Raw genomic sequence first — 63,131 nt, forward strand, 5'->3', positions numbered from 1 at the left:
TATCTTTACTGGTGGAGCAACTCACATCTGAAAATCTGAAATCCAAAATGCTCCAGTAAGCATTTCCTTTTGAGTGTCATGTCACTAGTGCTCTGAATGTTTTGAATTTTGGAGCACTTCAGATTCCAGATTTTCAAATTCAGGATGCTCAACCTGTATAAGGGTATTATTCTCTTTTCTTAAAGTAATTTTGTATGAGACTTTATCGCAATCCTTTTTTTTTTTTTCTAAAAACACAACTATAGCAGCATCAATCCTTTTCTATTGTTCTGTTTTACATAAAATTAGTTTTCTTGAACTTTTAGAAGATAGTATGGTTCTAACCTCACTGAGCTCATTCTTCTGTTTTTGTGCTGTGTTTAAAAAAATTCTGAGGTTTCCTGGTTCCATTCCCCTCCTCCCATTTTATCTGAACCTTCTCCTCCTTCATCTCTATGTCTCCAACCTGCTCAGTTTTTATTCCATTTCCAATATTTATCCTATCTGTGGGATCCTGTCTTCAAAGAGAGTTCTGGCTGGTCAGCTTTAAAAGTTCATAGCATCTGCTGCTCTAGCCCCTTCAAAAATTACCAGGAATCTCTTGATCTAGCCCAGTATTGGACAAGGCAATACCCTTTTTGATATCAAATGCTGTTCTCACATCAGCCCATCACATTTTTAATGAATATATAATAGCATCCCTTTGTTTATTCCCCCACAAGGCTAATATTATGCAGTTCTTGTGGCTTCTAGTAAGGAAACTAACTAGTTTTGCTGCAAATGCTTCCTATGGGTTCTTGGCTTTGCTATTTAGTTGCTCTGGTTTTTTTTGGTTGGTTGGTTCCAACAAGGTCTCACTCTGTTGCCCAGGCTAGAGTGCAGTGGTGCAATCACAGCTCACTGCAGCCTCGAACTCCCAGGCTCTCCCACCTCAGCGTCTAGAGTAGCTGAGACTACAGGTGCGCACCACCATGCCCAACGTTTTTTTAAATAGAGACGGGGGTCCCACTTTGTTGCCCAGGCTTGCTCTGTTTTTGAGAGGAGATTTCAAGGAGACTTAAAAACCTTGTCACTGACCAGCCACGGTGGCTCATGCCTGTAATCCCAGCACTTTGAGAGGCCAAGGCAGGTGGGCCACTTGAGGTCAGGAGTTCAAGACCAGCCTGGCCAACATGGCAAGGCCCCATCTCTACTAAAAATACAAAAATTACTTGGGCATGCTGATGTGTGCCTATAATCCAAACTACTTGGGAGGCTGATGCAGGAGAATCTCTTGAACCCGGGAGGCAGAAGTTACACTGAGCCGAGATAGCACCACTGTACTCCAGCTTAGGTAACAGGACGAGACTCCGTCTCAAAAAAAAAAAAAAAAAAAAATGTCATCACTGCTGCTCTTGTCACCCTCTTCCCAGATTTTAGAGTATTTTTAGAATTCTACGGAAAATTTCTAGAAATAAAATACCTTAAAAATCTTATAATGCTTCCAGAAATAAAGCATCTTTCATAAAAGAAGAAAATTGACCCATTTTGTCTGCTTACCTCAAGAAGTCTGAACAAGCGGTACCTGATGTCATAACTGGTCCACAAGGCCGTAAAAAAGGCATTCAGTCCGACAGAACTAATCATAATTAACTTAAAGAAACGGCTCATTATGACTTTCTTCACAAATGACCGAAACTCATCATCTTTCCGCCTGTCAAAAAGTTGAATATAAAGTATGGTTATGGCACTACAGAGCCGGATGCCCACATAATGCATACCTTTTTGCAGGGACAAGGCTCTGCTTTCTCCCTTCTGTGAATATAAATGTACATATACTTTTACATAGCAATGAAATGTTGAATAAATAACCACTGAAATACACATGATGATCATGGATACTCTGTCCCCACTCAGTTCCCTCCCCCTGGACCTCTGAAAAAGAATGGTCACCACTCCTTCTCCAGCAAAACAAAGTGTCATCTTCATTTATTCACTCAACAAATCTTTATTGAGTGGCAACTACATACCAAGCAATATAGTAGGCACTTGGAACACAGTGTGAGCAAGACTAAATATTGCCAGTCTACTAAGCAAAACTGATAATCATCAGATATCACCCATACACATGCTCACATCAATAATAAAAAACTGAACACCCCAAGAGAAAATGGGCACACACCTATTCATGAAATAAATACCAAAGACCAATAAACTTCTCGAGATACGTTCTATAGCAACACTAATCAGGGAGATGCACCATTATTTTCGTTTATAAAATTAGCAAAGACTTGAACATGGTAAGATCTAATGCTGGCAACAGTGTAGTATGATTTAGCACCGTCTAAAACTGCCAGAGGCATGGAAACTGACCAGCTTTTTTGAAAAGCCTTAGAACCATTCATTCTCTGACCCAAGAGAATACAACCTGAAATGAAATAACTTCAACTAAAAATGTCTCAGCATTATTTCCAGTACTGAGAAGCTTGAAAACAATTTAAACATCTAACAAAAAGGACTGGGCAAATATTTGTGGTATGTCCGTCTCTTGAAATATAGGCACTAAAATATGTCTATGCATTTTTCAGGATTTAGAAAAGTGTTTACAATCCATTTTTATATCTTGTTTTGTTTTGTGTGCAACAAAACACAAAAACCAAAGGTACAAAATTTTCTGTTCAAAATTATCTCACCTGTGCAAAAATGGGCAAAAAAAATCAGCAGGAAATATGCCAAAATGTTAACAGTGTCTGTCTATGGATGGTGAGGTTACAGACAATTCTTTTTCCAGTTTATTTCCATTTATCTGTGCTTTGCAATTTTTCTCAAAGAGTACATATTACTGTTTCCCATTATATGTTATAAATGAATACATTCTCATAATAGTTTAAAAACATGGAATATATATTCTTTTTTTTTTTTTTTTTTTTNGTCTTGCTCTGTCACCCAGGCTGGGGTGCGGGGTGGTGCAATCTCAGCGCACTGCAAACTCCACCCCCACAGGTCCAAGCGATTCTCCTAACTCAGCCTCCCAAGTAGCTAGGACTACAGATGAACACCACCACTCCTGGCTAATTTTTGTATTTTTAGTAGAGATGGGGTTTTGCCATGTTGGCCAGGCTAGTCTCAAACTCCTGACCTCAGGTGATCTGCCCACCTCGGCAGGCTTAGTAAGCCACCGTACCTGGCCAGAATATATATACTTTTCTAATATATATACTTTTCTAATATATCAAGATATATAATTTTCACTATCTGATTTGAGATGGGGTCTACTGCAAAAAATAAAAAGAAAAGCCTTGAGATTATCTAACAGTCATTAATAGAAAAGGACAAAACTGAGTTAAACTGGTCATTCAAGTCTACAGGGCACATAACAGGATGCCAACCTCACCGATCACAGAAACCAAATTGTCAAGGACATGCAACTTATTTTGGTAAGCAGACGAGTGTCTAAGGGAAGAGGCTGAGCGAACGCCAACACCCTGCCCTGATACTTCCGCTTGCACATTTCTTAACAGGTAACGGAGATAGAGAATATTTACTTAAATTTCTTGAATGCTGGGCAGAATTCCATTGATGTAGCAATCAGTGAACTAGAAATGACTTTCAACAGGCTCTGGTGACGGTGTTGAGACATTTTCCAAATTTCCAACTTTTATTTCTTGCTTTTATCATCCAACAGAAAATCTCTGCTTAGGGATTTTCCTTAGCATCTGGATTCTGAGAGGCAGTGGAGAAGGGTCCATGAAGGGAATCCTTGCTTTATGAGGTCACTCTTGGACATTGGACATTCTGTTGCTTTACCAGTCTGGCACCCCTGAAGTGGGGAGCTCCCCACTTATCATGAATTCTCTTTTCCCAAAGAGACTGAGTGCCTCCATTCAACAAAAAGGCTGTGGGCATCCACGTTATGCAGAATCATAAAGCTCTGGGTTAAAGCTGGAAGTCACTAGAAACAGACCACACAAAGGCCCTCCCTTCAAGAAATGCCCCCAGCTGATTGACACAGGCCCTTGGTAATGTGTTAGAAAAAGTTACGGGATCATATAAGAAGGGAAAGAAAAGTTCTCTGGGCTCTAAGGAAAAGAGAGCACATCCAGGGCCCAGCCACTGGAAACACCTGGAAGGACAAGAAAAGACTGTGATGGGTTTGACTTAGAACAAAAGAAAAATTATAATCCCAGCAACTTGGGAGGCTAAGATAGCAGGATCACTTGAGACCAGGCGTTTGAGATCAGCCTGGGTAACACAGTGAGACCCCCCCATCTCTAAAAAAAAAAAAAAAAAGAAGAAGAAATAAAAATTAGCGGCAGCATGTGGTGGCTCACACCTGTAATCCCAGACTTTGAAAGGCCAAGGCAAGCAGATCACCTGAGGTCAGTAGCTCGAGACTAGCCTGGCCAACATGGTGAAACACTGTGTCTACTAAAAAATACATAAAAATTAGCCGGGCATGGTGGCGGGTGCCTGTAATCCCAGCTACTCAGGAGGCTGAGACAGAAGAATCACTTGAACCCAGGCAGTGGAGATTGCAGTGAGCCAAGATCATGCCATTGCACTCCAGCCTGGGCAACAAGAGCAAAACTCCATCTCAAAAAAAAATAAAAATTAGCCATGGGAGTTTGAGGCAGGAGGATTGCTTGAGCCCTGAAGTTCAAGACAAGCCTGGGCAATATAGTGAGACTGTCTCTATAAAAAATAAAAATAAATTAAGTGGATGTGGTGGCATGCACCTGTAATCCCAACTACCAGGGAGGCTGAAGTGGATCACTTGAGTCCAGGAGTTGGAGGTTATAATGAGCTGTGATGACATCACAGCACTCCAGCCTGCATGAAAGAATGAGACCCCGTCTCTTAAAAAAAAAAAAAAAGGAGATATTATTATATTACATAAATCCTGAGTTGGCTAACTGCAGGTATGGAATGTGCACATATAAACCACCTAGATAGAATATAAAGAATGAGCCCATGAGGCAGGGATGTTTTACGTACAAAAGTGATAGGGATTTTTGCTCTGTTCAACTCTCAAGATTAATATATTTTCCTCACTCACCTTCTCCTAACTCCTTTGATTTTCAAGACAAATCAAGACAGTGAAATCTGGGTAGCCCTGTGTTGTACTAAATGTTCAGTGGCTAAACTGGTCAATTTCCTAGACAACAAAGTTCTTGGTCCATAAGAAAAGGAGGTAACCACTCCATCGCCTCTGCTGTCCCTGGTGTTCCACAAGTATATATGACCACTTGTGGTAGGAAAATACTTTCATGAGCAACCAATAAACTAAACTGGGAAATAACATCTTATGTACTCATTTTCTCCATTTAAAATCATCAACAGCAAAGTTTTAAGAATCACTGGGATTCATGTCCCCATGATTCAAACTTCAGCCCCATCATCTCCCTCTACATTCATTCTCTCAGGGATCAGCTTCTCCTATAACTCCTGTTGTGTCCTTTAGTTATATGCCCCTAATGTCTCAGGGCTCCTGCCCAACATCCACCCACAGGAGGCTCCTGGGGCAGCTGCTCCAAGAGAGCCCACATCAGTTCTCCACCTGTTTCCACCTGCCATGTCACTGTGTCCAATCCCCTTGGGTACACAGAAGGCCCTCAGTAAGCATGTGCTGTATGAATATGCAAAATAATGGCATCAGGATCCCTGTGCTCGCTCTTATAGCTAGGCACAGCAGGATTTCATCTCCAGGAAACTCAGCAGTACACTTTTGTGACTTCCCTCTTTAAGCACCAAAGCATATTTTCACAGAAAAACAGAAAACAGACTTAAAAAGTAAAGAATTCTTTCATGCCACTTGGAGAGGGAAGGTAGCCCAATGAAAGCAACAGAGAAGAGCCCAGTTGTTCTTGGTGGACTATATCAGCACAGCCACAGATGAATGCTATTTCTGAAGCCACTGATGAAGACTTTAGTCTGGAAATGAAACTCCAGCTGGGTGAGTGGAAAGCAACAGGAAATCAGAGGTGCCAAGCTGATCCAGGGCCTACTGAAGTCATCCCTTATCTTCTCATGGATTGGTGGGCAGGGCAGGCATCCTGGGATGAGAAGCCCAAGGGCCATCTCCAGTGCCCTTTCAGCAGCAACTCACAGTCTGCATGACCTGGGCAGCACCACGTCAGCCACAGATAGCCAGGGAGAGTCAGCAATTGGCAGGCGTGGCAGCTTGGTGACTCTGACATCCTCTGGACGATATCATTCATTTACTAGTCCTGAGTAACTGGCATTGAAACACAAAGCTCACTTATGATGGCCAAACCCTATTACAGCTCCTGATGTCTCACAGAAAGCTTTGCAAAACTGAAAGCTACAGAGTCCAACTTTACAGTATGTTTCTGAATGCTGATCAGAAAGTGTACAGAGTGCTCCCTACTCTCCCCACTGGTCCAATAGTTCAATACATTAATGGAGGCAGGCTTGTGTCCAAATACAATGTACATGCTGCCGCTTTTTGTCTATAGCATAAACATAAACAGTCATGCTTACGCTATTTATCCCAAGGTTTCCTAAATTCTATCAACATCAGAAAGTGACTATTATTTTCAGAACCTTCATTAACTTCATTGTAGGAAAGGACATCGTCAACCATGCTGGCCCAGGTTTACTATCTGTGGAGGTCATGCATGGGGTCACAGGTCATGTCTGTTTAACTCCTCTCCAGCAATCATTTAGCAAGAAAATATAGGGAAGCCAAAGCTTACCACATGAGAGAAACCACTGCCATCATGCAAAGATTTGGAACAGACAGGAACTTGGGGACCTCCAACTGTGACAGTGTCTCTTTTAAGTTGAAACGTGAGTTACCCGAAGCAAGTCTGGTGTTTCATTCTGTCAGAATTGACCACCATGAGAATTTCCATGGACTGCGGATATGGGATCTTTGAGTCTCTATAGTAAAGTCTTTGAGTTCCAGCAGACGCAGGGACCCTTAATATAGACCTTATGTCACACCCTCATATAGGTGATATCTAGCAACTTCATTCTCAGGTCTTACCACTGTAATCATGAACCACATCCGCTTTCTCCACTGTGCTACACGTGACACATGTTAACACAGCCATCAAGTTTAGGCTCTCAGACTTCCACTCACAATAGAGGAAAAGGGTTCCGGGTAGGGTATGGTAAAACAAGTTAAATGACACCGCAGGAAGCAAACAAACAAATCCAGAAGGCAAAATGTTCTACAGCACAATTGATCTAGTTTTTACAATAAATAAATTACATGGGGAAAGGGGGAAGGGAGAGGAGCTTGCCCCAGATCAAGAGACGAAAGAGACACAACAACCAGATATAATGAGTGGGCTTCATATAGATCCTGGGTTTGAACCAAACTACTGTCCAAAGACGTTCATGATCTTCAGGACAATTTGATTTTTGCCTAGGTATTAGGTTTACCAAGGAATCATTTTGTTAGGTATATTAATGGTACTGTGGTTTCTATAAGAAAATGACCATATTTTCCATAGACACTTACTGAAGGATATAGGGGTGAAATGATAAGCTATCTGGGATTTGCTTTTAAATACTTTAGCAAAGACAGAAACAGGGAAAATGAAGCAACTAGGACAAAATCTTGGTAGTTTTTATATCTGGGTGATCAGTATGTAAGGCTTCAATGTACTATTCATGTACTTTTGAATATGTTTAAATTTTTTCATGCTTAAAAAATTCATGTAAATCCAGGTGATGATTCTCAAAAGCAAATTTTTAAAAATTAACATTGAAAATTGAAGCACTTAACTAAAACTCTTTGGTAATAAAAAGTATAAAATCTATACTATCGGAAAGAGCTTATAAAAACATACAGCTTTATCTTTTCCTTTGAAAGAATCCTAAGAACACAAGTTATAGTGCTAAGGATCTGGATTCCCCGGCACCCAGAGAGCCTAGGTGGCTCTTTCCCACTTCCTCTCCCTGCACACCGCATGTCCACAGGGCAACTGACCATACCTGCCTCTCCCTGGCCAGCAAAACTAGCCAGGAACCGGCTTCAGAGAGCTCAGCCTCTGTGCCATGTTCCTGTACATCTCTCAGGTTTGGGGTAAGGATCACATGGAGCAAGGAAGGTTTGCTTGTTGTAACAATGAATGATTTCTCTGGCCTCTAAAGAGAGGTGGGTTACAAACATGATCTGTGTTAAATTCCACTACCATGATGCTTCAAGGGACTAACAATGCTTCTTGGATGGATATATCTGCATCATAATCTCATTAGTAGTACATTCCTGAATTCCTTCAAAGAATATTCTTATTACAATTTTTAAATAATAGATTACCTGATGCTCCTTTTTACATCCGTCAGTGATACATGGAGTAGGTAGAGCTCACTACTGAATAATACCCAAGTAGCTTCTAGCTTCAGTGGCTGTAGACCCTCAGTTCAGGAGTCACAACATGCAAATGATGGGGGAAAAAATGACCCTTAGTTCCTCCTTAACTCAGTAACTCAAATAACGACCTGGTGAGTTGGTTACTGTAACAGTAAATCTTGTATTGCCACTCATTCCTGGAAGCCACAGATAAGATACTTGTCCTTTCCTTCAACTCTCTGTTGAAAGAGAAAAGTAAAGAAAACACACCAAGATAGCTCACCCAATTTTTATGACTTGTTTAATTAATTACTTAAGTAGTAACAGCAGCTAAAATCAAATCAACTTTAGCTTCATAAGAATTGTTATGGGGCTAGGCGCAGTGGCTCACACCTATAATTCCTGCACTTTGGGAAGCCAAGGCAGGAAGATCATTTGAGCCCAGGTGTTCAAAACCAGCCTGGGCAACATAGTGAGACTCCATCTTATATAATTATTAAAAATAAATAAATAAATGAAAATTTTAAAATATGACACAGTGGTTCACGCCTGTAATCCCAACATTTTGGGAGGCCAAGGCAAGAGAATCACTTGAGGCCAGAAGTTCTAGACCAGTCATGGCTGCATAATAAGACCCTGTCTCCAAAAAAAGTTTAGAAAATAAGCCAGGTGTGGTGGTGTATCCTGTAGTCGCAGCTACTCAGGATACTGAGGTGGGAGGATCACTTGCACCTGAGAAGTCCAGGCTACAGTAAGCATTGGTGGCACCACCTCACTCCTGCCTGGGCAACAGAATAAGACCCCGTGTCAAAAAAAAAAAAAAAAAAAAAAAAAAAAAAACCTGTTATAGTGGCTGGGCACAATGGCTCACACCTGTAATTCCTGCACTTTGAGAGGCAGAGGTGGCAGGCTTGCTTGAGCCCGAGAGTTCAAGGCCAGCCTGGGCAACATGGGAGACCCCATCTCTACAAAAACTTTAAAAATTAGTCAGGCATGGTGGCACTTGCCTATAGTCCCAGCCACTCGGGAGACCGAGGAGGGAGAACTGCTTGAGCCCGGGAGGTTAAGCCTGCAGCGAACCGTGATCCTGCCACTGCACTCCAGCCTGGGCGGCAGAGCGAGACCCTATCTCAAACAAAACAAAACAAAACAAAACAAGAATTGTTACATAAGGTTAAAACCCACTATTTGTCGAGTTCATAATTCTTTTTCCACCTTACAACTATTCTCCAACACAAAGCATTTGTAAAGTCACCAAAATTGCTTGGATTTCAGCGTTACAAAATGTCTGAATACTCTCCATCCCAATTTCTCGAATTTAAGAATGCCACTTCTGGCAGGGCACAGTGGCTCATGTCTGTAATCCCAGCACTTTAGGAGGCTGAAGCAGGAGGATTATGAGGTCAGGAGATCGAGACCATCTGGCCAAGATGGTAAAACCCCGTCTCTATTAAAAATACAAAAATCAGCTGGGTGTGGTGGTACGAGCCTGTCGTCCCATCTATTCAAGAAGGCTGAGGCAGCAGAACCACTTAAACCCGGGAGGTGGAGGTTGCAGTTAGCTGAGATCGTGCCATTGCACTCCAGCCTGGGTGACAATGTGAGACTCTGTCTCAAAAAACAAAAGAATGCCACTTCTCTTTTTGAATATTATTAATATAATGGCTTTTATCTTAGGTATATGATTAGACAGCATGAAAAATACCTCCAGTTCAAGTTTAAATCATTTCGTATTTAAGCAATGATTTTACCAAATGTAGTATACAAAGGCAAACTAAATTTACACAACTTAAATTGTTATTTTTCTTTTTTTGCCTCTAGATATGATGCCTTAAGGACAACTCAATTTGTTCACATAAATTCCCTTCAATATACATTGCTAAGATATGTACAAGATTTTACATGGATTTTGGAAGAAATCACACAGAAGCAGCTGCTTTTTCAATAAACTTGGCCAGCTTCACATCTTTTTTGGTCAGTTCACCACAGTCATGGGAGGTGAGCGTTATCTGGACCTAAGAAAAAGAAATGCAGTTTTTAAAACTGAGCAGCAAATCATGGTTATTTTCCTTTGGCAGTTCAGAAGTCAGTCTATTATTCAACATTCATATTTGAGAATGGGGGATTCAATGATTTAGAAAATACTACATTATGAATAAGCAAAACATTTCCAAACCCCGGTGAACTCCAGGAGCAGTCTACACCAGGCCTGGCTCAACAGTCACCTTGAAATAAAAAGTTTTCTCACATCAAGCGGCAACGCAGCTGCCAGAATCTCAAATCTTGTTTCTTTAAATAAAAAGAGACTGAGGTTCCACCTGAACTCCCATTCCTTTAATTACACCAACTATTTTCAGGCCACTGAGAAAAACCAAGCTATCAAACGTTATATCTTAGCAGCAATGTTTAAAAACCGCATTTTGGCTGGGCACAGTGGCTCACACCTGTAATCCCAGCACTTTGGGAGGCCAAGGCAGGCGAATAACCTGAGTTCAGGAGTTTGAGACCAGCCTGGCCAACATGGTGAAACCCCGTCTGTACTAAAAATTACCCAGGCGTGGTAGTGCACACCTATGATCCCAGCTACTTGGGAGGCTGAGGCAGGCGAATCACTTGAACCTGGAGGCAGAGGTTTCAGTGAGCTGAGATGGCACCACTGTACTCCAGCCTGAGCAACAGAGCCAGACTCCATCTCAAAAAAAAAAAAAAAAAGCATATTTCCAAATTAAAGAAGTGGGGGTAAGGGATGGGATGCTGTTTCTTGATTAATTGATTAAAAAGTAAAAGTAAAATGGCAAGCAAAGAGAAGCAACTAGGAAAGAAAAGTGTAACCTGGTACCAAGGTGCTCTGAATTATTCTAAGTCATATGAGAATTGTGAAATTCTTCTTTTTCAAAGATTGTCTTAGAGAAGACTTCATAGAAATCTAGACGGTAAGACATTCCAAATGGCACAATCATAAAGGCGAGGACACTTCTGGAGGAACAAGGTTCATCTCATTGTGCCCCTCAAAACTTTATAGTCTGCCCTTTGTCTTAAATAAGGTCAGTTCCTACACAGCATACTGAATTTAAGTTTTCAAAGCACAGTTCTTGAGCAAATGTATTTCAATGAGAGAAATAAGGCCATATCTATCTCAGTTACTATCATTTCTTTCAATAATTTACCTTAAGTTTTGAAATGTATCAGCATGGCTGATATTCCAGTTTAATTCAGGAGCCTCATTTGGCCCAACTTTCTCATATTAGCATTAGAAGAAAGACAAGGATGAAAATAAAGAGCTTATTCATTGTTCTTAGGAGCAGGCCTGAAAATTTGTTACTAATTTGCAATAATACACAGGGATTCTGAGAGAAAGGATAAGCCTTTCTTAAGCACAATGACATTTAGCTGCACAAGATGACAAGAAAGAAGTTTCTTAAACTCCATAATTAAAGTGATTCCCAAATAAGGCAGTTTAGTTACCTTGTTATATACATTGAACCATTCCGGGTGATGATTCATCTTCTCTGCTTGTAGGGCAACTCGGGACATAAAGCCAAATGCCTGTATAAGATGAAGCCGAGAGTAATTACTGACATTGTCCTCTACCCTGAGCCTGAGAGACACAACAGAGCAATTCAACCAAATAAAGACATGCAAGGATCCTGAGGGAAGCTGGTGGAAACCCAGTATGAAAGGACTGCTCTCTGCAGGCCCGGGGGCATGGTGCAGCAGGACTGTGACCTACTGCTGGATGGTGAAAAACTATCGGGCTCAAGTAAACAAACCAGGGAATTGGTCTCACCCAGTGACCCGTCAGACTATTTAATTGTCCTCAGGATGAGACTCTACCAAACAGCACAGGAATAATTTCCCTTCAGCCCAGTGCTCTGGGTCTCACTACCTGGCTCCAAATATTAGGAGCGACTCTTCTTGCAGCTCTGTTCCTTTTGTTTTTAGTGATTGGGTTGCTAACTAAGGCAACCCACAAGACTATGGAAAAAGGTCTTCTGAGGGTGCCTTAAGCAAAAGCACCAGGAGAAATGAACAACTTTATCTCACCACCCAGGCAGGACAGGACCAAATAAAAGACTATTGGAACTTAGAGTGAAGCAGAACCCCGGCTTGCCTGCTTGGGTTCTTCCTGCTACTTGCCCCACACTGCCATTTCAAGGTGACAGTGCACCCACGTCAGGGCACAAGGCAAGCCAGGAAATGAGCAGAGGGCTGCAAACCCAGTCACACCACTAAGCGTGGACCGTGGGGCTCTGTCTTCATACTGCAGGGGGAGTGGAAACACTTTTGTTAAGCAGAAAGCAAACTTGTCTTGAGAAAAGGGAAAACAACTCATTTTTTGTTTGTTTGTTTTTAATTTTTTATGAGGGTTAACTGCAAACAACAGGAGAGTGTGTCTCTATTGTTCCAGAATGCAGAAATACTTGGTAAGACTCAGGGTAATGGCACATTAATTACAAAGTTAAGTAGAATTCACATGGCAATACCCATTACACCCACCTAAATAAATATTTAACTTCATTACCCCTATCCAGAAAAACCAATATGATGTTAGTTGAGCTATGTTTTTTGGATCACCAAATGACCTAAGTGTGCATTTCCCAGTTACAGTGAGAAATACAGAAGATGCCATTTTAAACAACTCTTTATCATTCACTATGGTACCTCTCTCAGAGCCAATTTTATTTGGGATAAAGATTTCCATGTTGACATTTAAGGCCTAAAGATTTCCATATAGGAAAGGGAGAAAGTTCAAGCAAAATCCATTCAACAACATATGAGATTACCTGTGGAAAAACAATATTCACTCAGCCCTTCTGATTTCATAATCCATTTCTCTAGACTATGTGAAAAGAAGGGACAAATCAGGTGTGAAATCCTGATTTTTGTTTTTATAGAGAGAGGGTCTCACTATACAGCCCAGGCTGGCAGAATGCAGTGGCTATTCACAGGTGCAATCATAGCTCACTGCAGCCTCAACCTCCTGAGCTCAAGGGATCACTCAAGGGATCCTCCTGCCTCAGCCTCCCAAGTAGCCACCACACCCATCCATGAAAGTCTGTTCTAATTATTCAAACATAAGAGTTAACCCATATTAAACAATGTATAAGGAGAATTTCTACACTGCCTATAATGCCTTATTCTTGTTTGGCATTAGAAGATGTACAAGACTAGCCAACATCACTGATAGACAGCAATACAATTGTTAAGGGCATGGTCTTTTGAGCCAGGGAGTCCTGGATTCAAATCCTGACTCTACTACTTAATTATCATGCAATAACCGTGAATATCAGTTTTCTTTTTTCTTTTTAAGACAGAGTCTCTCTCTGCTGCCCAGGCTGGAGTGCAGTGGGATGATCTCAGCTCACCACAGCCTTTGCCTCCCAGGTTCAAATGATTCTTCTCAGCCTCCCAAATAGCTGGGATAACAGGAGCACACCACCATGTCCAGCAAACGTTAATATTTTTAGTACAGACAGGGTTTTACCATGTTGGCCAGGCTGGTCTTAAACTCCTGGCCTGACGTGATCTGCCTGCCTCAGCCTCCCAAAGTGCTGGGAATACAGGCGTGAGCCACCATGCCTGGCCCTCTCAGTTTTCTTATAAGTAAAATGGGGATAACAATTTAAAAAGTCATGTGATTACATTCTAATAAACAATGAGATAGGTATATAAAGGTACTTAGCACAGCACTTGGTATAGAATAAAAGATGAATAATGGCACATACTGCTGTCACTTCTGCTTCTGGCCAAACTACACAAGATAAACTTTACAAAAAGCAATGAGCAGTGAAAAGCTCTCCATGGACTTGAGAATCTAAGAGTCTAGTTGTTGTCTCCCAGAAGAGTGGCTCTTTCCTTTTTCCAGTTGTCACGAATAGAGACTAGCAAATGTATACCAAACAAGCAGAAAATACACTGTGGAGTAATATCCTAATGCACACTGACTGGGGAAAGCAGCTTAATGGCAAGAAATTATGTGTGCACAATCACTGCCCAAGTTCTTACACCCTGTGGCCACAATTTCTTTGAACCATGTCATTCTAAAATGTCTAAAGTGATGCCTAGAATTCCTTGCCTTTTCCCATTAGCCAAGTGGATTGAGTGGATGATTGGAACATAGTTAGAAGTGGTCCTCAAATCTTTGACCACTGGCATGCCATCAGTACACTGGCTAAATCTATTCCATCATAGATATAAGGCTTGAAAGGAAACACACCCACAGCCTAAGAGGCATACTGATAAAAGGAAAAGCGTCTATCTACCACATCTACATACAATTAAAGAACTGTCAGACACATCAAAACACCCTCAAATTTGTATTTTCCTCAGCTTTGCACATTTCCCTTCAACTGTCACATAATATTTGCATTTAATAGAATACTACAAAGCCTGATAAACCATTTACACAGGATTTATTCCTAATTCTTCCTTAGGGAAAAGAATACTCAATCTGCTCTGGAAGCAAAAAGACAACTCCATAATCCTTCTTCCATATAACAGAATCAACCAATCCCCAAAATATTTATTTTTAAACCCACAAATTAAAAACATCTATCAAAATACACATTCAAATTAAAGAACTCTCCAAGGAATTTAGATGAGTGGATAAGAGAGAAAAAAGGCAACCCTCAAACTGAAAGTTTGATTATCTGGAATACAATGAAGAAGATACAATGCCAAACAGTTGACTTAGCAGATGGTGAGAAGCAACTGCTGCTTCTTTCAAAGATTTCTTTTTACAGCCTTAGCTACTTGCTTACGACAATTCCAGCTGAAATCATAAGGCTTTGAGCTAATTACAAGTCGGAAAAGCTAGAAACACCCAAAAGCTGAACAGACACCACTAACAACCCAGTAAGAGTCCCAAGAGGACAAGACCCAGAAAATGGACAAAATGAAATAGAAATCAACAAGAGTTTAGAAGAACTGGAAAAGAATAAATGTATAGGACAAAGGAGATCTAACATAAAGATCACTGTTGGCCGGGCACAGTGGCTCACGCCTGTAATCCCAGCACTTTGGGAGGCCGAGGCAGGCAGATCACCTGAGGTCAAGAGATCAAGACCCTCTTGGCCAACATGGTAAAACCCCGTCTCTAATAAAAATAGAAAAAGTAGCTGGGCGTGGTGGCGCGCACCTGTAGTCTCAGTTACTTGGGAGGCTGAGGCAGGAGAATCGCTAGAACCTAGGAGACAGAGGTTGCAGCGATCCCAGAACACACCACTGCACTCCAGCCCGGCAACAGAGTGAGACTCCATCTAAAAAAAAAAAAAAAAAAAAAAAGATCATTGTTGCTACTTAACTGAACAAAAAAACGAAAAACGAAACCCAGAAACCAAAAAATTGGAGTATAATTTAAGAAAAGTTTCTATGACACAGAATACTTGGGGATAAAAATTGGAAAAAAAAGAAATTAAGTTTTCCAAAAATAAAGAGTTTAAGTCTGTAAATTGTAAGAATTCAGTCTCATATATATATTATATATATATATTTATATAATATAAATATATATTATATATTATATATATATAATATATATTTACATATATATTATATTTTACATTATATATAATATTTACATATATTTATATTATATTTATTATATTGTAAATATGTATTAGATAATTATATATATTTATATATTTTTTACATATATATACATATATAATATATATATTTTTCTCCTTTGTCCTATACATTTATTCTTTTCTAGTTCTTCTAAACTCTTGTTGATTTCTATTTCATATATATATATATATATATATACATATATATATAAAAATATTCTAGCAGAGTTAAACTTGGAAGATTAAAAAATCCTTTTGGCATCTAATCAAATAGATCAATTGATCTACAAGGATGAAAAGAATCTGGCTGGGCATGGTGGCTCATGCCTGTAAGCCCAGCACTTTGGAAGGCAGAGACAGGCGGATCACTTGGGGTCAGGATTCAAGACCAGCCTGGCCAATATGGCAAAACCCCATCTCTACTGAAAACACAAAAATTAGCCAGATGTGGCAGTACACGCCTGGACTTCCAGCTACTTAGGAGGCTGAAGCAGAAGAACTGCTTGAACCTGGGAGGCAGAGGCTGCAGTGAGCCAAGATTGCTCCACTGCACTCCAGCCTAGGCGACAGAGCAAAACCGTCTCAAAAAAAAAAAAAAAATCTGCTGACTCCAAACAGTCACATGTCAACATTCAACTTTACAAGTCAGAGGAGCAATGCCTACAGAAACTTTAGGAAATGAAAGTTGAAAACCAATAATTTTATACCCAGCTAAGCTCTAAGGATACATTTAAAACAATTGTGGGAATTACAGTTACAGGATGGAATGCAAATGTTATAAACTATTAAAGGAGTTTAAAAGAGAAAGGACAACATGAGGAAGGTACATAAAAATAAACAAAATATTTGAAAGATGAAAGATCAAGTTAGAGACATAAGTATATTTAAATGTGTAAAACCTAAGTACTAAGGCTGGGCACAGTGGTTCATGCCTGTAATCCCAGTGCTTTGGGAGTCCAAGGTAGAAGAATTGCTTAAGGCTTGAAGCTCAAGACAAGCTTGGGAAACATAATGAGACCCCATTTCTACAAAAAAATTTTTTTAATTAGCTGGGCATGGTGGCATACACCTGTGGTCCTAGCTACTTGGGAGGCTGAGGTGGCAGGATCCATTGAGCACAGGGATCTGATGCTGCAGTGAGCTATGATCATACCCAACTGCACACCAACCTGGGTGACAGAGCAAAACTGTGTATCTGATTAATTAATTAATTAAACATAAGCACTAGAACTGAAAAATAATATAAACTAAAATTAAATAGTGAATGAAAAGTAGGAAAAAACATTATTTCAATATTGCTTTACAGGGGGACCACAAATGCTATCTAAAGAAATAGAGGACTATATTTCCTTTTTTTATTGTTATTGAGATGGAGTCTCTCTCTGCTGCCCAGGCTAGAGTGCAGCGGCACAATCTCAGCTCACTGCAACCTCTACCTCCTAGGTTCAAGCAGTTCTCCTGCCTCAGCCTCCCAAATAGCTAAGATTATAGGCACATGCCATCACACCTAATTTTTTTTTTTGTATTTTTAGTAAAGACAGGATTTTGCCATGTTGGCCCAGCTGGTCTCAAACTCCTGACCTCAGGTGATCTGCTTGCCCCAGCTTCCCAAAGAGCTGTGATTACAGGTGTGAGCCACAATGCCCAGCCAGAAATAGAGGACTATATTTTCTGTGTAAAATTATAGGTATATAATTTTATAGGGTCTTATAGATACTATAAATAGGTATAATAGTACAGAGAGATATATATAATATATATAGGTATTATATAGGTGTACTATATACCATATTATCCATAAGATATTATCAAATTATATATCTACATATAGTTATAATAGTATCCACAAGAATCAAAATAAAAATATAAACACTCCCAATTAAGTAAAGAAAAACACAATTAAAATGAAACAATGAAAACAGAGTCCATATCATAACTTAAAATAAGGAAGAGGCTGGGCGCGTTGGTTCACACCTGTAATCCCAGCACTTTGGGAGACCAAGGCAGGCAGATCACCTGAAGTTAGGAGTTCAAGACCAGCCTGACCAAGATGGTGAAACCCTGCCTCTAAAAATAAAAATAAAAAATAAGGAAGAAAAAAGTATTTTGGTTCTGCCATGTTTTATAAGACTAAACCTATCTGTCCAAACAATAAATGTAAAGGACCTAAATCCAACCAATCAAAATAGAGAAAACTTTCACATTGGATCACAAAGCAAAATTCAATCATTAAAAATAAAAGCATATAGAAAAATGCAAAAAAAAAAAACTTTTTAATAAATTATATTGGACAGGCTGATTAAGAGCAAAACATTTAAAAGCCCTGAAGAAGGGTAATTTGCATTTACAAATTTGCATCCACCAATGAAGATTAAATAATTATGAATATACTACAAATAATAACATGGCATTTAATAAGGCCGATGCTGTAGGAAATGTAAATAGAAACATTTATAGTTGGAGACTTTAATTCATTTTTTTTAAAGAGACAGGGTCTTGCTCTGTCTCCCAGGCTGGAATGCAGTGGCACCAATATAGCTTACTGCAACCTTGAACTCCTGGGCTCAAGGGATCCATCCTATCTCAGCCTCCCAAGTAGCTAAGACTACAGGCAAGCACCATTATGCCTAGCTAATTTTTTTTTTTATTTTTGTAGAAATGGGGTCTTGTTATGTTGCCCAGTCTGGTCTTGAACTCCTGGCCTCAAGCAATCTTCCAACCTCAGCCTCTAAACCTATAAGTAAACCTGTAAGTGCCCGCCCGGATTACAGGTGAGCGCCACTGCACTTAGCCTAACTTACATCTCTTAACTCATGACAGATTAGACAAACAAACCTAACTTTAAAGGTATAGCTAATTGCTATATTTTAAACTCTAAAAACTGAGAACAACACTTTTAAAGTGCTTATCAAACATTCACAGAAATTAAACATATACTAGTTCAAAAAGAAAATCTCAATCAATTCCAAAAAGTAGAAATAGTACTGACAACGTTCTCTGGAATGCTGATAGACAGGAATAGATGCACCCTTCCTTAATATGATAGAATATATTCTCAGTCCAAAGGCAGCATCCCTTTTTTAGCTTCATTCTTTATAGGGAAACACGAGAATTCCCACTAAAGTGAAGAATAAGACCAAAAAAAGTCAACAGCCTTCTTATACAACCAACCAATTAGAAAATATACCAGAGAAAAGAAAAAATTTTTAAATGGCACCGAAAAACAATCTAGAAGTAACTTGACAAGAAATTTATAAATTCTATTTGCAGAAAACTTTAAACTACTACTAAGAAATAGATAAATCTTACTACATTAAAATTTTTTGTGTTGCAGGAAAAAGATAGGCAAAAAAAATATTCCATATGGTAATAAAATCCAACACACAAAATCAAAAGACAAACAACAAATTGTATGTGCAGCATATACTTCCTTAGCATATAAAAAGCTCCTACATATTAATAAGAAGGAGACCAACCACCCAGCATTTTTTTTTTTTCTGAGACAGTGTCTCACTCTGTCACCCAGGCTAGAGTGCAGTGGAACAATCTTGGCTAACTGCAACCTCCACCTCCCAGGTTCAGACAATTCTTCTGCCTCAGCCTCCAGAGTAGCTGGGACTCTAAAGGCATGTGCCACCATGCTCAGCTAATTTTTGTATTTCTAGTAGAGACAGGGTTTCACCATATTGGCCAGGCTGGTCTCAAACACCTGACCTCGTGATCCACCCACCTCAACCTCCCAACGTGCTGGGATTATAGGTGTGAGCCACCACACCCAGCCCCAGTATATTTTCAAATGGGCAAAGGTCATAATACAGATAACAGAAAAGAAATTCAAATGGTTCTGAAATATAAAAGCTGCTCAATTTCAATCATGGTAGGCATAAATTTAAAACTAAGTTAAACCATTAGTTTGACAAAAATCAAAAAATTTGCTAATATTCTGTTAGTGAAGATATAGAAGAAAAGGTATTCTCATATACTACTGGTGAATATAAGTTGATGTAATCATCATCAACTTATATTGATGATGGCAATCTGACAGTATCTGTCATCATTGAAAATGTCCATGCCTTTAGACCAAATAATTCTACTTCTAGGAATTTGACCCGTAGACACACTCATAAATTACAACAAAGGTCATTGTGGCACTGCCTGTAATAGCTATAGACTTGAAAGAGCAAAATTTCTATCAATAGGGAACTGATTAGAAAGATTATGGTACATTTATACACTGGAATACTATGCAGCCATTCAGCAGAGCAAGGAAACCATTTATCCGTGGACATGGAAGTTCCTCTAAGATACATTACTAAATGGAAAAAAAAAAATGCATAACAATAGTTCATGAATCACATAAAAAGGAAAAAAAAAGAAACTATATGCTTGTCATGCATTAATATCTCTGGAAGGATATACAAAAATGATGGGGGCAATGGTGAATGATGAGGAAAGTGGAGAGTGGCAACTGGATAGTTGAGAATCATGAACAGGAAGACTTACTATATTATTTGGTACCTGTTGAATTTGTACCATGTGTATACCCGATCTATTTTTTTAAAATTTGGTTGGGAAATAATGAACAAGCCATGTAAATGAAGTTCCCACTGTAAAGGGAGCTGGGATTCTTTAATGTACATAACCTGGTTCGTATTAAAATATTTTGGCTCATGTTAACTTCTTAACATATGCCTACCTGTTTGGGTGGGTTTTTAGTGCCAATTTACAGCATAGTTTGTCTATGAGCCATGTTCTGTTGAGCCACGGCCATTTCAAACAAACATATGGCCAACAAATAACATATAATGGCTGATAATAGTTTCAGTCTTTTCTCCATTGCAAATTACAAACATTTTATGAACAAGTCAATGAATGTATGATGAAGTATGACTTTTTAAGTTACTCTGCCATTTTAAGGAATGTAAGCATTACAATCACAGTAAATTGGACCAATGAAGTTTGTCATTTGGAAATCTCCAAACCATCAGCAATTAAAGACTTTTCCATGAACCCCAAATCAAGTATTCTTTGGAAACTTTAATGTTTCTTAAAGTTCCTTTTGTTTCATTTTATTCCATGCAACTATGAAAGACTATCAGATTCACAAAACCAAGACAAAAATCCTGCATCAATCTGTGAAATGTTTAACAGCACCCTGAATTTAAAATGCACCTTCAGTCAAATAACATGTATGATTTATTAAAGTTCTAAGACTTCTAGCACATATTTACAATACAAATCTTTCATTACTCAGAGTAATTCTCTTTGATATACATTCTTTAAATCAGCTGCCTTTTATATTTTGATTATAGACTATTTTAATTATGCACTAAAAAAGAACATATCTCCCACTAAGAAAATGAGCACCAGCTACTCCAAAGTAATTTCCCCAGTACAATCTCCATTAAGCCTCTAAATACTTCCTTTACTAATTCAATGAATTAGACCTCTATTGTTTATGAATCACCATTATGTTTGTAGGCCTATAACCCTTCTTTTATAAAACACAATTGCTATGGAAGGAAATGATATTTATGTCTGATTAGAAATGAAAACACTATTATATAAATCAGTTTGGGCATTTCTTCACGTCTTGAAACATGATCAGCAATTTACTCTAATTGGTGATCAAGGAAACTATCTTGTGATCAATTAAAGTAATTACCAGATTCCGGCAACACAACCTACCTTAATTTCAGCTAGAGTCTGCACTTCTTCAACTTTAATTAAAAATAATGAAAATTATTAAGCAAAATGCAAGGCAAGATCATTGCCAAGCACGCACATGTCATAGGACAGGACCTTCCCCTGGTGCTGGTGACTTATCAATCACATAAACACTGTCTAGTGCACCAAGGAAAGGCGTTCTTTGCCACAGAACATGATACATGTCTCACCAAGACGTTCACGTGGAAAACACTGTTCACTGTTCTAGCCACCACAAAGGAAACGTCAGATTTTAATTTGTAGGCAACACAAGAATATTCCCAACTAAATTGTGAGGAACAGGTCCAACCAAAGATGTTTTTTTCCTCTGGACAGTCAGACACATTTTCAGCACACTGGTCAACTGGGTTCAATTCCCAGCTCTGCTATTCACCAGCTATGTGACCTCAGAAAAGTTACTTAACTTTTGAAACGAGTTTCAGTTTCCCCATACGTAAAAGGAGCTAATTCATGCAATATATTTTACAGTATGCCTGGCACTCTATTAAGCACCCGGTTAATGCTAGTGATTATTATCATCATCAACAACACTTTGATATTATAGTGTCTGTGGGCTGGAAAGGAAGAATTCCTTTCCAAACCTAGCAGAAGACCAATTTGAAGGCCAAAGAAATTCACCTTTACAAGGCTCAGAAAACCAGAAACATCTTTCGCACTGTTTCTCTGAGTGGGTGTCGGCATGGGAAGATTTCCTTGCGGAACTGGCAATCTCTCAGTGAGCATCTCAGCCAAACAGGTGACTCATGTCTCCCTGAGGAAGTGGGGCTAAAGGCCTGCTGAGGACCATTCCCTCTGCAGTCCCTTGTGTGTCTGGGGGCAGACACAACTCCCACCAATCCTGAGCCACTAGTCTACCTGCCATCTAGTTGATCCGCCACAGAGCTCAACATTTCCAATAACTCAGGCCAAGAATATCCAACTATGAAATTAAAACTGGCTTCTCCAGGCACTGAAGACAATGTCCATAAGCTACTGAAAAAGCCGCCTGCTCTACCAGGCCCCAGATGAAATGAGTTCCCCCTTAGCTCGTGGTAATAAGTACATTTTTTAAATGTCACTGAACAGGTCACCACCTGTGAGGAGGCTCACTTCTAAACATTGCTTTCAAAAGCTGTGTTCATACTGTAGCATTTTAGAGCTTTTTAAAAAAAGTTTTAAGTCACCATTCTTGGCAATTACTGTTATATCCTACACAGCCAATTGGAAAAATAAGGCAGTGAAACAATTTTCTTTTGCAGAATTAGAACTTATCAATACGTTAGTAAATTTCTACTGAATTCCCAGGCTAGGAAAACTCCTCTTGGATAGGAGTATGCTAATATAAATCCACTCTTCTCCAGGCGGCAGGGTTTCCATCCGCAAAAACACCTCTACACACGAGTTTATCAAAGGGCCCTTCATTTCTGTGCCACTTTTAGTGAAAGTTCTGTAACTAGATAGAGTTCACACAGCTAATGTATGCCAAAAACACATTCTGGCCAAGGTGATCACTAGCTAAGAGTATCTTTTCCCTGAAAAGATATTCCTCATTTCCATATTCCTCTGCACCTAAGTTTAAATTCATTTTTCCATATCTTCATCAGCTGCCACTGGGCAGACCAATTGCCCAGTCTGATTAGCTCTTTCTTAAATTTCTTGCAATCTTTGAGTTTTGCTGTCTCAGAATCAGCACATTTCACCAGCTTTTTACCCATTCTTTTCTCCTAAAGCAAACCGAAGCACTGGTTTTAAAACCACCCCAAGAGAAGCCCCTTACCAGAGTTCCCTAGTGTCAAAATAACTTGTGATGCTCTGCAATTGACTGGGGCTGTTCATTATTGCCAATCAGCTGCCTCAGAAAAGTCCTGTTGGAGGTTTTCTTCCCTAATCCACTGCTAATCCTTAGGAGGTGACAGGTATTGCAAAGACTACCAAAGTTTAATTAGTTTTCTTTCGGCAATCCTTTTAAAAATTGAATTTAAGCTCCTCGGTAATGTCATCATTATAAAAATTCAACTTCATATAAAAAAATGACCATAGGCTTCAATTTTGTGCTTCCAAACCACTAAGAGACATAAAGTACCTGGCCAAATACATTTTTAAAAATTGAGGCCAGGTGTGGTGGCTCATGCCTGTAATCTCAGCACTTTGGGAGGCCGAGGTGGCCAGGTCGCTTGAGGTCAGGAGTTCGAGACCAGTCTGACCAACATGGAGAAACCCCGACTCTACTAAAAATACAGAATTAGCCAGGCACAGTGGCACATACCTGTAATCCCAGCTACTCAGAAGGCTGAGGCAGGATAATTGCTTGAATCCAGGAGGCAGAGGTTGTGGTGAGCCGAGATCGCACCACTGCACTCTAGCCTGGGTAACAAGAGCGAAACTCCATCTCAAAAAAAAAAAATTGAATAGTATACAAAATGATAGTCTACTCCCTAACTTTTCTTCTTTATAATCAACTGGCTCCTATAAAGAGATATAACTACTACTAACACTACATAATTCCAGATTACATATGACATGAAACTGTCTTGCCCTATTACTGCAATAAAAAGAACCACTATGGATCTACTTTTAAAGAGAGAGAGAGAGAAAAGGCAAAAGGGCTTCTGCTGAAACTGGGATGTATTAAGCTAAAAGTCAAGATCCTACAACAGTAACCAAAAGGGTGGAGGAAGAGAACAAGTGCTCTGGGCGGAAAGAATGCCCACTCCCTCATCATCTGTGGGGCAGCCACAGCGACTCAAAAAATATTTTAAGTAAACAAAGCAACATCTAAGTTTGGCTTAATGTACAGTAAATACCTTTTCTTTCCTTTTTTTTTTTTTTTTTTTTTTTTTTTTTTTTTTTTTTTTTTTTTTTTTTTTTTTTTTTTTTTTTTTTTTGAGACAGAGTCTTGCTCTGTCGCCCAGGACAGAGTGCAGTGGCATAATCTCGGCTCACTGCAAACTCTGCCTCCTGGGTTCAAGTGATTCTCCTGCCTCGGCCTCTCCAGCAGCTGGGATTACAGGCACCCACCACCACGCCCAGCTAATTTTTTGTATTTTAGTAGAGACAGGGTTTCACTGTGTGATCCGCCCACCTGAGCCTCCCAAAGTGCTGGGATTACAGGCATGAGCCACTGCGCCTGGCCAGTAAATACATTTCCTATAAGCAGTATACATTTTGTAAAATATAGTATCATCCCATTTCACATCACAAAATATCTGATAGTCTAAAGCAGTTGCACATTAATGAAAATCGTGTTTATCCCTTTTTTTTTTTTTTAGATAGTGTCTCACTCTGTAGCCCAGGCTGGAGTACAGTGGCGCAATCTCGGCTCACTGCAACCTCCGCCTCCTGGGTCCCAGTTCAAACAATTCTCCTACCTCAGCCTCCCAAGTAGCTGGGATTACAGGTATGAGCCACCACGCCCAGCTAATTTTGGTATTTTTTATTAGAGATGGGGTTTCACCATGTTGGCCAGTCTAGTCTTGAACTCCTGACCTTGTAAATCCGCCCTGCCTCAGCCTCCCAAAGTGCTAGGATTACAGGTGTGAGCCACCATGCCCAGCCATGTTTATTATTTCTTTTGCTTATTTTAAAACTGGGAATCAATTCCCCTTCTAGGAGTTTTTAAACTACAGTTTCTGCAACATTTGCTAATATTTTCTTCAAAAAAAGTACATCATCCAAATACTGGAGCCTGACTAGACATCCTGGTAGCTCCACAGAGGACCTGCAGTGATAGATGGCAGCAATGTGTCCCTGGAAGAAAAAAGCCTGCCAGAGCCATGTTTCAGAAAACTATGTCAAGTAAGAAGCCCAGCAAAGAGACCATCTCATAAGTTGTCTGTATTTGTTTCAAAAGGTACACACAGGTTGCAAACTTGGAATAGTCCCTGAACCTGTCAGAGTCTTCAGACATCAAGATGAAGGAAACCACAAATATATTCAGGATTTATCCTCAACCTGTTGTTTTTCTCTCCTTAAGCCTACCCAACCTATAAGGTTCTTTAAGTAGCCAACCTATAAGAGTAGGCTTAAGAAGAGAAACATTCCTACCCTTACAGATGGAAAGTAGGGATTTTTTGTTTTTGTGTTTTAAACAATCTTATTTAAGTATATTGTTTATTTAATAGTAATTTTAATTATTTATTAAGCCGGGCGCGGTGGCTCAAGCCTGTAGTCCCAGCACTTTGGGAGGCCGAGGCAGGTGGATCACGAGGTCAAGAGATCAAGACCATCCTGGTCAACATGGTGAAACCCCGTCTCTACTAAAAATACAAAAAATTAGCTAGGCATGGTGGCGCGTGCCTGTAATCCCAGCTACTCAGGAGGCTGAGGCAGGAGAATTGCCTGAACCCAGGAGGCGGAGGTTGCAGTGAGCCGAGATCGCGCCATTGCACTCCAGCCTGGGTAACAAGAGTGAAACTCCGTCCCAAAAAAAAAAAAAAAAATTATTTATTAAAGAAAATCTCAGCGCTTATAGCCACACAGAAAGTAAAGTAAGCTTAACACTTACCCTATTTTGGGTATTAAAGACAAAGTCTGGTGGGTGGTATCATCACATCCTGAAAAATTCTAATCCTAGCTATGTTTCATTCTATGGCCTTCAGTAAATCCTAAACCTCTCTTGCCTCTACTAGTCTGTAAATCTGAGGCTCTACTACTTCTTAACATGTCTATTGGGTGTGAGGAGGTCTCACAAAAATGCACAGAGTGCTTTGCATAGAAAATGTGCTTCTTTGGGCACTGAAGAGGTTCCAATTTGCTTGAATCATACATAAAGTAATTTTACACCACTTCTTTAAAATCTAGATAATTTGTTCTGTGTGGCTAAACTTAGCTGCATCTTGAGTATAAATGAAAAATTTTAAGTCTGTCAAAATTTCACAAATTATGCCAGAAACTCAGAAAACACCAGTGAAGAGAGGAAACATGTAAAATACATTCTTAAGTCCATTTTTTCAGCATTTCTATATAAATTATCTTAATTTCAGCTGTTGATCTAGGAAGTTTCTGGAGGGGTTGGCTTTTTTAATATATGTAATTCACAATACCTGAAAGAAAGAAAAATGGCTTGTTTTCCTGAGTGTATATAAACAAGACCATTTGTTTTCTCCTCCTCAGAGCAGGCCCCCATTCTGTTCCACCACAGAGCAATCACCTTCTCTGTGCAGGTAGGGCTGACGGGCAGGCAGCACACAGCAAAGCTCCATCTTTGCAAAGACTGCACAGCTCATTTGCAATCCCATCAGAGGAAAGTCATGCAATGGGCTCTAAAACATCGGGGCAAAAAAAGCACACTGCTGGAGCGGAGGTGCGCTGCCATTTGATGCAACTGCTACAGGGAAATTCCTCCCTTTTGTTTTTAAAAGTTTACCATTTCATACCTTATGCAAATCATACTTTATATATTAAGCAATAATATTTGAGACATACTCAAGTCAAATTAAAGGCTTCAATAGCCTTGCCAAAAGCACTGTGATTTTCCTATAAAAAATTATTCCAATTTGTTGATCTTACATAGGATGAAACATACTGTAACAATCTTCATAATTTATGTCCTGTTGGGACACAATGATTTAAAGTAACATAATACAGAGCTGCATCACAGCTAATCTAAACCACCTGACCAGATAAACACCAGCTTCCCTTCTCTCTTCAGCAAGGGCATTTCTGTTTATTGTCATATCATTTCCTCATTCTAGGAACATGCAGAATAAATGCAGCCAACCTACATTTCAGTGGGAGGCTGAGCCGGTCTTTCCCATGTCAGGAGGTTTGTGAGCCCACAGGTACCAGTACAATGTCAAGGGTTTATAAGATAGAAAACAATACAAGAATTCCACCCTCAAAATCACTTACAGCGAAGCAAATATGGATTCAGCCAGTACAATCTGGACCAGGTGTGGTGTTATAAACCACAGTCTTTTGGTTGTTGTTTTTAGGGGGTTTTTTAAATGTCATTGAAGAGGTAATTCTTTAAAACAAATTACAGGGCTTACTATGAGCCAAATTTTTATAACTGCTTCAATCATGCCTCATGCCATGCTCACAGGCACTCATGATCTGATTCACCAAACTGAAATGCCTATGTTAACCAATGTCTCTTAGGAGTGAGGAATCTCAGTAGAAGAAAAAGACAAAGAGCACACCATGGCATTTCTGGTGTACAACTGCATAGTCAGATTTCAAATTGCACGGTTTCTCCAAGGTCCTAATCCCTTCACTCTCCTCACATATGCAAAGCCTTACTAGGCACAGGGAGGTTTTTAGGGGAACTTAAGGGAAGGGTTTAAAGTTTCAATTGTGAAAGAAAAAGTGCAGGAACACATGTGCATTCGGCAGATAACAATTCACTGAAAATATTTTAAATCAAAACAAAACGCCTGTCTGACCAAATTTTTATAAACTTGGTTGGGGAAGAGGAAAACAATTTTTTAAGGGTGGTTTCAAATATTGCTTTCTGCTGTTGCTGAGAATTTTCAAAGCTTTTCATGCTCCATTGGAAATGGCTTTGCTTCACAAACTGTTCTGGTAGGTCCTGCCAAAGAAATGGTCTGATACACTTTGTTACAAGTTTATCAATTTGCTTACCCAGGGAAATATATATAATTATCTTTGCCCGTAAAGACCAGTGTAAAATAGGATCCCACCACTGAAAGCGATGAGATTACTACAACACAAGTGGATGAGACAGGACTAGTGGACCAGGCGTTTGCTCCCCAGCCCCAGCTCCACTGCAGTCCACACTGCATCTGGTGGACTGGTCCCAGAAGGCACAGAACCTATGACAACTGGACCAACACCATTTTTCAGTCTCTTGTGGGTCTCTGTACAGGAACGGAGACAGCAAGTAGTGACATTTCTGTCACAACTGGAGCCTTCTGATTCAGGAAATTACAGGGAAAATATAAAAGTATCCTTTCCAGGCAACAGACATTCAGTAACTTGGGTCTGAACTTGACACCATGAGCATTTGTAAAAGTTTAAGGTAGTAGATTACAAATCTGCAGTACTGGCAGCATTCTGAGTTAGTGTTATCAACAGTGACTTTTCCTTAAAAGTGATTATTTTTTGTCCTAAAGCTCTCGTAACCTAGACTGAGGCCCCACTTGCTAATTCATGTTTCCATGATCTTTACACCTTATGTATACCGTCCCCAGTTTTCTTTTTCGTTGTTTTTTTTGCTTTCTTTCTTTTTGGTTTCTTCTTTTTTTTTTTTTTTTTTTTTTTTNAATAGATACTGCTCTTTCAACTGCTGAAACTTAGTGAGGCAGCAGTGCTAAGCTTTCCCACAAGGCCACAAACTCCCACAGGGCAAGAGCTGTGTTTTTTTTATTTTCCATCCCCAGTTTTCAAAACCACTTCAAAATCAGCTTTGGACACTGCTCTGAAGTCACAAAGGCTTAGGTTGCCATGGGTTACTATGGCCTCATGCATGGTGACAAAGAGCCTGTCCCTAGGCTGTAATGTGAACGCCATCAAGCCCAGACCTTCTCACAATCCTGGCTTTTCATTTTTATTAATCTGTGTACCAGAAGTTATCCCAGCAATTCCATTTCTGGATTTATACCGTATGGAAACTCTTACACTTATGCACAAGGAGACACAGGATGCTTGTTATAGAACTGACAGTAATAAAAACCGAGAGGGTAAGTAAGTATCAGTAAGGAAACTGATAAATTATAGTTCATTTATTTATTTATTTTATTTGCAAAGGAATAGGACATTTTAAAAATATATTTACTGTATCAGAAACAGTGCAATACGATGGAAAGAGCATCAGACCAGGAATCCAAAATCTGGGCTCTCTCTCAACCCAGACCTTTAGCAAGCTATCTGACTTGGCTGCGCTGCGTTTCCCAGCTAGGTAAGATGAGATGACATGAACCAATCACACAGCACAGTGCCCTTACATACGCAGTAATGTTCAATTTTTTAATAACAATATTATCGTCTAGTATACACAAGGAACAGGATATCTCTGATTACTTTCTATTTCATTATTAATCATAAATTTTTATTTTCATCATTTACATGGCAACACTTGAGTAGCTTCTTTTCTGATCAAGTAGCACCTTCTGAACCTAACTTGATTCTTGCTGACTATGGATGTGAGTGTATCTCAGCGCCATTATTCTGACTATTGATTCTCATTGTTCAGTTCTAGGGACCAACAAGAGGAGGGTAAAATATAATAAGCATTTGAAAAATAACTGCTCTGGACCAGGCACTCACTCAACCCCGGGAACAGGTTTATCATTCCTATTTTACAGAGGAGACAACTGAGGCTCTGAGAGGTTCAATCACTTGCCCAGAGTCCTGCATCTCATAAAAAGTGAGGCTGGGATGCAAATTCAAGTCCCAGATGTCCAGCTCCACAGCCTCTTTGTGTGCATATTTAGGTCAAGTCCCTGATGTCAGATTATACTTTTTCCATTTTTTTTCTTTTACTTAAAAGTAAATTTTAGCAATAATAAGTTTCCTATAATCTTTATTTTTTAAATTTAATTATAGACATAAAGTGTAACAGGTTTCAGAAAAAGAAAAAATTATTATAGTTTTTTTCCCTGTGCCATTTTTTCCAAAATTGTTATAATATTCATTTAATTGTGTATCCTGAACCACTGTATAACATTAAAACATCCTGCTCATTCTCCATGTGGCACCATGGTTTTCTTTACCTATTTTTAGAAGCTTCACAATCTCACATAGAGCGAGTAGCTGTCTCTTTTAGAAACCACTTTATGGTTTCATGTAGAAGAGAGACATGTATGCCAAATATATCTTTTAAAGCCAGGCCTTCTGAATATAAAGATTCTTTAAACACTCTACTAATATACATTGCAGAGTTTCCGGAGCAAAATTAAAAGGGCAATTCTATACTTGGGGATTTATGGAATAAATGAGGGTTTTTTTGTTTTGTTTTGTTTTTACAAGATCCGATGGTTTTATAATAAATGAGGTTTTTAAAAGTTTCTTTCTTCAACTCCCAGTGGAAACATTAAATAATATGATAAAGTCCTATTTAGTTGAGCACCTATTAAAGCAACCAATTAATTCAGGTATTCAGTCTAGTGTGCCAAAACAATGACAATTAAACCTGTCAGAACAAATAATCTATCTACCAAACCTGAAATGGCAAGAACCTCATCATCAGACCCTCCAAGGTGCAGGCAGCGTGTACTGTGAAAAGATTCTAAAAGTAGACTTCTCAGGAACCAAGTTTTTTTTTTGTTTTTGTTTTTTTGTTTTTTTGAGACACAGCTATTGCCGAGGCTGGATCTACTGCAATGCATGATCTCGGCTCACTGCAATCTCTGACTCCCTAGTTGAAGCAATTCTCCTGCCTCAGCCTCCCGAGTAGCCGGGATTACAGGCATGTGCCACCACGCCCAGCTAATTGTTGTATTTGGTAAAGAAAGGGTTTCACCATGTTGGCCAGGATGGTCTAAATCTCCTGACCTCGTGGTCCACTCACCTTTGCCTCCTAAAGTGCTGGGGTTACAGGCATGAGCCACCATGTCCAGCCAGGAACCAAGTTCTTATGCTCAAAATACTTCTTCCCATCACACATGTCTTTGTGGACATGCTACTCAACCTCCACACTCAGCCCCTGCACTTGTCCAGAAGAGGGCCACTCACCAAGGGCTTGTGAGGAGGCTGGGAAGTCAGGATGCAAAAGAGCTTTACACATTTCTGTCTTTAGTGCCTAGAGAGCAGAGTGTCGCTCTGAAATAACTCCTATCTTATGTTTTCAAAATTATGGCATTTAAAGAGTTTCATAATGAGGTCAAATTCTCCACTACCCTCTGGGTCTGCCTAATCTTACCTCAAGCACCCAATGCAAACTTGGGAGCCATTCCTACCCTGGTGTTCTGAGATACATTCTTCATTGAAACCTTAGGAAATATGACCAGCTGCACATCCAGGGTTATTAAAAAACAAAAAAATACGCTGCACCATGACTATGGGGTATGGGCACAAGGTCAGAAATAAACTGGAGTGGTTCTAAAAGAAACGTACAACCCAGAGAACCAGGCCTCATGAGACCAACAGAGTTGGCGCTGGCAGGGATGGCAGCAGTTACTAAATCCCGGAGGCTCGGAAAATCATGCCTTACAATTGTTAGAGTTTGAATTCATTTTATTTACAAGAGTGGTGCTCTGCTTTAACTTTAAATCTTTCTGGGCCATGCAGAATGTGATGGAAAATTACTCAAACAGTCCTGTGGCGTCGGAGTCCACAGACAGCGAAGGGAAGGTATGCCTGAGTCCACGTCTAGCTCTCTCACCTGGCAGGGTTACTTCTCCCTCTCAGCCTCAGCTTCCCCATAATGGGAAGAAGCAGGTGGACCCATGATAGGTGGAGTTCTTCCCACTGTGTGACCTGATGGCCAACATAAGGAGAAACATGCCATGTTCCAGGTGATTAAAACAAATTTTTTCAGCTTTGTACAGTGGCAGTATTGTAGCCAATGAGGTTTATCTGAGATGCTATTATTGCTAACTGAAAACTTTTCCCAATATCCCGCCATGACAACTTGAAATATACTCGGCATTGGCAATTTTTGACAGTCTCTACAGAGACTGATTAAAAAAAAAAAATTCATATTACAGAGTGGGGGTCTCCTTAAGTCACCAATCATATTGTTAAGGAAGAGAGGGCCAGTTATTCATGGTAGTTGGGAAAGAATCTAGAGTGCTCTGTCTGGCATAAAGAACCTATTTGGGACCTCAGAAGTGTTTTTACAAGCTCCAGTAAAACTTTAAGGTAGTTAAGTGTCCAATCTATCTTTCAGTTTCATATACTGTGAGGCAGACCCCAAGGCACAGATGTCTGTCTCAGTCTTTCCAGAAAGAGCATTTTTGAGCCTTCTTGGCTGTTTCATGTGAAGCTGCTGTTTACTGCAGGCAGAAGGCTGTCCCTTCCTTAAATGCATTTAAAGTTTTAAGCCTGGAGGTTATCTGTACATGGTAGATGCTACACAGGATTTTAGGAGCCTCTGGTTTTTTGCACAGACGGGGCACTATGCACCATTCTTTCTCCTGACTGCCTCAGATTTCCCTAAAAACACCCTCTGAAAGTGAAGATTCCTCCAATGGCCCAGCAGATGCCCCATATGCATTACATGAACTTAAAAAGTTATAAATACCAACTTCTAAAAACTTGAGAATCTCAAAAAAAATCAACAAAACATCAAAACCTGAAAATAAAAAATGACTACATTAACATGAGCTTGTAATAAGATACAAATTCCGCCTGGCCACCTTCTGCCTGTGTGCCACTTTTTAAGAAGACAGGACGGTATTGAATGATGACAGGTAAAAGAAACTTAGGAATGCCTGTTTTTGGAAGGTTACTTGGGGTTTTCTTTTAAAATGTAATACTATTCAGTATTTTCTTTAAATGTATTTCCTTTAAATACTAAATATAGTCAGGTATATTCCAAATATGATTTTTAAAAGAGTAAAAAACACAATTATAATAGATTTAAGAAAACAGATTTACGCCTGCTCACAAATCTGACAATAGGAAGGTAATATTAATATAGCCAGTACTTACATTATCCCATTTAAGTAAAGTCTTTGGATTTTAAATGTGCAGCTAGGCCCTGCTTTATTAAAAAGCTTAAAAAATTATAGCTAAAAAGGTTTTTGGGTACAACACCTTTCTTTTGCCCCTTGTAACTTTATGAGTTAGTAATAAATGAGTTTAGTTACGTCAAAACAAAGGGGAAATGGTTTGAGTTTTAATGCAATATTTTAAAACCTGGTAAAAATTCCTTTAACAGTATTCTAAATATATATTTTTGAAAAGTAATTAAAATTTCGAAACCTCTCAGACAGCATTCAAGCATTCCTAACTTCACAGCCTCCTAACTCCATTCCCTCAGCACCAGCTTCCCAGCCTCCACTCTCACACACAATTAAGTCAAAGGTTAATTTCCATTCTAAGTCAAACTCTAATCCTGTGCTCCCAAAGTACCCCACCCAACACATAAAGCTCCCAAGCACACAGACTCTTCTCCAGAATAGGAAGGTCACAAAGCGGTGAGAGGACACCCTCGGCAAATAGTGAACATCAGCTATAAAACTCAAAAGTTTCACCATTGCCCAAATCACTTTATAGACAAAAAATGGTCATTCAGAAAAAAGGTTCCTTCGGTGTCTCTCTGCTGCGATTCCTTAGTGAGAAAATGACTTCTAAAAGGAAGGCAAAGAAGCATGACAGGCAAGTCTACTGAAGCAGGACTGGTTTCACTTCTGGCATCAAAGTTGACGGCAACAGTGGCGGATCTGGAGACATGCCTTATGATAATTACCCAAAGGCAGCGACATTGTAGGCATGGAGGCTACAGGCGCTGCAGACCAAGAAGCAGAGCTTCAAACCCCACACTCACAAGGCTAAAACGTTTCCTCGTGTGAGAAACAGAACCACCACTAACAATTTTTGGAAATAATACTTGAGTCTTGGCTCCCAACTGGATAATTTTATTCTGCACCAAAAGCAATTCCCTTCGAATTCCCAGTCTTCAAGCAGCTTCAAACTAATTTCAAGACACAGTTTCCTTCCAAACCCAATGAAATGAAAGGCAGAAACCAACAAAAGAAAAAACATTAAATAACATATATAAGATGGTTTGCCATTTTATGAAAAACAAATGAAGAATTACACTCGCACCACACTGATAAACTGAGAGTCTGCCAGTGGTTCTCAGGGCAGATGTAACATTTTAACAAATGTGATTGTTTGTGAACGAAATAATTCTGATCAAAAACTTAATTGCAGCCAAAGTGGGCCCTGGGCTGTGTCACCATAATCCATTCTGACAGGAAGCAGTGAGTGGAGATTCCTACTGTGAACGGAGCACATGTGAAAGGTCAGCTTTGGCCTGGAACTTCAAAACCGTTAACGTGTAAAACAGTGTGCATTAGAGCCCGGAACAGCTAACCGCTGGATTAGCGGATGTCCGCTGTGTGAGTCTGATGTGCTTTTGGCAGGTAATGGTTAATTGGTAAATAGGCAATGTATTGTAACTTTCTTCTTTGCCTCTTCCCAACATTTACCAGCAGAACCTATTCTTAATTATAGTCCTAAAACACTGCAATATTAGATTTACAACCTGGTCTCAGAACGCCAAAGTAACTGATTTCTCAAATAAAATTCATCTTTAAGTTAGCAAAGGAAAAGTTGCGTGCATTTTTTAAAAACATATCTGTGGACAGAACGAATAAAAAAATATTTTCATGTAAAATGGACATATGTGTTTATCCAATACGAACTGTATTATTATAATAGCCAAATTTTGCTAAATAAGGATTTCATTAGAAGAAATAAATGCTTTACTGATATAATCTGAAATCTGAAAACACAAATACACAACACTATTTTACAAAGCTTAAAACAAAACTCTAAATAAAAATAAAGTTAATACCACGGTTTTCACTTCTCAACATGGAATGTGAATTAAGAAAGAACCAAGCTAAACATTGTCTTTTAAGTTAATGCCCGCAAAAGTACTTTATACCTATGTAGTGCTATAGAATTGGCTCATTTGGTTTTAAATTATAGCCATTTTTCCTACACCTAAGGTAACAGGGCATTAAGGAGTGACAAAAGCTGGCACTGTGTACTTCAGTGATCATTTTAGGATTTAATTCATCTCTAAGTTGAAGAGAGAAATAATGCTTCTCCCTGAAAATAAACAGGTCTTCTAGTATCAAAATTAACCTTCTCAGGTTCTGTCTTTGGCCATTGGACAAATGCAGCTCCTGGGCCCTTTTAGGCTAAATTTGGGGATCTTAAAGGTAGCTCTATGGCAAGGCAGCCTTATCACCATCAACTTCATGAATCCTGTCCCCTTCAGAACATCAACTGATACGTTTAGAAACAAAATCATACTGCAATGGATGACTGAAGAGAAAAAGGATCAGGGTCAGCAAAACGAGTTATCAGTTTCATTTCCGCTTTCCACACAGGATCTGAAACCTTAAACATGTTTGGAAATCCCAGAATCTTCCCAACAGTCTGCTCCTGAAAGCATGTGATATACACAGTCACCAATCTGCTGCTCTGTACCGAGCACCGTCCTGGGCTCTGGCCCTGGTCATAGTTCCTGTCCCTCAAGGAGCATCCAGTGCCGGCTGGGGAGGACAGAAAGATCAACCACGGACAGCTGTTAAGGAATGAGGGAGCAGAGGGAAAGCAATCCAGAAGTTTGTGCGAGAGGCCGGGGCTGGGCACAGCCATCTCATTCTCACTCTTCCTCTCCATGGATGTCCAAGGGGAACTTGCACAGCAAGCCAGAGTCACAACCAGGGCACCCAAGTCACCCACAGAACTCAACTCATCCTAGTACACAAAGAAGACGTCAAAATTCACTAAGAAATATTTTACAAGGTTCCAAATCAGTTATTAATGGTATTTTCTTATTCTGTTAAAGTGACCAATCACACTTGGCAACAAACTAAATTATAATTTTAGCCTCACTTCCAATCATCTTTTTTCTATCACTACATCATATTTAGCATAATAATTCTTGGTTGCCATTCCACTTCCTTAGTGTGACCCAGGCCAAAGAAGCTTATAACTTCCCTCCAGAAAGATCAACAGAGCAGAAAGAGCCTCCACACTGAGTTCCAGCTGAAAGCGGGCATTTCCACTCTGGGCTACGGCACGCTGCCCTTGCCTCAGCGCCAACACTTAACATGACAACTGTCTCATTCAGAGGCAAGATGACTGCCAAGCCAATCGCAACTACTAATGAGGAAACAGACTTTGCTTGTTTCTTCATTGGTTTATATTTATAACATGTTTTAAAACACAAAATTTCCAGAAAGTTGAACTTACATTTTAATTCCATTCTGGACTGCTAGCTAAATTTTACAAATACAGAGAAATATGTTACCAGTTTTGTTTTAAGGACCCATGTCAAATGAGAGGACACCAAAGAAATTCATCATTCCATTCTTATTTGCAGGAGCAGATGCTCTGTAACTTGTAAATTATTTTGATTTACAGTGACTCATTATTGTATTCATAAATGCTGGAAAGTTGGTGAACAACATGATATAATGACACCCCAAAATAATTTTATAACTGCAGGTGTGCAGATCGTAACATGTGGGAGATGACTCAAAGGATAATGGGGAATAAAGGCGTTTAGGAAGGGCACATAAAGGAGGGAAAGGGATGAGGGCATGTACCCCAATTTTCTGAGATGTCTTCAAACCCATACCACTCGTAGTTAGGCATATGCAACGGCGCAGTCAGGCAGGGGCAACAGAGTCAACAGTTACATTTGAACAAGCAAAAGCAAAATGCTTCATAATTTACAACAACGCAATCAGATTGCTCATTCTTTTGAGGTTAAATGCTACTGACATAAGCTACACCTGAATCCAATCAGTGCAGAAACGTTGAGAAGATTCACACGAAAGGACTAAATTTGTCACAAATGGGTTGGTTTCCGATCTTAATGTAGCCAAGTTGCTTTACTCTGACCTCCATTGAACAAATCAACTTAATGGGCACTAGGAGTGCTATAAAACTTAACAATGGAGTGATTTTTAACTTTTAAAATATAGTTATGAAGCAAAATGTTGGATAGCTTCTACAATACTGGAAATCAAATTAAATCTAGATGTTTTTTAACAGTCTTGACAGATATAATCCTAGTTACCATGTAAATTTATGGTAAGCTGCTGTGATATTAGCCACAGGTGCTACTTTTAATATATGAGCCGCATCTGGCTGGGAATAGAATTTCTCAGAGGACTGAAAATGACCTCACTATCAGACAATGGAAGGGAAAAAAACAAGACCACTGTGGCATATAAAAAGCTGAAGATGTGGTCCACAACTAAATATTTCACATAAAATTCATTTTAACTCTGCAGTTGTAGGTTAAAGGATATTATGCTTTCAATATTTAAGAGGCGTAGATATATTTCAACCAAATAGCCAAAAGATTAAGAATGTAAGACAGTTATGAATACCCTGGCTACAAATATAATACTAGTTTTCCAACCTTTGATCAATGTCAGAAAAAATGATGCACTAGGACTTGAAAAGAGAATTATTTCATGGTTCCCAAGCACACGACCTGATTAGATACCACCAAGCATACCAAACCATGATGTAACAATTACTGATCTCTAAGCAGCAGCCGCTCTCCAGCGCCTGCCCAGCATCACTGGTTGTGTTGTAAAAGTGCTTTGAAGTCATTCATCACACCCAAGAAAACATTTTCACCAAGTGAAATTTTTTTTAAAAAATCATTACTAGTAATTAATTACCATTCTGAGTTTCAGAACCGGCAACATCACTCAGAGACAAATACAAAGGGAAAATACATGTCTCTCACTTATCCAATTAAAAAATAAAAACACAAATACGTCTAAAACATGAAACCGTTTGCTTTCAAGAAACCCTTCCTGAACCACTCGAAAGCCATCATTTGCCAGAGAACTAGCAAGTGTGGAAATGTGGCAGAGGATTTACAAAGATTTAATTTCCTATGAAATAACTCTTCCTGAATTAAACAAGCCTTCTTTATCTGAAAAAACTCTCTGAAAGAGAAACATTTCTGTGAAAATATATCCTATACCTTTGCACTAAGCTGTGAGAATGGTGGCTACAAAGCCCTATAACATCACATTTTCCTTCTGGCTGTCTCAAGTCACTTGAAGGGCTTGATTTTTTAGCTTCAATGGATCAATTCTATCTAGGTGATGATTTCTATTTGCTTTTTTAACAGGTGACTGGATCTATGCCTGATCTCAATGAGCATCGAGATCCTGAGTATCTTTAGCAAGAACCACCTTGTACAGCTCCCTGACACTTTTGTGTCCAACTGACAGCATTAATGCTGAGCATTTAGAAAAGATGGGCTCACAAGCCTCATCTGTGAGGCTGGTTACCATAGAAAGGGATTGGCTAAATTAAATATGGCTTTTATGTTCAATGGAATAATTTCTGTATCTCCCACCATTCAAAACCATGTGGTAAGCCAGGTGCAGTGGCTCATGCCTACAATCCGAGAACTTTGGGAGGCCAAGGTGGGTGGACTGCTTAAGCCCAGGAGTTCGAGACCAGTGTGGGCAACGTGGTGAAACCCAGTCTCTACAGAAAATACCAAAATTAGCCAGGTGTGGTGGCACTTGCCTGTAGTCCCAGCTACTCAGGAGGCTGAGGTAGGAGGATCATCTGAGCCCAGAAGATAGAGGCTGCAGTGAGCCAAGATGGCACCAATGCACTCCAGCCTCAGTGACACAGTGAGACCTTGTGTCAAAAAAGAAAAAAATAAATCATGAGGTAAAATATTTTACTGATGTGTAAATATGTGCTATTCATAAAACGAAAAAAGCAACTGGCCAAAAAGTATCTACAATATGATCCCAAACATATATACGTGCATACACATTCACACAAACACACATTCACACACACACACACACACACACACATACACATTCTCACACACACACACACACACATTCAGACACACACAAACACACATTCACACATTCACACACATTCACACATTCACATACACATTCACACATGCATTCACACACACACATTCACACAAACACATTCACACAAACACACATTCACACAAGCACGAATTCACACAAACATGCAAACATGCATTCACACAAACACATTCACACAAACACACATTCACACACGCATTCACACAAACACATATTCACACAAACACATATTCACACAAACACACATTCACACAAACATTCACACAAATACACATTCACACAAATACATATTCACAGACATCATTTTTAAGTGAGCTGAAAGATTTTCAGAAAGCAGAAAGGTCTATTTTTCTTCTTTACACTTTTCTATGTTTTTGAAATTATAAAGATATTATGAAATCATATTTTAAAATGTATTTACCAGCCAAACATGCCACACAAATGTTAACAGGTGGGTATCATTCCTATTAGAATGAGAGGCCTGGTGGATATCTGTAGAGTATGAGTAACCTATAAATGTTAAACTCTTCCATTTAAAGCTTGCAGTTTCTTTTTTTTTTTTTGAGACAGAGTCTTACTCTGTCACCCAGGCTGGAGTGCAGTGGCACAATCTTGGCTCACTGCAGCCTCTGCCTCCTGGGTTCCAGTTCTCCTGCTTCAGCCTCCCAGGTAGCTGGAATTACAGGCACATGCCACTATGCCCAGCTAATTTTTGTATTTTTAGTAGAGATGGGGTTTCACCATGTCGGCCAGGCTGGCTCGAACTCCTGACCTCAGATGATCCACCCGCCTCGGCCTCCCTAGGATTACAGACATGAGCCACCACACCCAGCCAAAGCTTGCAGTTTTAAACACATAGAAATATGGAAGAGACTCACCCGCAAACTTACATAAGAGAATGATACTTTAAGAAACTCTGAATTGGCCAGGTGTGGGGACTCTGGCCTATAATCCCAGTACTTTGGGAGGCCAAGGTGGGAAGATAACTTGAGGCCGGGAATTCAAGACTAGCCTGGGCAACATAGCAAGATTCCATCTCTACAAAAAAGTAAAATTAAGGCCAGGTGCAGTGGCTCAAGCCTGTAATCCCAGCACTTTGGGAGGCCGAGGCAAGCGGATCACAAAGTCAGGAGTTCGAGACTAGCCTGCCCAAACCTCATCTCTACTAAAAATACAAAAATTAGCTGGGCACCTGTAATCCCAGCTACTCAGGATGCTGAGTCAGGAGACACACTTAAACCTGGGAGGCAGAAGTTGCAGTGAGCCAAGATCACACCACTACACTCCAGCCTGGGCAACAGAGCGAGACTGTGTCTCAAAAAAAAAAAAAAAAGAGTAAAATTTAAAAATTTGCCAGGCCTGGGCACAGTGGCTGACATCAGCCAAAGGGAGGATTTTGGGAGGCCAAAGCAGGGGGATCAGTTGAGGTCAGGAGTTCAAGACCAGCCTGGCTGACATGGTGAAACCATCTCTACTAAAAATACAAAAATTAGACAGGCGTGATGGCATGCACCTGTAATCCCAGCTACTTAGGAGGCTTAGGCAGGAGAATCGTTTGAACCCAGGAGGTAGAGGTTGCAGTTAGCTGAGATTGTACCACTACACTCCAGGCTGAGTGACAGAGCGAGACTCTATCTCAAAAAAAACAAAATTAGCCAGGCAATGTGGCATGCACTTATAGTCCCAGCTACTCAGGAGGCTGAGGTAGGAGGACCGCTTGAGCCCAGTAATTTGAGGCTACAGTGAGCTATGATCACGTCACTGCACTCCAACCTAAGAAACAGAGACTCCATCTCTTAAAAAAATAATAAAAATAAATTTCAAAATTTTAAAAAAGAAACTCAGAATTCAAATGGCCCTCTCTTCTATTCATCTGTATCCACGGCTATATGGTTAGTGGCTTAGATGTTTATCTTCTCTATGCAGAGTTCCAATTCTCCAAATAAAGTTTTCAGCTGCTTTCTGCAGACCCATCTGGAAGAGACTTTCCCCTCTAGACAGAAGATGAACTCCAATCTGTAACAGACTTAGAACTGATCATTGATCAATCCAGTATTATAAACCAACGCTTTCAGGGTAGGGTATAGGGAACCATGTGGCAATTTTCAAGTCAAATTCCTATCAGTAGCTGGCAATCTTCTTCTTCGAAACATGCAAATAACATATAGCCTCCTTTAAGCACTCCAAAATAAACATTTCTTCCTAAACAGCAGAAATAGACTCAATTCTGAAAAGCAGAGTTGTCCATTCAAAGCTCTAAGACATTCATAAACAAACTGCAATCCACGTCCTTTGTTATTCTACAATCCTTCAAAATATAGACTTGTGTTAAGAGAAGAGGGGTCACCTGAGGTGGGATATCTGGCCCTGGAATGATGGCTCCGCAGCCCACTTCCTCTGCGAGTTTGAGCAAGCTCTTTAACTTCCCTGACTTTTCCACCATAAGCAAAGTGGGGATGCTAACACCTAACCTGAGAAGGCTGCTGGGAAGCTTCAATGAAACAACCTATGTTATTTTATAGGTCACCTAACAGTGAGCTACTAACACCTAGTAGACACTCAAAACACTCATTAGTTCATAAAATACTGTGTAGTCCTCTGATCTGTCACAAAGAAAACTGATTTGGCTGCATTTCAGGTAATGATGCAATATTAAGAGTTACCCGTTAATTCCTCAAGAATATTGCCAATATATTTTAGCTTTTCTTCATAGCACACCACCAAGTTATGATTTAGAAAAAAGAAAAATCGGCCAGGAATGCTGGACCAGTGGTCACAGAAAAGGAAAGGAAAAGAATTTGAGATTAAAGAATTGCCTTGAAACAGAAATGAATGCCTAATGGATGCCAGGGAACAGGCCTGCGGCAGCCTCCCAGTGTGGTATTCGATGGAGTCCCAGAAGAATCTACCACAGGACCTCAGAACATCAATATTCTCAACTGACTGTGGCTGCAGAAGTGGGTGGCTGAAACCATGGTGCTAAAAGACTAAGTGCCAGCCTTAGTCTCTCATGATGGGAGGCAACTGACTGGAGACACCATGAGAGCCCATTTTCTTCTCTGATGTCTCAATATTGCATGCAGCACAAAGGCACAGTCGGTGCTGCTGTTCTGCAAAGTGCCACGTGGCACTACAGGGCACCCTCTCTCATCTCTCGGACACAGCAACTTAGACGCCAGATAAGCTCATCACCATTAGCAATCATCTATGGCTAGGAGTAAGGAGATAAGGGAGAGGAAAAGTCCCTGGTGAGAAAGGACTACATGTATCCTGTAGGGGACAGAAAGATGAAACACTATGTTCCCCTGGGGATAAGTGCACCGACTAGGATCATCCATGGTGAACCAAATCAGGGGCCCTCATGCATTCAAAATACAACTAGGTAACACTAGGTAACCCTGGGCTGGGTACTACGGGAGATGTACACAGGCACAATCCAAGTCTCTGTCCTCAAGGTGCTTTTACCTTAGCTGGAGAGAGAGACAGGTAAACAGTTACATTATCCTGTTCATAATCTAAGTTGTATTTAGTGTTGTCCTAACTTTGCCACTAGTTCACTGTCACCCTGAACAAACCACATTACCCCGGGCCTCAGTTCCCCCTTCCTTTCTAATTCTAACATTGATAGGCCCTATATCAAAGCTCTAAGATGCTTAATTAATACCAAAACAAGGTTGGGCCAGGAGCGATGGCTCATGCCTATAATCCCAATACTTTGGGAAGTTGAAGGGGGAGGATTGTTGAGGTCAGGAGTTCAAGACCAACCTAGGCAACATAGTGAGACCTTACCTCTACAAAAAAATGTTTTAAAAATTAGCCAGGGATGATGGCATGTGCCTGTAGTCCAAGCTACTTGGGAGGCTGAGGTAGGAGGATCGCTTGAGCGATCCAGGAGTTGGAGGCTGCAGTGAGCTACGATCCCACCACTGTACTCAAGCCTGGGTGACAGAGAAAGACCTCATCTTTAAAAACAATTTTTTTAATTTAAAAAATAAGCCTGAAAGAACACCACAAACAAGTATAAGATAACTCTAGGAGTGAATTCTAAATGGAAGGAAACACAACAGACTAATGTCTGAGACTGTTGGATCTGTATAAAGCATATGAGCGCCACCTCCCCTCCAGGTTGGCCTGCACCCCACGCACCAAAACCATCCATACTACAGTCACTGATACCCTCCATGCTGCTTCCTCCAATGGTCATCCTCTGGGCCTCATCTTACTTGGTGTCTCAGCAGAATTGATACTTCCCTCCTTTTGAAACACCATCTTGTTTTGGATTCTGTGACACAACACTGACCTGATTTTTTTCCTTTTCTATCTGTTTGTTTGTTCGTTTGTTTTTTGAGACAAGGTCTCACTCTATCACCCAAGTTGGAGTGCTGTGGCACAATCATAGGTCACCGCAGCCTCAACCTCTTGGTCTCAAGCAATTCTTCTCCCTTGGCCTCCCGAAATGCTGGGATTACAGGCATAAGCCGGCATCTTCTTTCCATTTCTCTAACAAATCTTTCCTGTCTTTGCCAGGTCCTCCTCTTCTAACTCACCCCTAAATGGACTGAGTCCTCAGCCATCCTCTCTTCTCACACTATAATTTCTTCTTGAGTCATCTCATCTATTACCTTGGCTTTTTTCCATGCATACCCATGATTCTCCAACCCAGACCTCACCTCCGGGTTTCTATTTCAGACATAAATTTTCTGGAAGTTGACATTTGGATGCCTCACAGCACTCCCTTATAACGGTGTCCAAATCAGAAATCTTGATCCCTGCATCCCAAACCTGTTCCTCTGCCCCCACACTTCCCCAACTCAGTAAATATCACTTCCAGCCACCTATTTCCTCCAGGCCTGAAATCTGGGAGTCATTCTTGATACCATTCACCCTTGTTCCTTACCATCCATCACACTCCTTGATAGTCAGAGAAACCTCGGTATTCTCTTTATATCTGCATTTTCTGTTAAGAGTTACGTGTGCTACCACTGGTTTCTGCTCATGTAAACTCCAAACGCTCCAACCTCTATACATCTCCGCTTCTCCTGTCACTGTTCCAATGCACAATCTCCCGCTATGTCCACCCCAGTGAGGCTGTCTCAGCTGGAGTGACGTAACAGCCTCCTTACTACTCTCCCTGATTTAACTTCTGTCCCCACTACTCTGTCCTCTGATTGGTCTCTTTTTTAATGCATCAGCTTATTGCTTCCTTACCAAGGCATTCCCTGACCATGCTTCTCAAAGAGAAGTAGGTCTTCCCATTATTCTCTCTCACAGCACCCCTTTCTGATGCAGAGGCAGTATCTGAGCCACTAACAATATGGACTGCCTGGACTCCAGTCCTGACTCCACACTTACTAGCTGTGAGACCTTGGGCAAGTCACTTAGTCAAGGTCTCAGTTTCCTCCTCTATAAAATTAGAGAAATCTATTTCACAAGGTTCTGTAAGGATTAAATGAATGAACACACGTAAAGTTCTTCCCATAGTGCAATGGCCCATAGTTTAAGTGTTCACTAACCATTTGCTGTTAAGATTTTTCTTCCTGGCACTTAGCATAACTTATAATGATCTATTCACTTTTTTCTTTGTTCTCCCTCCCTCACTACGCTGTGTACTCTGTGAGCATGCGGACAGTACCTGCTTTGTTAACTGCCCTACCCCAGGGTCTGGCACCGTATCTAGCCTACAGTAAATGATCAATAACTGTTTATTGTTAAGTGCATAAAAATCAAGAAAAACTTTCTAGAAATGGATAGGATGTGAACAGAAGGGGCAGGATAGGGTCAGATGGGGCATGGGAAAGAGAACAACAGTTTGAATAAAGGAAGAAAAGAACTGAACTGAAGAGCTGGGTGTGGGGGCTCACACCTGTAATCCCAGCTGTGCAGGAGACTGAGGCAGGAGGATCGCTTGAGCCCAGGAGTTCCAGGCTGCAGTGGGCTAGGATCATGCCCCTGTATTCCAGCCTGGGTGACAGAGCAAGACCCCATCTCTAGAAACAAACAAAAAACACTGAACTGAGATGGAGAGGGCCTTGGTTCCAATTCCAGCATGGCCACTAATTTTCGTGGGCTTGGTCAAGGTACTCCCGATGTCTGAGCCTTGTTTTCCCCAGATCTTCAGTGAAAGGGATGATTGGGTGAACTCTCAGGTACATTACAGTTCTCACCTCTGAAGAAAGAGCTTCTTGCAGAGGAGTAACGTGAGGTGAGCTTAGGGCTGGGCCATGGACAGCCTTGAAAACCTCTGTGAAGATGAAGCACACCCTCTAAAACATAAAAGGAAGGCAGTGGGATTAACTCGGTCATGACCAAGTGGCACGCGGGCCAGTGGGAGCAGGGAGAGCCTAAAGGTAACATGTGGCCAGGAAGCTCCTCCCAGAACTCTAGCGGGAAGGCAGCTGTACCCGGACCAGCAGCACAGTTCTATGAAAGATTACAGGGTGACTGACCAGTTCTTGGTAAAAAAAAGTCACCAGGATAATTCTTCGGGTTCAGGTCTAGGTGCTTGAGAGGACAGTGGTGCGGCTACTGAGAAGAAGAAGCCATCTGAAGGAAAGTGAGACAAGAGTTTGCTTTCAGACACCCTACACTGGTGGGAAAGCTCCCCCAGGAAGCTTCCCTGTACGCTGTAACCCAGCTCACTGAACCCACCTTAGGGCCTTCCTTTCCCCACACACTGCAAACAAGGTGTGTCCTCTTTCTCCCTGTCCTTGACCTATGCCACCTGCTGGCCCCTCCCTTAGTGCCTTCCCTTACAACCACATATCGGACCATCAAGAACCAAGTCAAAACTCTGCTTCTCCTGGCGGCGGCCGCCTGAAGAGCACCTCCTTTGGCTTCTTAGCACAGCACTTTACATTTCAGTACCTGACCAACATGGCAAGTTGAAAAAAATCAACCACCTTGTACAATTTAGACGAGCCACCTGCCTGACACAACTAGGAGCTCTTCTGGGCAAAAACAAAACCAGGTCCTTCTATTGCATCTTCCTCCTTCCGCAACTTGGATCCAGGGTGGCGCTTGCCTCTCAGTGGATGTAAGCCCAACAGCTTTGCTGGGTACACTGATCCTGACAGAACCACACCATGTGACTCCAGGCCCAGCCACCCTGGGGCTGCTCCACGCACCTGGTGCATGTCCACAGAGAGGGCTGCAATGGCGAGAACAGAGCACTTGAAGTCAGTTTGATGTATGACATCGTGAAAATCCTCAGCAGCCAGGCTCATGCCTGTAATCCCAGCACTTTGAGAGGCCATGGCAGGTGGATCACTTGAGCTCAGGAGCTCAAGACCAGCCTGGCCAACATGGTGAAACCCCATCTCTACTAAAAAAAAACAAAAAATCAGCCGGGCTTGGTGGCAGGTGCCTATAATCCCAGTTACTCGGGAGGCTGAGGCAGTAGAATTGCTTGAACCTGGGAGGTGGAGGTTGCATTGGACCGAGATCACATCACTGCACTCCAGCCTGGGCAACAGAGCAAGACTCCATCTCAAAAAAAAAAAAGCCTCCATCCTGCCCTGTTGGCTGAGAGCATGTGAGCAAACAGAGTCATTAGCAGCGTTTGCTGTTTTCATATGACTGATTTTAATGATACAATTAAATGACCTCTGATTGCTCAACAGTGATACCTGGGCTACTCCCAAACAAGTACAGCTTTGTTTGTTTCAGCTGGCGGACATTCCCTTCCTCCGGGAAGTATAGTAAAACACATTTAAGGGAGAAAACTAATCCAGCAAGTAGTCCTCAGATAACAGGATCTTGCCTAAAAACAAAAAAAAGAAAGAAAAGAAACAACCTTTCTATGTCACAGTAGGATCTAAAAATGTTGCTGTGGGAACCAGGGATGTGAGCTGGCATCTGCTAACTGCTACATGACCCAGTATGACCACAAGTAATTCCATGATCTCAATCTGGTTTAGTGTCCTTCTGTGAAATTCAGTAAATGAGTCAGAATGCCCCGCTCTAACCTAGATCAAAAGGGCAATATAACAGTAATGATCTGCAACACAGCGGAGAGAATAGTACGGCTTTGTTTTGTTTGAAAGGATGTAAGAAAAAGAGCAGAACATAGAGAGCTCAGGGCCAGGGAAGAAGAACCTCAGCCACCTGTCGACACTGCTGGACCGAATCCCTCCTGAGGGCAGAGAGCAACTGGCCGCTGCCCAGCCACAGGAATGTGAGGACAGCACTGTCTTTGCTAAGAACACAGTGGCTGCTCAGCCATTACAGCTGCTTCATCAGGCACCCACTATTTGTATTCTGACACATCTAAATGCAAGTTCTGTGTCGTGGCCCTAACGTACCTAACAAACTATTGACAAAACTCCTGCTGTGCAAACCCAAACGCTGTTGATAATGGCAGTACTAAAGTGGTAGGCAGGCATACCAAAGAAAAACAGAAACAGAATAGAAAAGAGCAAGATCAAAATACTTTTGAGTGATTATTTAAGGTCTCCTTTCAATTATTTTCTGCAATTATTGAGCCCGCAGTCTATTGTTATTAATTCATGGTCAACCTGTTTAAGCGGTACCAGCAATGCAGACTGAAAACAAATGCCTCGGTAACTTCCTAAGCTTTGAATGTTATTTTCTTGTCAGTTAAATTTAAAGCAACCCATTTGTGACCACTTTATACCAAGCTAATCTCATCTAAAGTGCTTCCCAAACCCTAACAGCTACACTAAGGTTTTATACTAATGAAAGCAATTTACATAAATGAAATTTATGTCACTGAATTTCATGACAAATTTTTTATTTTATAATAATTATGGTACTTATATGATAACATCTGTTGATATTCACAGTCTAAACCTGGCAAAGATTTAAATCCACAACATTTTCCATGCATTATGTACATTATCTGTAAAAAGCAATAAAAAAAAGCAATGAATGCATTAATCATACCAATATCATCTGCAAAGCATAAATCTGAAATACCTTTCACGTCAGCTCAAACTGCTTTTTTATTTTTTACACACCTGATTTTACTCCATCTGTAAAAAGGCAAGACAAAGACTGTTGAGGAAATCAAACTTCTTGGCTGCTTGACTTTTACAAAATACTCAGGCTAAGTTCTGTAAACAGAAGATTTACTACACGACTAAGAGAAAATGATGCAGTTAAAAGCCTATTTTTATTAAAGGACGGTGTAAGGACCACAGTGTTTTCACACTGCAGTGCAGTGTTATATTTGCACTGTTGACAGCTGTTTTGCATTTCTCCTCATCTATCTATTGCATGCGCTTTTACAAATACACAGCAGGTCTAGACCTATTGTACCATACAAACAGCAGCAGCAAAACTACAAATGATAACATTTCAGGCTATTATTTCCCCACCCTGGTGGATACCAGCACTCCTGTTCCAGTCACCTCCTGGGAGCATCAACATGGTCCTGCTCAGGAAGAACTCCAAAGGGAACACCAACATGAACACTATACAGATATGTTCATTAGCTTCTCAAATTTTAGGTAAAGTTTGCTAAAATATATGAGTGTCTCTACTCTATTCCAGTGAAAACTATCAACACTTTCTCAGGTTTCTAGTCTGCTGTGGTTACAAAGCCAATCATGGGCATATGTTCAACGCAAACTAGTGTGTATAACCATGCGAGTTTTCACTTTACCTGGTGCCAGACACATAAACATTAGCTTATACTTTAAACATAAAATGACATTTTTTTTTTTTTTTGAGATGGAGTCGCCCAGGCTGGAGTGCAGTACCACAATCTCAGCTCACTGCAACCTCTGCCTCCCAGGTTCAAGCCATTCTCCTGCCTCAGCCTCCCAAGTAGCTGAGATTACAGGCGCCTGCAACCATGTCCAGCTAATTTTTTATTTTTTATTTTTAGTAGAGAAGGGGTTTCACCATTTTGGCCAGAGTGGTCTTGAACCCCTGACCTCAGGTGACCTGCCCACGTCAGCCTCCCAAAGTGCTGGGATTACAGGCATGAGCCACGATGCCCAGCCACAAAATGACATTTTCTAACCTATATGATGCCCACGCCACAAGCATCCTCTTTGGGAGTGCTTCTCTACCCTCCCTCCACAGGTAGAATATCGTCTTTCAAGAGTACACAGATGCATTACTCACTCATAACTTTGATGTGCACAACAAAGAACAATCAAACCCAAACTAATTCGTTCACAATGAGAGCTATGGAGACCTCCACCAATATCCTGCAGAGGATTGTTAAGACTTTCATCAGCAGTTGTCTTTCTTCTGGTATCATCAAGCCTTTGACTTCACTAAGCGTTTCAAAATGTTCGCCATAAGCCTATTATCAAATTCCTCAATAAAACATTTTTATAAAGTAAGGCAGCAACAGTAACTTTGAATTGCTCTACGCAGGAGTCTCTGTGGGCACAGGAAGAGAAACATTTTACAAACCCCAAAGTCACATATGGTGCTACTCCTGCTAGGATGTGGAGAGCAACACCACCCCAGCCTGGGTGCCCAGTCAGCTCCTCCTCCCTCCTGCTTCAGCTTCAGAAAGCTTCAGCGACAGCAGCACAGCCACCAAAAGGTGAGGGTGACGAACAAGATACAGAACAAATAAAGCCTGGACCTTGCCCCAAATATCAATCAGTTCATATGATTCCACCCAACATGACTGAATGCCCTGCTGGGCAGGCCCACCAAAGAAAGCACACACAGGCCCCAGGAGCTCCTCCGAAGGGAACCACAGCTGATTCTTACAAAGCTCGGTCCCATCCTCCTGAATCACCCGTTGGAAACTCCTCATGTCCTACATGCAAAATTCATCATTCACCCAGGTGCCCGGCCACTGCCGCTTAGCCATTCCAGATCCTGAGCTTATTTCCATGCTGAACAAGGGTGGCCCAGGTATTCAGGAGTGTAAGAACAGGGACAGCCTTCTGGGGGCAGACAGGGGTATTGCCGCCTGGCTGGCTGGGTTCCTGCCCTGGAGGGTTCCACCTTCTGGCACCTGTAGTAGCTATTTCCTAGGTTCCAAAGCCTCACTTTCTGCACCTACTTTTAAGCTTAAAATTTCCTCGGATTCTGTAAGCTTCCAGTTCATCCCATACATGTCACACATAAAAAAATCTATCTTTATGAGACACTCACACTCACATTTCTACCTGACATTTTGTTCTTTCAACACAGACACCCTGCAGTTGCCAAACACTTACGTTTATATGTCACTTGCAGACCTCTCCCACCTGCTGTCTACAGGAACAACAACAGCAAAAAGCAACGCTCCTTTACAAATGCCAACCCCACCTTGTCTGGATCCAAGCACTATGAGTGGGGAAACTCCCTGCCTCGGGTCCCAGCATTGCCATGCTATCTGCTCAGAGTCACCGTCTGTCACCAACACATTGCCCACCGACCCATGATGCACTGCAGAGCCCATGTACCACCAAGGGTGAAAAGAGGAGGCTAAGAGCAACTGACACCTATAGCTACTTCATCCACCTGTGCTAGGAGAATCCCTTGAAAAGTCTGTACTTGTAATCTCCAAATATTTGTATCCATCTGAGCACCCCATCTTCCCCAGCTCAGTAAATGGCACCAGTGGCATTACCCTTTACTCTACAGCTTGAACCAAAGCCTTGGTGCCATCCTTGACCCTCCTCTTCCCCACATCCAATCATTCAGCAAGTCTAGATTATTCTGCTTTCAAAATATGAGGAACCCAACATTTCTCTCCACCCCCACTGCTGCCTCCGTAAGTCCCCCATCGTCTCTGGCCTAGATGCCTGCAACAGTGTTCCACAGAGTCTGCCTGCTTCCACTCTGACCTTCCTGCCACCTATTCTCAGCAGAACAGCAGGGTGGTTTTTTAGAACAGAGCCACAGAACACTTCTCCGCCTGAAATCCTCCAGTAGCTTTCCTTCACAGAATACAATCTGAACTCCTCACCATGCCAAAAAGGTCCCCATGCTCTGACCCTTCCCCTTATCGTCTCCTGCTCCACTCCAGGACACTGGCCTTCTGCTTCTGGCTCAATCATGCCAAGGTCATTCTGCTTCGGAAACACTGTGCTTGCTGTTCTCCCCATCTGGAAAACTCTTCCCTTGGATCGTCACGTGCTGAGCTCCTTCGCATTATTCAGGCCTCAGAGGTCCCCTCCCCAGAAAGGCCTTTCCAGACCACTCCACCTCCAAGAATGCCTCTGCCCCTCTCCATTCCAATACCCTACTTTATTCTCCATGGTACTCATCACTAGCTGAAATTACATTTTCTATTCATCTGTTTATTGTCTATCTTCCCAATGGGATGGGAACAACATGAGGTTAGAGTAGTACCTAGCATACAGAAAATGCTTAATAAATTTTTGTTTAATTAATGAATGTTTTATGATAAACTTAATTTTTTTTTTTAATTTAACCACATGGTGGTCGGGTGTAGTGGCTCACACCTGTAATCCCAGCACTTTGGGAGGCCAAAGTGGGCAGATCACAAGGTCAGGAGCTTGAGACCATCCTGGCTAACACGGTGAAATGCCGTCTCTATTAAAAATACAAAAAACTAGCCAGGTGTGGTGGCGCACACCTGTAGTCGGGTGACATGCACCTGTAGCTACTAGGGAGGCTGAGACAGGAGAATTGCTTGAACCCAGAAGGTGGAAGTTGCAATGAGCCAAGATCGCACCACTGTACTCCAGTCTGGGCAACAAAGCAAGACTCCATCTAAAAAAAAATAAATTAAATTAAATAAAACTTAACCACATGTATAACTGGCATGCTCTGGCATACTTGGAAAACAAATATACCCATGGAGAAAGACCAGAAGAGAACAGAGAAAAATAAAAGTAGTTGGGATTGGAAATTTTTTTTATTTACACTATCCTATTTAATGTTATGCTGTTGTTACAATTTTTTAAAAAATGGCTTTTCTGTCCTAGATGAAAGATGAATGAGGACCTGTCGGTGCCAGAGGGTCACTACCCTACTCACCAGTTGTGAGCAAGAGAAAAGCAACTCCTAATCCCTGGACGCTGGCCTGGTACTATCAGCCAGTCCTTGGTGTTCACCTTTTCAGCATCAGCACCAACATCAGAAAAGGTCACTCTGTGACCATGATGGATGAAGACAAGAACAAGACCACTCTGCAATATATGAACACAGACAAAACATGAACTTTGTCCAAGCCACAAAATACCAAACGTCCTCCTCTCCCAGCTAACGAGTGACTATTGCTTCTTTTTCAATTTCAGCTTTGGCACCACTTTCATCTCCTCTCCCTACAGATATAATTTATTAAAATGCTAAACAACAGAAGTACCCATTTCCTGACAGCATCTAATCCAGAGCAAAGTCCCCAAATCACTATTACAAGCCCAAATCCTATCCTGGCTTCCCAACACCGTCTCCTGAGGTGCTTCATGGCGCCCTTTGGTGTGCCTTCTCCCTCACTGCAGTAAGCTCAACTTGTTCGACTGTAGGTGTGTTCCTAGTTGTGCTTCGCTGGAGGGCACTGATAACTGTCAGGACATCAGTTACCATCATCGGCCATGGTATAGGCAGAAGTCATAGGAGCCTGGCAGGAAAACTGATGACCCCCAGATATGATCTCAGTGTGGGTTCATCTGCCTCTTTTCCTAAAAGTTGGGTGAATGGGCAAAAGAGTCTACTTAATTAAATGGCCCAGTGAATAATGTTACAATCTATCCGGTATGCTTCCCTACCATTGCTGAAAGTCACCCTGAGCGCATGGTCAGAATGGTGCTGGAGGACTGACTCATGGGCAGGGCCTAAGGCAACACCACTCAAGTACTTTAAGCCACATGTTCAAGCCCAATAAATTAGGCCAGGTTTAAAGAAGTCAAGCTGTACACATGTAAGAATTTTAATAAGCTTGGAAAATGCTACCCAGAGCTTATACACAGGCTTACTGTACCAATGGGATTCCCTGCCACCAGCCGCAGCGCGCTAAGCCCCTGACAAGAGCTGTCGAGCATGTGGGGCAGCAGGGACAGGGAGTCTGCTTTGTCCAGGTTTCCTTAGGAGTTGGGGACTCACAGCAGAAGGCTGGCAGCCAGATGGATAGAGAACAGAATCGGGCAGGCAACTCAGTGGAGCCAACGGCATTTACTAGGAAAACACGCCGAGGGTTTCTTTGGTGCGAATCTGGTCCTCACACACCCTTCTAGAAACCAGCAAACACTGTAATCAATGTCTGCATTTATCAAATGCCTGTTTGTACCCAGAACTGTGTTAGGTACAATAGAGAGTTATTTAAGCAAACATGGTCTCTGACTTCTAGATGCCGACACCCAATATAAATAAAAACAATAAATCTGTCCAAAGGATTACCAAACTAACTGAACAAACAACATAGTCAAAAGCATTTACCTTATATAAATGCAGTGGAGTAATAACTGAAGGGAAAGTCATGGGAGATGACTCTCTAAACAGGGTGGGGCCCTAATGGAACAGTTACCTTGTTAAAGCTGACTCTCCAAGGGGGAGGTCAGGTTTTAAGGAAAGGTTCAGGATCTGGCTACTGGGCTGGAGAAAAATAACCCAATCAGGGAAAAGGGTACAGCCTGGGAGATGATTTAGAGCTAGAAATTTAACTGCAGGAAGAAAGAAAATTTACCAACAACTCAGAAAAAGTAGAGGAAAATAAGTCAAGCAGGTATATCTTCCTCAGCCAGTTTTATTCATGCCCCCTTCAGATAAATATAGAAAGCTTAGGCTGGGCACAGTGGCTCACACCTATATGCCCAGCACATTACAGGACTAAAGCAGAAGGATCGCTTGAGGCCAGGAATTTGAGACCAGTCTGGGCAAGATAGCCAGACCCTGTCTCTCCAAACAATACAAAAATTAGCTGGGTGTGGCACATGCGTATAGTCCCAGCTACTCGGGAGGCTGAGGTGGGAGGATCACCTGAGCCCAGGAGGTCAAGGTGGCAGTGGGTCGCAGTCACACCACTGCACTCCAGCCTGGGCAAAAGAGCAAGGCCCTGTCTCAAAAAATAACAATCAATAATAAAAAACTTACACTGTCTTTCACTGTTATTTAAAATTTCACACAAAAAAAACCCTAAATATCCTAACCAACACCAAATCAAAGCAATAGTAGTTTCAGAATTTGTTTTCCAAATAACACAAACCACCCACTTTCCCCAGAGCTAAACATCGCCCAGGTGGGTGACAGCAACTGTCAACAGGATGTAACTCTGTCACTGAATTCTTAAAGAAGGGAAGAGTTGAATCCTGGATCTACATGGGACCAGACAAATGGGAGAATCAGAAAGAGTTACAGCCTAGGCCGGGCACGCTGGCTCATGCCTGTAATGCCAGCACTTTGGGAGGCTGAGGTGGGCGGATCATTTGAGGTCAGGAGTTCAAGACCAGCCTGGCCAACATGGCAAAACCCTGTCTCTCCTAAAAATACAAAAATTGGCTGGGCATGGTGGCTCACACCTGTAATCCCAGCATTTTGGGAGGCCGAGACAGGTAGATCACCTGAGGTTGGGAGTTCAAGACCAGCCTAACCAACATGGAGAAACCCCATCTCTTCTAAAAATACAAAAAATTAGTCAGGCATGGTGGCGTATACCTGTAATCCCAGCTATTTGGGAGGCTGAGGCAGAAGAATCGTTTGAACCCAGGAGGCGGAGGTTGCGATGGGCCAAGATCACGCCATTGCACTCCAGCCTAGGCAACAAGAGTGAAACTCTGTCCAAAAAAAAAAAAGTTACAGCCTAAGTTGATAAAAATAGACCCCAGCTCTGGCAAGAATTTATAACAATTACCTGATTAAAATTTTGGAAGAAGAACTCTTTGTAGATGGCATCTCTCTCACTTAATTCCGACCATCCTGCTGCTTTAAGGTCAAGTATAGCTTGGTTCCTCTCCTCTGCCGTCAGCCTGTGAGTGCCTGATGACTATGAAGAGAACACATTTCATATCTGAAAATGCAGAAGTTTACTCAAACTCAAACTTACGGCTCCTTACCTTAAACAGAGTCATAGAAAAATCTGAAAGGCAACAAATTTTAACCATCTTTCATTCTTTTGTTCTCACAAGAGAGACCAAAGCAAGGCTAGCACTGTGAAAAATAAGCTGCCTCCATGATATGTCACCTCTGGCCCCCTTACTGCTGCCTCAAACTTCACAATTCGGCTTCTCTGGTTGGTTGGTTTGCTTTTTGAGGGAGGGTCTTGCTCTGTCATCCTGGCTGGAGTGTAGTGGTGCAATCACAATTCACTACAACCTCTGCCTCCCGGGCCCAAGCGATCCTCCCACCTCAGCCTCCTGAGTAGCTGGGACTACAGGGGCACACCACCACGCCCAACTAATTTTTAGTATTTTTGGTAGAGACATGGTTTCACCATGTTGCTCAGGCTGGTCTCGAGCTCCTGAGCTCAAGGGATCCACCTGTCTCAGCCTCCCAAAGTGCTGGAATTACAGGCATGAGTGACCACACCCAGCCCTTCTGTGGTTTATTATATGATACAACAAAGATTGACCATTACCACTGGCCATCTTGGATCCTGCAGCATTCCAGGACTTGTGGCAAGTCTATTGGCAGGACCAGAATTAGAATTCAAGGCTCCAAACTCCTGGTCTGTTGCTCTTTGGATGGCCCTACATCACCTCAGTAGCCTTCACTACTCTCTGTTGCATGTATAAGCCAAAGAAGCTGAATTGTGATGTCTGAGGCAGCAGTGAGGGGGCCAGAGGGAACATAACATAGAGGGAGCTTATTTGTACAGAGCTAGCCTGCTTTGGTCTGTCTTTTGAGAACCAAAAGAATGAAAGATGGTTTTAATGATTTGGAATTACCATCTCCTGTCACATCTAATGAAAACCAATCCCCAGAGGGGAAAAAAACAAATGCACATTTACATAGGATTTTATCTAACTTCTGGGGGTCCAAAGATCCTCTGGACTTGAGGTAAAAAGCCATAACCTCAGTGGGGTGAGTTTATGTAACCCTTTTTTCAGAGCGCCAGTAAGACAAACTCCATAGTCTGGCCAGAGAACTGCCCAGTCCAAAGCACTTGTGTGCACTGTCTGCCCTGTTTCTACTCACTCTGGTGAAGACATTCACAAACCCAGGTTCTGTTGGTTAACAGGCCCACACCTCCCATGCTATTGGTTTTTTTAACCAAAAGAACTTTAAACATCGGGGCCAGAGAGATGAGATGGACACTCTACTGGAAGCCAGGAAAGCTGAGTTCTCATTCCAGGCAATACTTCCTGCCTTACCTACTTGCAGAGTTACCTTAGCCTCTGGTGTGGGAGAGGCTGTCACCCAGAAAGATGAACCAATGTGAAGGCTTGTCATCAAAGGGCAACTGTGGGCTAAGCTGCGTTCCCCAGATTCTCTGCCATTAAGCTACAACTCACTCCCACTTCAGAAATCCTAAAATCTTTTATCACTAATATTAAGAGAGCAAAAAGATTTTACCTTTAGACAACTTATTCTATAAAGATGAAGAAAAAAATACTAAGGAACCAGCTTTCTAGTCTTTGTTAGATCAGCTATTCTTCCCCACAACTAACAAAAGGAAAGAATGAGAGTACTTTTTTTTCTGAGACCAAGTCTTGCTCTGTCACCCAGGCTGGAGTGCAGTGGCATGATCTCAGCTCACTGCAATCTCTGCCTCCCAGGTTCAAGCCATTCTTCTGCCTCAGCCTCCCGAGTAGCTGTGATTACAGGCACATGCCACAAGACCTGGCTAATTTTTTTAATTTTTAGGAGAGACACAGGGTTTCACCATGTTGGCTGGGCTGGTTTCAAACTCCTGACCTCAAAGGATCTGCCCTCCTCAGGCTCCCAAAGTGCTGGGATTACAGGCGTGAGCCACCATGCCCGGCTGAGGGTACTTTTTAATTAAACAAAAGTATGTAAAAGCTTTTTATTAAAAAAAATTACTTACTAGGTTAGTTGGGCATGGTGGTGCATGCCTGTAATCCCAGCTGTCCAGCCTGGGCAACAGAGTGAGGCTCCATATTAAAAAAAAAAAAAAACTTTTTTACTAGGTTACTAGGGCTAGGGACAGTGGCTCACATCTGTAATTCTAGCACTTTGGGAGGCTGAGGTGGGAGGATCATTTGAGGCCAGGAGTTCAAGACCAGCCTAGGCAACACGGTGAGGCCTCAGCTCTACAAAAGGATTTTGAAAATTAGCCAGGTGTGGTGGAGCAGATCCATAGTTTCAGCTACTTGGGAGGCTGAGGTGGGAGGATCACTTGAGACCAGGTGTCCGAGGCTGCAGTGAGCTATGATCACCACTATATTCCAGCCTGGGCAAGAGTGAGACCCTGTCCCTTAAAAAAAAAAAGAAAGAAAAGTAATAAATAAATAGTAAATAGTAAACCATTTACTATTAAGAATCAAAATATCCATCAGTTTTTCAATGACAGTTCTGAAACAGACATATATCAATTATAAGAAATTTAAAATTCTTATTAAACGCTTATTTTGTCAACTCAGAGGATTTTGGAAAAGAAATAGAATTATGTGTGTCCACATTGAGTAGCTGCAAAGAAACCCATTAAACATGCTGTCTGTAATGAAGCAGGCACCTGGTGTCTGTGGAACACACTCTGAGCTGTTTTCTCCGAGTGCTGGACCATCCACATCCCCACTAAGATCAATGTATGCACTTTATGCCCACAACAGACACCTGCCCAGTAGCAGGGACTATGCCCAGGACTGGGAAATTGAGCCACTTCATCAACATAACATCAAAGGTCCCCTTGAGGACACATTCGCAGCAGAATCCCTTGTGCTGGGCTTAATTTGTTCAGGGAGTGAAGGGGGACTAAGATTTGAAGACAGTAAACTTGATCTAAGGCCTAGCTTTGTTACTTTTAGTTGTGGGATGCTGAACGTGGCTTCTCTGAATTCTGAGGTCCTTCTGTCTGTAGTGTAGATATTATAATATCTACCTGCCAAGATTTTTTGAAAGGCTTAGATTACAGATCTTGAATGTGAGAGCACCTAGCATTGAGCCTGGCACGTGGCAGGGCTCAAATCATGTCTTTTGATTCATTCCTTCCCAGAACACCTTAATCTTAATGGATTACTACCACCTGGGGCAGAGTATACCTGGAGAAACGCCTAGATGACAGTAGGCATTCAACTTGTGTTCTCCCCTTCGTGGCCAGGAAGCTGCGGAGTGCTCATCTTCCTCCATCTACAAGCTATTTTAAATTTCTTCTATTAAAGAATTTCAGGCCAGAGGCGCTGGCTCACGCCTGTAATCCCAGCATTTTGGGAGGCCGAGGCAGGTGGATCACCTGAGGTCAGCAGTTCGAGACCAGCCTTACCAACATGGCGAAAACTTGTCTCTACTAAAAATAAAAATAAAAAAATTAACTGGGCATGGTGGTGGGCGCCTGTAATCCCAGCTGCTCGGGAGGCTGAAGCAGGAGAATAGCTTAAACACGGGAGGCAGAGGTTGCAGTGAGCCAAAATCGCGCCACTGCACTCCAGGCTTGGCGACACAGCGAGACTCCGTCTCAAAACAACAAAACAAAACAAAGCAAACGTTTCAAACCGAAATGGGTGGTTAAAGTGCAACTTAAAAGGACATGGTGAATTTAACACATTATTTTCCCACTAGGTGGTGCTGCATGTTAAAACTTTCCCCCATTTACTCCAAACTTAATTTCTACAGCAGGAAAACTGACTGAAGGCCCCTTGGAAGAGGAAAGAAAAGCCACTATGTCACCAAAAAACACAATTTATTAATAACTCCTCCAAAACCTCGGTGGGCTCCCCATGGAGTGAAGCACTAGCAGGGAGCCGCCGTAGGGAGCCGGGCCGGCAGCGCCGTTCGTCCTCAGCACCGCGAGCGGTAGCGAGCACCGAACCGTTCTGCAACTACTTTTCACGTCTGCCTTTTGTGGCTGAACAAAACTCGTTCCCGTTTGTTTCCGGTTGGTAAGTTCGCAGGCTTCAGCCGAAGTATTAAGCCAACAGGCCAGTGGCGGAGGCTGCGGACACTTCGGTCTCTGAGCGGCGCGCCGGGCAGGTGCTCGCTCTCGGGACGCAGTGACCCAACCCCCGATCCCCAAGGCCCGGCCCACGCAGCTGCCGCCCCAGTCCCGCTGGCCCCTCAGCCGACACCGCAGGGCCTTGCGCTGCCCCCCAGTCCCCGCCCCCGCGGCCGCTCGACACTCACCATGGCCGCAAGCCCCGGGCTCCGGTCTCGGAGCGCCGACAACACGCGCCGCGTAGCCCCCCACGCCCAGAGCGCCGCCGCCATGGCTGTCCGCCGAGGGCTGCCCCGCGCGCTGCCTGCCCGCAGCCCACAGCCGCCCCCGACCCGGCCCCGCCCAGCTACCGCCACCCAGTAGTCTCCCTGCGTGGCCGGCCCGGAGCTGAAGGCAGTGCGGGCTGCAACCAGCCGTCCGGTGGGCACAGGCGCAGCCCGGACCCCGAAGGCCCCCAGGAGCTTCAGCGGTCGCCCTAGCCCTTAGCCACCAGGTGGACTCTGCGCTCCCCACTGCCGCAGGCCCCGGAGCCGCGCGCAGCCCCCGCTCGGTGCCAGTCTGTCGCGTCTGTGCCCGGGACGCAGGCCGGCTGGCGCGCGCTGGCCTTGCCTCTGGTCCTCCCTGCGCGGGAAGGAACCTTGTCCCGCCTCAGGCGCCGGCCGCCTCCGCTTCGCGGGCGCTGGCACCGAGCTGGGCTTCCCGCTGGGCGGCGCTGCGCGCAGTGTGCGCGGACAGGAGGATGTCGCGGGCCTGGTCAGGGACACATGAACGGCGGGTGCTCGGGGGCCACCCCCTCTGTTTTCATTCAGTACTAGCTGGGGCAATGAACCACGGCAGTTCCCATCGGGGGATCGTAAGTCATGCAGCCATGGGTTCGAACGTAGGCTCTGTTCAGTCATCGCGCAGCTGCCAAATCCTTGAGCCAGGTGGCTCAACTACGTTTGTCTGGACCAAAGGGTGTGGAAACCCGGCCTATAATCCCCTCTCAAACGTGCCGGTGTCCTGTATCCCCAGGCTCAACACACAGTAGGCACTCTGCAGACAGCTGTGAATAGATTTAGGTGAATCTTCTCTTGCATCATTTCTGGGGAGGAATTACTTTTTTTTTCTTCTCTTTTTTGAGATGTAATTGGCATACTATGAAAATCACCCCTTAAAGCGTATTGTTTTAAGACTATTCATTTGTATCTTTTTTTTTAACTAAAAAGTTTAAGCACGCTGGGCATGGTGGCTCATACCTGTAATCACAGCACTTTGGGAGGACAAGGCAGGAGGATCACAAGGCCAGACATTCAAGAGCTGCCTGGCTAACATGGCAAAACTCCATCTTACTAAAAATACAAAAATAAGCCAGGCGTGGTGGTGCACGCCTGTAGTCCCAGCTACCCAGGAGGCTGAGATGGGAAGATGGCTTGAGCCTGGGAGGCTGCAGTGAGCCGAAATCTAGCCACTGCATTCCAGCAACAGCAAAATACCCTGTCCCTCACCCCCCTCAAAAAAAAAAAAAGGTTAAGCAAATTAATAGGGAGAGGATATAGCAAAATATTTTTTTTAATGAACAAGAGTCCATTTAACTTCAATTTAGCATTGTTAGCAGTCCATACATATGGACCTAGAAAAAAGAAAGCATTTTGCCTCAAAGCAGCCTAAAATGCATGGGCTTCTGTCCTGACCTACCTTCTTCCCATTTGCCCATTTGACAAAATGTAACCATTTCGACGGCGCGGTGGCTCACATCTGTAATCCCAGCACTTTGGAAGGATGGCGCAGGTGGATCAGTTGAGGCCAAGAGTTCAAGAGTAGCCTGGACAAAGTGGTGAAACCCCATCTCTACAAAAAATACAAAAATTAGCTGGGTGTGGTGGTGCATACCTGTAATCCCAGCTACTGAGGAAACTGAGGCAGGAGAATTGCTTGAACTGGAGAGGTGGAGGCTGCAGTAAACCAAGATCACACCACTGCACTCCAGCCTGGCAACAGAGCAAGACTCTGTCTCAAAAAAAAAAAAGATGTAACCATTTCAAAAGCAAAACTTGGGAGGAATCACACTGGGGGCCCTGATCAAATGTCACTAAAGAATTAAAAGTTGTATTTCTGACATTTACATTGAGTGTTTATGATCATGAAAACTATTCAGATTTTCCCATTAAAGAACTGAAAAATGAACTGGTGGATGTGAGTTAACAAGTGAACCTTCATTATTTTCAGTAAATTTGCTTTCATCATTTTCCTTCCTTAATACCACGGTATGAAACTGTGGCACCTCGGATCTAGTCACTGGCCAGGCGAGGTGGCTCACACCTGTAATCCCAGTACTTTAGTAGGCTGAAGCAGACAGATCGCTTGACCCCAAAAGTTTGAGACGAGGCTGGGCAATGTGGTGAAACCCCCATCTCTACAAAAAATACAAAAATTAGTCGCATGGTGCTGCATGCCTGTAGTCTCAGCTACTGAGGAAACTGAGGCAGGAAAATCTCTTGAACCCCTGGGAGGCGGAGGTTGTAGTGAGCCGAGATCGGGCCACTGCACAACAGCTTGGGCAACAAGAGCAAAACTCCATCTCAAAAAAATAAATAAATTTGATCATTCATATCTAGTCGAAAAAACAAATGGCAGATGCTAGGGCCCAGGGAAATGATGTCCACTGATAGGGGCTGTGAACTGCCTGCCCACACACGTAGCTCCCCAATTAACAGGATTTAAGTCTCTTAGCAAAGATTTACTGGCCACATCCTCTGTAGTGGATGCCATACTTAGCTTGGGCTGTTTAGCTGGTCGATCACTTCCTTTTCACTTTCCCTCAACACTACTGGTGTTTTTGTTTTGGTTTTCTGATTTTGGGGTTTTGAGACATGATCTCGCTCGCTCACCCAGGCTGGAGTGCAGTGACACAACTACAGCTCACTGAAGCAATCCTAGGATTCCAGGCACGAGTCCCCGCACCTGACAGTACCAGCGTTCTGTATACTTCAGCCCCCTCTCCAGGGAATCTCTGCTCCACATTTCCCTCCAGAGGAATCCCATGTAGCTGGGCCATGATGCGGAGGCAGGGCAGGGTGCCATCCCACATAGAAGTTTTGGAGTAAATTTAAAGCCTGGTCCAGTCACTGAAAGCTGCATGAATGAGAGCAAATTATTGACAGCCTCAGGTTTTTTTCTTTTGTTTGAGACGGTCTCACTCTGATTGCCTAGGCTGGAGCACAGTGGTACAATTACAGCTCACTACAGCCTCAACTTCCTGGGCTCAGATGATTCTCCCACCTCAACGCCTCAAGTAGCTGGCACTACAGGGACACACCACCCTGCCCAGCTAATTTTTTGTATTTTTAATAAAGACACGGTTTCACCTTGTTAACCAGGCTGATCTCGAACTCCTGGGACTCAAGCAATCCACCAGTCTCAGCTTCCCAAAGTGCTGAGATTATAGGCATGAGCTACTGTGCCCAGACAGTTTATTCTCTAAAATGAGGATATTCAAACAAAATAGTCTACGTAAAGCATCTAAAACAGTACGTGGCACTCTACAGTAATTACTCAAATGTTAGTTATTATAAGAGATGGACTCACCAGAGTTTTCCTTACATTGTATTTATAAGTATACACGTGAAGATTCAAATCCCAGCATCAACTTACAATCTGTGTAACCTGGGCAAGTTATCTAACTCTCTACGCCTCAGTGTGCTCATTTGTGAAATGGAAATAACGTGCCATTCTGAGATATGGTAATGACCGCCTGCCAGTGACCACCCCAACCACAGCTATTCACAACATGACACATAAAAGTTACAAACTCCCATTCATTACAACACTCTAAGAAGGAGACTTATCTGAGGTTTTGGTTTTGTTTTGTTTGCTTTTGAGACAGACTTTTGCTCTTGTTGCCCAGGCTGGAGTGCAATGGTACAATCTCGGCTCACTGCAATCTCTGCCTCCTGGGTTCAGGTCATTATCCTGCGTCAGCCTCCCAAGTAGCTGGGATTGTATGCTACCACACCTGGCTAATTTTTTTGTATTTAGTAGAGGTGGGGTTTCACCATGTTGGTCAGGCTGGTCTGGAACTCCTGACCTGAGGTGATCCACCCGTCTCAGCCTCCCAAAGTCCTAGGATTACAGGCGTGAGCCATCATGCCCAGCCTGAAGTTTTATTTCTATAGAATTTA

General features: G+C 42.0%; 2 protein-coding genes and 1 non-coding gene across 3 annotated transcripts in view; 1 reads left to right on the forward strand and 2 right to left on the reverse strand.

The window, feature by feature from the left end:
• Positions 1–4,209, reverse strand: part of CATSPER3 (cation channel sperm associated 3) — a 57,226-nt gene extending 53,017 nt beyond the window's left edge. The window contains exons 1-2 of the mRNA XM_017532349.2: positions 3,504–4,209; positions 1,519–1,672 (exon numbers count right to left, since the gene is read on the reverse strand). Coding sequence (XP_017387838.1) covers positions 1,519–1,672; positions 3,504–3,598 — 249 coding nt within the window. The 5' untranslated portion in view covers positions 3,599–4,209. The remainder of the gene's footprint in view (positions 1–1,518; positions 1,673–3,503) is intronic.
• A 5,720-nt stretch (positions 4,210–9,929) lies between these two features.
• Positions 9,930–59,259, reverse strand: PCBD2 (pterin-4 alpha-carbinolamine dehydratase 2). Its single transcript, XM_017532354.2, has 4 exons — positions 59,160–59,259; positions 54,775–54,906; positions 11,747–11,827; positions 9,930–10,296 (listed from the first exon to the last, which is right to left on the reverse strand). Exons 1-4 carry the CDS (start codon positions 59,241–59,243, stop codon positions 10,201–10,203), a joined length of 393 nt encoding a protein of 130 aa, XP_017387843.1. The 5' UTR covers positions 59,244–59,259; the 3' UTR covers positions 9,930–10,200.
• Positions 31,992–32,132, forward strand: LOC119471847. Its single transcript, XR_005200939.1, has one exon. It is a non-coding gene; the product is annotated as a U4 spliceosomal RNA (small nuclear RNA).
• Positions 59,260–63,131: the final 3,872 nt, after the last annotated feature.

The sequence above is a fragment of the Cebus imitator genome, unplaced genomic scaffold (assembly GCF_001604975.1).
Source record: "Cebus imitator isolate Cc_AM_T3 unplaced genomic scaffold, Cebus_imitator-1.0 Scaffold76, whole genome shotgun sequence".
NCBI classification, from domain to species: Eukaryota; Metazoa; Chordata; class Mammalia; order Primates; family Cebidae; genus Cebus; species Cebus imitator.

Coding starts and splice junctions, on each gene's coding strand:
- PCBD2 (XM_017532354.2), bottom strand. CDS start 59,243: ATGGCGGCGGCGCTCTGGGCGTGGGGGGCTACGCGGCGCGTGTTGTCG. Junction 11,828..54,774: donor TCTTCCAAAATTTTAATCAG/GTAATTGTTATA, acceptor CATCTTATACAG/GCATTTGGCTTTATGTCCCG. Junction 10,297..11,746: donor GGTTCAATGTATATAACAAG/GTAACTAAACTG, acceptor TCTTTTTCTTAG/GTCCAGATAACGCTCACCTC.